This window comes from Copadichromis virginalis, linkage group LG6, assembly GCF_057382275.1.
Source record: "Copadichromis virginalis isolate Kocher_CV1m ecotype Utaka linkage group LG6, C_Virginalis_male_GT1.1, whole genome shotgun sequence".
In the NCBI taxonomy this organism is placed as follows: Eukaryota; Metazoa; Chordata; class Actinopteri; order Cichliformes; family Cichlidae; genus Copadichromis; species Copadichromis virginalis.
In genome coordinates this window covers 31,916,614-31,988,338 of record NC_140623.1, presented here as the reverse complement: position 1 = coordinate 31,988,338, position 71,725 = coordinate 31,916,614, and the positions used below count along the sequence as shown (strand labels likewise).

The window sequence follows — 71,725 nt, the reverse complement described above, 5'->3', positions numbered from 1 at the left end:
GGATGGACGTAGAGACCTAAAATTCATTCCAGATACACAATATAACCATCCCTCCCAAACAGTGGTCACAAATCAGTCCAAATGGTAGTGGGCACATCTGCTATATTGAGATAATCCATCCCACCTCACAGGTGTGCCACATCAGGATGCTGATCTGACATCATGAGTAGTGCACAGGTGTACCTCAGACTGCCCACAACAAAAGGCCACCCTGGAATGTGCAGTTTTTTGCGCTATTGGGGGTCTGGGGACCCAGAACCGGTCAGTATCTGGTGTGACCACCATTTGCCTCATGCAGTGCAACACATCGTCGCATGGAGTCTATCAGATTGTCAATTGTGGCCTGTGGAATGTTGGTCCACTCCACTTCAATGGCTGTTCGAGGTTGTTGGATATTCGTGGGAACTGGTACACGCTGTCGTATACGCCGGTCAAGCACATCCCGAACATGCTCAATGGGTGACATGTCCGGTGAGTATGCTGGCCATGCAAGAACTGGGACATTCTCAGCTGCCATCTGCCCTGAACAATGTGAACCATGATTCATCCGTGAAGCGCACACCTCTCCAACGTGCCAGACGCCATCGAATGTGAGCATTTGCCCACACAAGTCTGTTATGGCGACCAGCTGGAGTCAGGTCAAGACCCCGATGAGGACGACAGGCATGCAGTTGAGCGTCCCTGAGACGGTTTCTGACAGTTTGTGCAGAAATTGTTTGGTTGTGCAAACCAATTGTTCCAGCAGCTGTCTGGGTGGCTGGTCTCAGACGATCTTGGAGGTGAACCTGCTGGATGTGGAGGTCCTGGGCTGGTGTGGTTACACGAGGTCTGCGGTTGTGAGGCCGGTTGGATGTGCTGCCATATTCTCTGAAACGCCTGTGGAGACGGCTTATGGTTGAGAAATGAACATTCAATGCACGGGCGACAGATCTGGTTGACATTCCTGCTGTCAGCATGCCAATTGCACGCTCCCTCATTGCTTGTGGCATCTGTGGCATTTTGTTGTGAGACAAAACTGCACATTCCAGGGTGGCCTTTTGTTGTGGGCAGTCTGAGGTACACCTGTGCACTACTCATGATGTCAGATCAGCATCCTGATGTGGCACACCTGTGAGGTGGGATGGATTATCTCAATATAGCAGATGTGCCCACTACCACACATTTGGACTGATTTGTGACCACTGTTTGGGAGGGATGGTTATATTGTGTATCTGGAATGAATTTTAGGTCTCTACGTCCATCCCATGGGGAATGGGAGCAGTAACAAAGGTGTTGCGTTTATATTTTTGTTGAGTGTAGTTTCTCTGTCACTGCTTATGGGTTTGGTTCAGATATCATGTTCTCTTCCATTTTAAATTTCAATATTACATTTTGATGACGCCATCTGAGCAATAGTAAAGACGTACCTGAAGCTACTGATGATGAGAAATGACTTCTGGTGCTTGTCATAAAACAAAGCATTTGAAAGCTTTAATCACAGCATGGGCGACTGCAAGGGTTCAGATGAAGGATGCTCTAACAAATGAAAAATAGAAAACATTCTGGGTACATGACTGTGATTAGTGATTCTATGCTACACAGCATAGATGTTTTCTATCTTGACTCCTCATTGCTTTTACATTCTTAAACATTAAAATAAATGAAAAAATTTGGATATAGATACATCAGAAAATGGAAGCAAGTTGACAGACAGCTGATTTATTCACTGCTCTTTTTTGTGCACTATAACATGTAACTTACATCCACAAAAAATTACATATGCACGATATATTATGATGTAATCATGTTGTCTAGCAGCCATCTAACAACAGACTCAAACCACAGGCAAAATAATACCGCAGTATGGGCGTGCACTAGCAAAATAATTGTACAGGATGTAATAAACCCAAATATGAACTACAATACTGAATTGCTGTTTAAATAATTGCATTAATATGAGTTACTTCTGATAACTGAAAAGAAAAAACATGTTGATAATACATTTGCTTTACTTTGATTCATAAATAAAGTCTTGTATTACAAGATTTCATTTTTCTTTACCCCTATTTAGCATCCCCTCTTTTTTCAACAACAGTCTGTAAACACCTGGGATCTGAGGAGGCCAGCTGCTGCACTTTTGGGAGAAGAACTGTTCTCAGATATAGGAGTCTAGCTGCTTAATATTCCTGGGCCTTCTTTATTGCATTTTCCATTTAATTATGTGCCAAATGTTTTCAGCTAGTGAAAGATTTGAACTGCAGGCAGACTAGTTCAGTTCCCAGTCTCTTCTACTATGAATCCATTCTGTTTTAATAGATGCAATATGCATTTATCAGTGTCTTCAGGAAGATACTGATAAACTAAAAGACCTTCCCTGAAAGCTATATGGAGCAAATGTTGCTTTAAAAATGTTTTCTCAGATGTACTATTGCCATAAAATTCAAAGTGAGCCAATATTTTTCATAGAACAGTAAAATATCTGAATTTAAGCATTTCAACAATTTAAACATTTTAAATATTTAACCCTATTTTCTGTGTTTTATTTTGAATAAAGTATTGGTTTATGAGATTTTTACATCATTGTATTTTGGCTTTTATTTACATTTTACTCAGCATCCCGGCTTTTTTGGGACTGGGGATTGTTTGTTTTTGTTAGAATAGAATAGAATAGAATAGAATTCAACTTTATTGTCATTGCACATGCACAGGTACAGGGCAACGAAATGCAGTTTGCATCCATCCAGAAGTGCTTTAGTGATATAGATATATTACAATATATATTAGCAATAATATAGATATGTGAGTATATTACAGAAATGGGTCTATTATGGTATGTTATAATGTACACGGTATGAAGTATGTTGTGAATATTCTATAACTATAAGTATGTACAGGCTGTAGTGAGTACAAGCTATGTACAGGCTATGAACAGGATATAAATATGAAAAACTATACAGAATATGAAATAAATAAATAAATAAGGTAGGTATAGGTATATTGTGCATAGTGTGACATACTTTTTAGGGATATAGTGATGGTTCATGCAGACTAAAGCACACATGAAATGAACAAAAGTAAACAAACAACACCATTGTTGATGTCACAAACAAACGGTTAACGATGACCTTTGAAACCTTTTTAGGGGAAGGTGGAGAAAGGCAGTAAACGCACAACTTCTGCGAACCAGTGTCACTGCTCACCTCCTTTACACACATCACATAATGGCCGTAAACAATGTGTCAGATCAGTGCAGAACATCTGAACAAAGCTGGTTGAGAGCAGAAACAATGCATGTAATGGAGGCCAGCCATTCTTAACCTCAGCTACCCATTACACTCACTGAGCTATTTCTGTAGCTGTAGGTATGGGGACAAACACATACACACAAAAACAGAACTTAAAACAGATATGACTGGATTAACGGGGGGATAATGGCAGGTGTTGATGGGCTGGTTCCATTATTTCTTCCATCAACGGCTGCTTGGTGTTTGTATAACAGTCACAGTAATAGCAGGTGTTTTTACTTAAACCAGAGGCCTTTGGGGTACAGTTTAGTCGGCTGAGATAAAATCCTGATGTGTTTGTGATACTCATTAAAATAACAACAAAAAGCAAAAAACAATTGTGGTTATTAGGTGCAGAATATCACTTTACAAGCTTTGAAAAACAAACAGCGTTTGTTAAAAAATTCTACAAATGGCAGATGCTTCATATTTCAGTTTTCCGACAGTTTTCCTCAAACTTTTGCAAAACATGCTGCAGTGATTGATTCTTGAATAAATTCTAATGAGCATAATGATCAGATTAAAAAAAAATATTACGTACATAATATCATGAAAATAGTATTTCCCCCCTCAATGATTTCTTTTCTTTTATGGGTTATTTGTCACATTTAATGTTTAAAATCATTTCATTTATTAAGAAATTAGAAAGGGGGCAAACACGTTCTCTGGCACCTTTCAAAACAAAGAATCATTTTTTACATTATCTACATTTCTCATCTCCACGTTATTTCAACTATTGTGTAAGACTGAAAAAAATTACATTAGAGGAGCAGGAAAATATTTTGTTTTCAGATTTATGCCTGAAGATGTTCGAAGCTAATGGCATCAAGTGATGATCAGAGAATCTTAAACTTCACAGAAATACACCCCCCCCCCCCCCCAAACCCCCACAAAAACAAACAAACAAAAAAACAAAACAAAAAAGACAAAAAAAAAAACAAACAAAGACTGCAACAACAGCTTTACTTTAGGGGTGCAACATTAAAACTGAAACCGTAGTCATTCTTTACTTCATTTTTGTCTTATTGATCAGACTTTGATGGGAATAACCAAATTATTTCTCAAAGAATTTTGATTCAAAAGATCTTGGTGAGCATTTTGCTTAGAAATACAACCTTTTTTGTGAACCCACATCTATTCAGTGATAGACACACTGTAAAAAGCTCTGATAATGAAGTAAATAATAATGAAATTGTTTGACTTTGATAGAAAATGTTTTGTTCTGTTACGGTAAGAAGCTGATTCCAGCTAACGGCTGAAGGCAAACGTTTTATTCTTCACAGTTTCTTTTCTCGTCAGACACAAGAAATGTTATTTTCTTCACGTAGGCAGAAAACTGCATTCAGAAAGTCTCTTTGTGAGACATTTAGCAATCTTGTACAATCTTACATGTACAATACACATGTAAGTATTTGAATTTAAAACATAATCTCACTTCATTCTCCGTGAGGCTAAATTTGGTTTACCATGGTAATTTCACAGAGGTTCAAAGATACCACACATGCATAAAATGCTTGATGTAACTATCTAGCAAAACAGTTGAAATTTTATTAAATCTGAACATGCATCTTAACAATGTCACTTTCAGGCCTGACATAAAAGGAATACAGCACTAACGCAGTACTTCTTCATAGCCACATGTTGAGGGCAGACTGGAATCTACACTGACTCTCTGTCGCCTCTTGAAGTACAAACAAGACAGGACTGAGTGAACTAGTTTGCATGCACACTTTTAAGTTCTCACTCCAGGTGAAGAGGAAGATGTCTGTGACTTAATGTCAAATCTGCCCTTTACCTCTAATAAACTAGAAGTGCTCTCGCTCTGTGTGTGTGTGTGTGTCTGTGTGTACATTATTTGCTTTTCTTGATGACCTTTCATTGAATCTGTGTTGACATTAAATACTGTTAAAGTTAAACAATCAGTCATGACTGTTATTACTTTTTCTGACACTGATGTATAGAAATATTTTTCGATATTACTCTAACAGAGATATTAGTATAGCGCTAGATAAGAGTAGGTAAGAGTTTCTATGATATAAAATGAATGTGTTCACTTTTATGACACATTCATTTTTTCACAGTCTGTTTCAAATAGGTCATCTGACAAATAGGCTCTGTTATTATTACCTATGACATATAACAGCTGTATTGTGGAAATTAGATCGAATGATAAATGTAAGGATGAAATATTTAAACACTAGTTAAAGATATTATTTGTTATATTGATCAAGCATCGATCTATCCAGTTTCTTAACTGCTTTTCTAATTTAGGGAGAGGACTGGAGCCTATTCCAGTTGTCATGGGATAAAGGGGGAGTACAGCTTAGAGTGCCACCAGTCTAGCACAGGGCTAAATATCATCAGAATGATTGACACGTGAATCAACCTAATAACTGCCTAATCAAATGAATTCATTAATTAATGGTTGAAAAAATATTCCTAGACTACTTTCAAAATTGAGCCACATAGTGTGAGGGGTGGGGTTAACATTTCCTCAACTGTGCTGGTTATTCCAAACAGGATGTTACCTATGATCTGTGTGATCTGTCTGAGTGGGAAGACTTAAATATTAAATATAGGTCATTCAAATGTACCTGGCTGATAATTTCTACCTTTCAATATTTTGGACTTCATGAAAAAAAAAACAATACTTATTACCTGGTATAAAAAAGTTTTGTGAATTTTTTATTTATTCACAAACCTGGTAATTTGATCTTGCATGGCATTTAACTATCTTCTCACCTGCAAAACTACTGCAGAGACCGTTTTATATTATTATTATTACTATCATTAAAATGTTAAAAGTTGCACTTTTAAAGTTACTGTTAATCTTTCACTGGCGGACTGACTTTGTACATGGTGTAACAGGTTTAAATAGATGCTATCATGAGTATGTTTGTATTGTTAAAATAGAAACCTCATGAACAAACAAGAACAATCATGCTCAAGTACACTCTTCCAATGCAAATATAAAGAGAAAACCAGTTCTGAACATACATGCACGCATAATGAAGGTTGTTATGCAGCACTGACGCAGTGATGGAACTTGGATGACGGATGTTGAAGCGGATCTTCCACCTCCAGTTTGCGATACTACTGTTCATAGAGTGAATGTACATAGAGCAACAGAAGCTCCGCACCGTGTGAACTACAGTGACCGCACAGGTTAAAGACAAGCTGCAGAGAAAAGCATGCAGGATCACAATGTATGTACACTGTTTAACTAACAGGACCATGTAAGGGACAGTCGAAAGTGAGTACCACAACAAATGCTGAGCTGAGCTTCCTTTAAAACTGCTTTGAAATTGAGTTTAAAGTGAGCTCCCTTTATATGATTTTTGGCAGACCAGATTAGAAATTGAAGCCCTTCGGGGTTTTGGGAAAGATACTCACTTTCAGCAGGTTGAAGTGAGTGAGTCGACCTTTTAAATAAACCAGGACTAAAGGTACCAAGGTATTAGCTATTTTTGAGGGGGGAAAATTTTGCTTTTGTGATGACTGAAGTTTAAAAATAATAACCCAAAAGAATTAATAATTAATAGCTCAAGTTTATTTCTGTCTATGTGTAATGATAATGCAGTTTGTTTAATTTAAATCAATTTTATATATTTAAATATATAGCTATATATACAGTTATATACAGCTCCAAGTTGCAGTAGCGGTTACCTCAATGTGCTTTACATTGTAAGGTAAAGATCCTACAATAATAGAGTAATCCCCTTTGATTAAACACTTCGGGAGCTTAGGAAGAAACCCCGGCAGAACCAGGCTCAGGCAGGGGCAGCCATCTCCCACGACCAGTTGAGATGATAAAGATGCACATATTACTTTGCAATTGGTACTAGAATACCTGTTGCTATATTTTGCTAAAAATGTATTTTTGCTAGAATCCATGCACCCAACTAAGCCCTGCTGATCTGTCTGTTACTTTTGTTTTATATGCATAAATTATGTTAGTCACATTTTGTGGATAAGCCTTCCGATCCCACAATTGTGGGTATCTGTATGAAGTTCTATGGATGAAAAATCCTACAAACACCGGTAAAAACACAACTTAAGCTACTATAGGAGTTTCTCAAATGTAGATTAAATCCATTAATCTCACTAATAAAACTTTACAAGCAGGGCTCTCTTCACTGGTGTGATTGCAGGAGGCAGGGTGGAGGGGTGTAATGTAATTCATCTTATTACTTCAAAGAAGAATTACTATCATCTATTGCTCATAATGGTCTAATGATAAAGTTTTAGTACTGTTTACTCTTCAATATAAATAATTAATCATTGTAATTCTAATGATTGATTATTATTTCAGTGTTTTTGTGCACCTTCTGGCACTTAGTGCCCTGAAGACGGTGCGTAATGTGTATGTAGTGCTGGGTATGTTGTTGAATGTGAGTACGCCTTTACAATTAGTGCCAAAAAAGGACTCTACTACAGTTACCTACAGTCATATGAAAAAGAAGGTACACCCTATTTGATTTCAAGGTTTTAGGTGAGAGCAGCTTCAAACTGCTCTCGTGTATCTTGCCGGCTTCTAAAGTTTTTTCTGGATTCACTAAATCTTGAGTAGTTTTGAAATTGTAATTTCTGCTTGGCACTCTTTTCAACTTTAACGGTGCAATCATTGCTGACCAACACACCCTGAAGCTTCCTTACTTGGTTCAATTCCTTACAAGGCTAGCCTGGCTTGCCTTGTTTTTTAGCCTGTCTGTTTGCAGCCCTCAGTCCATGGCTGTCTGTACTCAACCAGCATACTCACAGTTACAAGAGGATATCCAGTGACTGAAGCTCTACCTTAGGAAGAAGAATGAGCTTATAATACAGTTTGCATCTGTGACCACCACACAAGTGTAGCACCTGGCTTCTTTACACGTTACCTGCTGTGGCAACATTGGCAGCTGCTCCACCACTCAGTGCTCGGTCCCAGCAGCTTGCTGTGATTCCCCACTCCCCTGGTCTGGTTCAATAACCTCTGGAGGAGAGCTCGTCATCTCAGCTGATCTCCTGGGTCTGGCTGATGAGATGTGGCCCATCCTCATGGTGAAGCCAAAGTCCAAAGTCTGCTCCACGTCCTGTACCTCAGAGCCGTAGGCCCTGGAAAGGGTAGCAAGGGTCGTACTAGACACCCACTCCGTCTACACCCAGAGGCTAAACAGCTGATGAACACATTTTTAAAACTGAAAAATGTGAACACACCATGATCTCCCGTGCAGGACCACCTGAGTGACCACTTAAGTTCTAATGGACTATCTGCTCCACAGTGGGATGATGCTTCTGCCTCCATGGCTGCTGGAGACACCGGTGACCATTTAAGCACTGAAGATGGGATTGCTGCCCAATCTGTAGCTTGCCTCCACCAGTGTGTGAATGTGAGAGTGAATGAATAGTGGAATTGTAAAGCGCTTTGAGGGTCTCAAAAAGCACTATATAAAATGCAATCCATTATTATTATTATTATTATAACAGGGATGCTGCTCCAATTTCATTCCTCAAACTGACCCTTCTTGTGATACCCCAGTCACTGTACCTATCCGGGGACCTGTGTGAAGGATATTACTATTCAGCTGTTGAAAACCCACCATAAACCCTTGGCAATAGTTATCCATGTCAGCACTAATGACTGAAAACATGGTCAGTCAGAGACCCTCAAACAAGACTATTTACCTTGTGGACAGTCTGCTGGACACCGGAAAGCAATACCACTGGTTCAGCCTTGCAGAAAACAAGACTTTCAGTTTTAAAGTTGGCCACCTCATCTTTACCAATTTCAGTGATTATAAGGCATAAACGGAAAAAATCTTATATTGTCCATATTTGTACACCCAAACTCAGTGATCTAATTACTGTGCGACAAAGCCTCTTCCTCTCGAGCCCGTCTCTCCTGCAATTATTGTGCTTTTTAACAATATAGCTTTATTTAATAAACCATTCATACTTAACAATTTTGTTACAGCTCAGAATTTTGATATTTTCTTTGTCATTCAGACTTTGCTTAAACCAGACGACTGTCGTCCTCTTCATAGAACTTTGCCCAAGTTCTTGAATTCCCCGAGGTGCTCAGGCCATGGTGGGGGAATAGCAGTGGTTTATAAGTTTTATCTAATTTGTGTCCCATTTGATGCTTGTTCTTTTGACTCCTTTGACTTAGTATCTTTCAATTATAGCATCACTGATCATATCCACCACCAAAGAAGAGAAGGCAGAAAAGCTAAATGTAGACAGAAAAAGACTAATTTATCTCCATGTTCACTCCAATATCCATATGAAGGAGTTACTAGTCATACTCAACCAACTCATAAAAGATGTGAGAACATTTTTTTTAGAAGTTTGATTAACAATAACAAACATAGTCCGAAGTTTTTATTTGACACCATCAGCAAACTTCTTAATTCTCCTTAGTCTGATATCACTCCCATGCCTTCCAATGAGTTTGAATTTTTTTAGATTTCTTTACTGGAAAGATCAACAGTATCAGGTCACAGCTCAAGTCTGTACCTCTTCCATCAGTATCAAACAGATATTTCAGAATTCATATTAATCAAAGTATGTCCTCATCTGCACCGTTCATATATGGAGTGCCCTGGGTTAAATCCTTGGACCAGTTATGTTTTCCTTATGTATGTTACCCCTGGGCCAAAGAATTAATATCTTTTAATGGAATCTCTTATCCCTGTTATGCAGATGACAGAGTTCTATTTTCCTGTTAGCTCCAACAACCTGAGCAGCTCCTGCTTCAATGTTTTTCTGCCATTACAAATTGGATGTATTCTAATTTCCTCCATCTCCATTCCGAAAAAATCGAGGTTCTAGTGTTCAGCCCATTCAGTTTCTCTAAGGAAGTATAGCCCCTTTTCCATTGGTACCCACTCAGATCGATTCACAGTGGTCTTTAATGGTTTTCTGGCTTTTCCATTAGGTCATAGTACCTGGTACCAGGTACAAAAATAGTACCTGCTAAGCTGGGGTTCCAAAGCGATAAAATGTGGCATCGTCAGACTCCATGCCACTGATTGGCTAGTCATTGGTGTCACTTGATGAGTCATTAGAGCTTCTCATTCAAGAAGATCAAAGTTGCCATTTTAGAAACTGGCCATTGGGGGAAATGGCTACAAAAAACAATACTGTGGTCCCTGAGTCTGATGAAAGCCACAGACCGAGCCGCAGGTACGTCATCGCCTCGATGTCTGCCTTTGTTCTGGCGTTCGTGTCACATACTAATTATAAAGCCTCAGATGAACAAGCAAAAGTTGTGACATCTGCTTGATGACATATGATGCCACATCAGCTTTTACTCAACAGAAAAATACCTAAAATGCAGATGCAGTGTTTAAGCATACCCTTACTTGCTTCAGTACAAAGGGTGAGTCGCAGCTAGGTGCAGTTATTAAAATGCATATGATTACTTTATAAGCAGCAAATGTGGCCATCACTATAACAAGAGATGTTTTGGCAATTTGTTGGGGTGGAGCATTCAGGTGTGTGCTCACACAACGCCAAGGAGCAAAGTCATCAGCAATGATCTTAGCGAAGCCATTTCAAAACAATATTGAATGATGTTCATCATTCTACAATGTAAAAGAGTGGAAAAATTTCAAAAACATTCTGGTGGAAAAGTTGATGTTAAATGTCAAATTTCATGACACTACAGTTAGAATAAGACTTAAACGTGGCTTGTTTGCAATGGTTGCCATGAAAAAGCCTTGTCTTCCTTAAAAGGAATGTAATTGATTACTTCAAACTATTTCTGCTAAAGCTGCTTCTGTAAGTTTTTGAATCATGGGCTGGACTTGATTTTCAGGCTCTTCTTCTGTGTTTTTGCTTTAGTTTTGTCAAATAGATAATGACAAAGTGTGATTTGTCATGTTCTGTAGTTCATCCAAGGTGGTATTTACCTAGAACTGGGTAAGGACCAGATTATTTTACTACATTCTGATATGTTTAACCGCAGAATTGAAACAGGGTTTATTTCTTTTCGCATGTGACTTTATTTGATGGTTAAATATCAGTGCATGTGTCAAACAAATGTCACAAAGTTAAAAAATTCTAATGTTTAGGTCAGTAAAGGTAAAAAAAAAACTTTGAAGCATACATCATGTGCTGTTTTGTGTTCATGTCAGTACTGATTTTTTTTTTCATTCCCATGGTTACTACACTTACACAATCACAACTTGTGCTACACAAGTGTGAGTGTCAGTAACTACACATATATCATTCTTTTTGCACCTATAGATGATTATAACACTGCTCAAACTTAAAACCACACAAATCAGGTCTCTATCCTTGCTTGTGACTACTGAAGGTGGAGACATGTCCATCTGAGACAAGGTTGTACCAGCAGCCCATAAACAGGTTTAATCAAATTCTGGTTGTGAAGGAGTGTTTAGCCTCACAAACTCCACATGATCTGTTCCCACACTGTGGCTTTCAAATGCTGGTATGAAATTCTTTATGCGAGGGAAATCTCACTGAATGGTTTTATAGTCAGTGGCAGATTAGACTGAAATGAAATGCTTTAAGTCTCATCTGAAAGGCCCTTAATTAGAGAATTTGTACTAAATATTATGCTTATTCACAAAATAACAAACTTAGCCTTTAAGAAAAGAGCTAGTTTCATGATGTCATAAAAACTGAATAGAGTAGCTGTAAGGTGGTTCGGGGGTTTTTTGTTTATTTGAGTGGAAGCGAGCCAGAGATGAATGATATCTCATAATTAAATGCAGAGTGTGTAAACATATAGTGAGTGAAAAAGGGGACTGAAGAAAAAACATTCAATGCATCATGGACATGGACAGGAATTAGTAAGAGTTTAGCAACTGTCCTGGATGCGGTTTTCCACTTTACCATTTATCTGGTCCATTTGTGCAATAAAAATAAAAGTCCATATCCATGCTCAAGACTGTGTCACTATTTTCCTCCTGGGACATGCGAACTGAAATCAGCTAAGAGTAGAGAGGGTGTCTGCCTCCCAAAACCTGAACTGGAAGCCACAGAAGAAGGACCTGAAAGCTGAATGCTCTGGCTCCCTTGCTACTTTAAAATATTCTAGCAACCACAATAAAGTTTAACTTTTGCTTACCTGACTAAAGACTCCATTCCTCCACATAAAGCCTCTCCATTTCAAGTTTGAATGTACTTATTGGTTTGGGTTCACCCCGTTACAGAATTACAGATATTTTTAAGTGGGTGGAAGCAAAAGTACCTAAAGAAAATATAAACTCCACACAGAAAAATTCCAGAATGGATTTGAATCTAGACCATCTCTCTGTGAGCCAACAGTGCTAGCAACCACACCCACTGTAGAGCCCATATAGGCAGACAGGTAGGTGCAGGAACCAGATCAAACTCAGAAAACAGTGAGAAGATGCAGCACATGAATGAAAGAACAGTTTATTCCCCTTATTTACTGATTTTTTTGTTAGGCAAGATAAATCCATCTTAGCTGTGAGTAATTATAAATGGCTAATTACAAATGAGTTTATTGGAGTGTGGCCTTATTGTCCCAATAAACAATAATAGCATACAATTTTTTTGAATGCATCTGAATTTTTTTTTTAAAAAAAGGGTTATATAGGGTCATCGGTTTAAACTCATGCAATAACATCTATTCAATAAAAAAATGTGCATGATGCTAATTATCATAAAATTAATTAATCAAGAATTGTGAATAAAAATAAAACATAAATAAAAAAGGTGAATACACTATATATTAAAATACCCATAAATCACAAACATGATGAAATTCTATGACCCTTTCCAACAAATAAGTGAGCGCATGCAGTGAACAATCCAATATTTCTACTAATATAATCTGGAAGACAGATACCCATGAAATGGGAATCCCAGTATTGTATTGTGTTTATACACTACAAACTGTGCTATCAGTTTGTAGTGAACAAACACAGAACAGAACTCTGTCTCTGTCACCACCCCATAGGAGGAAGTGCCATTGCCAAACTTTGAAGCTCAAGGGAACAGATAATGGCCAATGGACAAATGAACTGGAACAGCCATCAGTATTTATATTCCTTTCAGAAAACCTGGCTTTCAATTCCAGATTAGTTTTGATTATATATGCTGATTGACATGGATATGTCAGCAAATAGACAATATTTTTGATCCCACAAGAAGTTCTTGCTGTAGGCATGACATGCGAAGGAATTCATAAAGTCTATATATCTTCACGAGTTCATGCCTAATACAAGCATGAAAGGCAAAAAAATGTTTTTAAAATAAAAGAAAGGTTTATCAAAAATAATCTGGCATTTTGTGGTGCATTTTTTTTTTTTTAATCATTTGTTTTAAAATTGAAAGACAGCACCGGAGATGTAAAAGTAGATGTGTTCTGATGACTGCTGATACAAAATCAAGGGTGAGATTGTCATATTTTTTTCCACACACACCTTTTGTAATAGGTGAAAGCTATTTATTTAAAGTTAATAAGCAATAAAACAACAGACATATCAACAACATGAGAAACATGCAACCCTTAGACAACCCTTAGTAGAGTAAAGCAATGCTAAGCTGTGCCGCTGCAGTGACATAATTTGTATTACTACAATATAGTTTCTTATTAGTATGCAAAGCTAGTTTCTTTAGACCAAATACCTCCTCTCAGTTTACATGTTCACTTTGGAAGAGAGACCTCAAAACAGATATGTACTAAGATTAACACCCTCTGTTAACAGACATTGCCAGTGGCTGAATTTAATTCTACACTCTGGGAAAAGCTTTTTTAATCCTGTTTAACTTTGTGCTAAAAGTCACCCTCTGTGAGAAGTCAATGAGCTCAGATGGGGTACACATGTGGGGAGATTTTCCTGGATAATGGTAAAAAAGAAGAACAATATGTTTACTCCTGGGGACTCTTTGGACAATTCTGTGTCAGCCAGTGAGATCAATTCTATTTACTGCAGCAAATCTCAAACAGATTTACAGCATGGTTTCCTCTATTTGTGCCCTCTTCAGCTATGGCTTTCATCCCTTACATCGAATTACTCGTTCTGCAAATAACTTACACATTAAATATCTGTTTCACAGGAACCTGTCAAAGGCTTTATGTCATGCAAACTGAATAACATGACTTTTCTTTCTTTATGATGCCAGATTATTGTATTTGGAAAGGTTGTAGCATATGCCTGGGATCTTGTTTGTGTATATATATATATATATATATATATATATATATGTGTGTGTGTGTGTGTGTGTGTGTGTGTGTGTGTGTGTGTGTGTGTGTGTGTGTGTGTGTGTAAGCATATTCATGACCATATGTTTTGCCTGTATTGTTGAGCCTGTTTAAACAAGCTTGTGTCACAGACCCGCTCAGCAAAGTCATAAAACGCGTTATCACAAATTAACTTCTGCTTTTTCTCTCACTTTGAAAAACAGTTTCATAACATTTAGTGGACTAGCACTCGAGGGCACTTACTCACAATTATAGTGTATTTTAAAATATTATAGCGTGCCCTTACCTTCTCATTATATTAAGTTAAGTTGACATAAAGAAAACCCCATTGCATGCATGGATGAGGCAGATAGAGTCCTGTTTATGCAACCACAAACTCACTGAGGAACACTGGGTTTGTGATTTCAATGTAAAAGAACAAACTAAACAAGTGAATTTGTTGTTGTTGTTAACATGTCTGCATATTTTACACTGCAAATTTTAAATGTTTTCTCTAATATGAACTTAAGAAAAATTTGGATTGAAAACATCAAATAAAAGAATTTAACAGAACTGTAAAACCCTTATATCATACCTATCCAATGATGATGACATGAAACCCCGATTTACAATAATTTAAAGTTATAGTTAAACAACTGCGGGGAATGTGTGTATTTGCTTTCTTGGAGAGTGTTAAGTGATTTTTTACAATGCAGCCCTGAGCTTGTCTTACTCGTCTCAGCTATGTGAGAATGTTAGCGTCTCACTTAGCTGGGATCAGACATTAAAACATCTTTACTCAGCCAGCTCCCTATTATCAAGTCAGGGTAATGTGTCATGTGAGAATTGCCATCCCTTGCCTATCCAAATGTAGTATTTCCAATAGTGAGGACACATCTGAAGCAGACATGTCAGAAAAAGCAACTGGAGAATGTCCTGACCTGATTGTCCAACACTGTCCTAAGCTTTACTTGTTTCCAACACACAGCAGATGTTTTAGCTTAAAAACAGTAGTTTGATTATTTAAAAAAAAAATTTAAAAAAGAAAAATGCTGAAAATTTGACTTTGCTTGACATGGAGGCAGTATTGAGACTTAATTCAAAAAGCAAAATAAAAGACATGTATAAAGAAAATCCCTTTACTTTTGGTTCGAAACAGTAGGCATCTCCCTCTTCAGCACCTCTGCAATCGCCTTAGACTGTCAGGATCCTGGGTCTCCTGACCCAGCGTGTTTAGTTCTTTGTGATTCTTGTATTTTGTACTCGTGTGATTTATTCTATGGTTTCTAGTTTTGATCCCGTGCCCTTCATGTTTCTCTGTGCCCCCTCTGTTCTGTGTACGTCTGTGTCTTTGCATGTTTGAGCTTCTTGTTTTCTGTCACTCTGTATTGTGAATCATGTTCTCATGGTTGGTCTTTTGTTACTCCCTCGAGTCTAGTTTCTTGTGTTCCAAGCTTAGTATTTCCCTCTGTGTGTTTTGGTTCTTAGAGTCCTCTGAGAACCAAAATACGCAGAGGTTTATGACATCTAAAAAACTCAGACATGGTTTATGTCTGTGTTTCTTAGTTGCTGTCTCCACCGTGTCAAGTCCGCGTCTCTGTTTTATACTTCCTGTTTTACTTTGAAGGTCCGTGTCTTATGTGAATGTGTCCTGCTTTGCTTCCTTGTCTCGTCAGTTCTGATTTCTCCCAGCTGTGCCCTCCTTCTGTGTCTCATTCCCCTCGTTACTTCCCAGTGTATTTAAACCCTGTGTTTCTCTGAGTCAGTGTTGTGTTGTCCCTCATTCTGTGTGGAGTGCCCTGTGTCTCTAGGTTGCTTTTTGTATAACTTTCCCCTTCCAGCAAATAAAGCTGAGTTCTTTCCTCGTGCCTGCATTTTGGGTCCAACTCCTGCCTGCCACACAGCAATTTATGACATAGACAACCACCAGATTCAAACCCAGATCCTTCTTGCTGTGAGGCAACATTGCTAATCACACCATGCCTTTCCAGCATCAGGGAACAATATGTTTTGATTGTTCAGAGGCTTTTCCATTCAAGTAAGCTCAAAATGCAACACACAATGGAGCATAATCATGTGAGGAAATGTAATTTGCATACAGTATGGCATAAACATGTTTTTAAATTTGAAGGAATTCCTTTCCAGTAATACTTATGTGGGTACTTGTCTATGTAGCTGAGATGGACAAGTGTCGCTGTAAAATATCAATGACACTTTGAATTAAAATACAAAAACTTATGTTTGTATTTTTGAAAGAGTAGCTAGGTTGACGTAGATATCTACTTTAAACTAAATTTTAGGGTGTATACCATTTTGGTTACAATGCCCATTCAATTTCATGGTAACCTGCAAAGATGGCTTTTCACCTTCCACTTTTCAAATAAATGTAGATGTAAAGATGAGTGCTAATCAGAAATTACACACAGGTTGAATGAATGCCTTGTGCTTTTTGGGGGGGAAAATATATTGTGTATGTCAGTAAAATCTCCTTTACTATTAAATAAAATGTACATTGCTGCTCGTACAGTTAGCAAATAAACACATGAGGAGGCCGCTAGAAGATTAATGACAAAGAAAGAAAGAAAGAGGAGCAGAGCTAGAGAAGTATGTAGAGGAGGAATTGCCTCTCTCATTTGCGTAAAGAGGATAATTGGTGGCTGACCCTCTGATGTCCATCAACCTCTACTGAATAGTGAGGTGAGAATGACTAACAATGTTCTGCTGCATCACAAGCTATAAAGCACACTGCAGTTCACACTCACACACCCACAAATTCTCATAGACACACATTAAAACCTATAACCTCGCACACAGAGTCTTATTTGTATGTGTAGTACCCACTCACTGGAGTCATCACTCACTAATGCCTGTAATTAGGGCTCTTTGATCAGGCTGGATGAGTACTCAATAAGTACACTGAGTAAGTAATACAAGAGGTTTTGTAGCCATTTGCCGTGTGTGGGGGATGAACGAGATTTCATACATTTATTTACTGATCTATTTTCTTTCTTTTTTGGTACATGCTGTGAAAAAAAGGTTAACCTGTAAGAACTTGTAAATTAATGTGCTTCTCTGCAATCAATTTTAATATGCAGTGACTTGATCATCTGGGAGTGTTTGATAATGTGAGGTGATTTTCTAAAGGCATGGAGATGTTACTGCCATATAATTAAATACTATCTGTTTGCATATGAGTCAGAGGGAAAACGTGGCACATTTTGAGTTTAAAAACAAAAACAGCCATCATAGTGCAGCATGTGCTCGTTCTCCCGGATAACTCATCCAACAGGAAGCAATATTATACCAAGGACATGTTTGTATGTGCACTGTGGGTGTTGGCATCAAACAGCAAGAGCTTCTCTGTACACATCATACAGATGACATATAGGCCTGATCAAATATTCTCCAGTGGAAGAAAATGATGCTATAAGGATGCTGTAATTCCAAAGTAAACCAAAAGCTAAACCCAGTGGTTGGCTCTTCTCGGTGTTAACTTGTTTGTCTCATTGAGACAGATAAAATCCTAACAGAGAAAAGGGACTGGCTGCCCTATAAGTCAGCACCAGATCACCAATTTGTATCTGGACATTTGTGATGAAGTATCAGTTGCAGATGGAACTGCTTAACGACACATAACGACATCCTGATTTGAAAGACAAGATAATAAGCCAATTTGTCTAAAAGTCTCGTGTTAGACGTGTTTGAATCAAATGTATGTGTTTTTTTCCACAAATATAATCATTTATCATAATGTTAAAATTTGCCAGTTTTACTTGATATGCTTGAAAAAGATTCCCATCAGCCTCAGCTGTGCTTTGAATTTAGTGCTGATCAGCAATTATTAGCAGGATAACACAGCTACAATAGTGGCAAAGGTAAACATAACCTTCTGTGCCAAATGTCATTATGCTACCAGTCGGGCTGGGAACCGGTTCACTGATGTTAGACTGGCTACTGCTGGAGGGTAGAGCAAACAGCATGAAGCACAGGCAGACACAGCTGCAAATGATTGTCAGAAGTATTACATGTGCTCCTATAGTGCCTCAGTGCATTTTCACAGCTTGGTCAGTTCCTGTCGACATCTTTATTTGGTTTGGTCATATTTTTTGACAGCCAGCCCAAGCGACTGTCACTGCAGGATGAATAGTAGAGTTAAACACGTTGAACATCAAATATTTACCGTTAATGTATTTGTGATTTCAATGTGTTTAGCTTTTTTATTTTTCCATTTCATTTGGGCGTTTTCATTTGCCACTGCTGAGAGTTTTAAGGCAGCAGGGTTTGAAATTGCTTCTACTTTCCAGTGACTTTGTGACTGATGGTCAATCAGGCACAAAATTAACAAATCTGCATACAGCACCTCCTACGTTAACATTTAGGCTCAAGTGAATCTGGCCAATAAATAAATTAAACAAAATAAATGTCATTTCTTATCACAACAGGTACTTTACAGTGAGCCTCCTGCACATTTCTCAGCCTAGGTCGCAGCATGCTTAGAGAATCATTAGACTGATAATTGGGCAGACTTGCAGGGCTATTTTTGCTGCTAATGCTTCCATAGCAGGTTGTCAACTCTTAAATCACAAAGGACAGATGGCTAATTTTTCACACTGGGGTTAGGTAGCTACCTCTGAACAATATAGTGTTGATTATTAGACGATGACTCACAGTTCCCTGAGGTGAAATAAGTGTGATGATCCTCTACTAATAAAAATAAATTCTGTTATTATTGACGTTCATTGTGTAGACAGGTATGACTATGAGAGGACATGGAGGAATTATACTGTACCTCAAGAAAAGTAGAAAAGACATATAAAGATACACTCTTTTTATGTGCGAGATACAAACTCATCAGCGCTGGATATTGTGTTCGTGTCACTTTACCTATTTATCTCGAGTACCAGTCATATATTATATTATGCGTCACAGATAACCTTGACAAAAGGACTAAAGAGTTTATTGATGTACTTGTCAACAAATGCAACTTCTCATGTGAAGCACTGGTAGCGTATATAAAACTGTATGACTGATAATACACCACAGGTGTCGTATACAATGATACTGCACCACACAACCTTTAGAAAAACAATTCTCAAAAACTGCCAGAATTTCAGGCCACATCTAGAGTTGATTTGTAGTTTTTAGATGCATCTCATAAAATATTTGAATGTACAATATTTATGATATAAAACACTGAATGAATAAGACATACTCAAATATGAATGCAGAGTATACTGTAGAAATAAGGCTCTCAGTAAACACACGCAACATTAGGCTGTTGTTCCCTGGGAACATTTATTAAAGCCTTATATAATAATTATTAACAAGGTAATTGAGGTTTACGACACAGATTACTCAAGCGCATACACTACAGCACATTCAGTTGGAAAAGACAAATGAAAGCAGTATCATCTGAGATGATGAGGGATGCTGCCTCCATCTGCTGAAGAATGACTAGTACTGCAGTTTTCTACGTGAGCCGTTAAGCACAACAAGTTATCTGAATAATAAATAATTTTCTGAAGGTTCTGATCGATTTTAAAATCTGTTCCCCAGATTCCCCCTGATTTAAACAAGAAAATGAACATGTATGTGACAAATTTGCCCCTCATGATATACACTACTTTCATTTCTGCTCTTTTGCACTCAGTTTAGATGCATCCTGACTTCTTTAGAAGATGCTTGATGGAGAACAGTGCAAACAGCCTCATTTTAAAAATACATTTTCCTACATTACCCCCAAATGACTAATTTTGTGCTAATATACATTGATTATTGATTATTGTTTGATTTGCATTGTATATGTAAAAACTCTACACTCACTTTCTTGAAGCTGTTTTCATTGTTAGAATCTTATGTCATCAGTTGTGGTAATTCATGATTAACTACATTGAAAATGCATTGGAAAAGGAAATATTACTGAAATAAAATTCCTGTTCATCATAACATAAAATGGTTAAGTTATAACCCAAAAGCTATACTTTAATTTTGTGTAATATTAAGATGGCTATTTTATTGTATAATGATTTCATTAATGCAAATCACCTGTTGCACATTCTGAATTTGTTCAATGTATTTGTGTAAGTTTTGCATTAACTGTTTAGGAATTACAACAATTTGTATACCGTTTCAGAGGTTCAAAAGCAGTTGGATAATTGACTAATAAACTGTTTTATGACTATGTGAGATTGGTTCCCTCAATGTCTAATAAAACATTTGACTGATAAAAGATCTGGAGTTGATTCCTAATGTCATTCTTTCATTTGGTATCTGTTTACAGGAACGCTCAATATGAAGTTCAAAGAGACGCTGATGCAATTGCACCAGCAGAAGCACATTATCACAGAGCTTCACTGTTGATACAGGAAGGCTCTTTCACTGATCAGTATCAAAATTTATTAGGTCAGATCCTCTGATATGTAGCTTCATATAGATTATCTGTATGTGTGTTTATAAACAGTTTTCAGTCAGAAGATAAATATAGAGCAGTCTGTGATAAACGTTTTATGATCTTTATCTTTATCAGTTTTCAATGGCAGTTACTTAGAGAAAAAACTCTAACCCTCTGAACATTCAAGTGATGCAGGTTTATCAATCTGACATAACTTTTATTCTTGGGATTACATGGAAATGCAAAGAAAGGATCTTTGACACCAAAGCAAATATATACTTAACTGATCATACTGTTGAATGCAAAGATTATCGTTAAGCTGACAACAGAGCCCAGACACATTTCCTTTCTTCAATTGTTTGCCTGATTTTTCAGTTTGGTTTACCCATGTTTTGAACAAACTAAATGAAAAGGAAATTAAAATGTAAAGGAAATAAAAAGAAAACACATTTATGTAAGATGTTGAAAACGGCAATCTGTTCTGCAGTTCAGATTTTGATGCACACAAAGGTCATCTTCACCATGACATCCTTTTGTTCTTCATAAAACCATATTTTACATGTTGTTTCACACTAATATGGTGACACTAATTTTTCGTGCGTACCCAGTTAATTCCTTTAAAGTCTTTACTTAGGTGTAATCAAACAGCAGGAATGTGCAAATGCAAATGGTAAAAATGGTAAATGGCCTGTATTTGTATAGCGCTTTACTAGTCCCTAAGGACCCCAAAGCGCTTTACACAACCAGTCATCCACCCATTCACACACACACACTGGTGATGGAGAGCTACATTGTAGCCACAGCCACCCTGGGGCGCACTGACAGAGGCGAGGCTGCCGGACACTGGCACTACCGGGCCCTCTGAACACCACCAGTAGGCAACGGGTGAAGTGTCTTGCCCAAGGACACAACGACCGAGACTGTCGGAGCCGGGGCTCGAACCGGCAACCTTCCGATTACAAGGCAAACTCCCAACTCTTGAGCCACGATATTATATTAACATTTTCCACACAAGCATTTAAGTGCAAATAATTTTATTGACATAATGACAAAGACAGAAGACAAAGCAAATCTGAAAACTGTTATTTGAAGGTCTCCTTTATGTAGTGTTGACTGCATATCTGTAGTTCTCACTCTAATAATATAGATTTTTTTTATTTACATTTTCTACCTACAATCCAAAGGTAAGGTCTGTGAATTGCAGATGACAACTCTGCTGGATGTCATGTTAATGTAACTTTAAAATGACATGATGATCCAGTGATCATCTCATGATGATGACTGAATCATTCAGGTCAAATATGGATTTCTGCTGAGGGACAGGATTTGTAATTATCTGTAATTATCTTTCTCAAGATGCTCAAGATGTTTACTCTATTCTCTTGCTCTTCATGGCCAGAGACTCCATGACAGTGAAGAAATTATGTGGTGTTTCTGTTTCCTCCAGTTCAGAGTTGGCACAGAAATCAGGAGGAAAGTAGTCCATAGGGTTTGAGGTGCCAATTACCCAGTTGAAGGTGCTGAAATTAAAAAAATACAAGTTTACTTGTATGACTAGGTTACCAACATCAAATTCAAAATTTACAGATGGAAAGCAGAGAATAGAACACCGTAACACTTCAGTGTCTTAACTTTTGCATGGTTCAGGGTCAAAAATCCAAAACAGGTTCTCATACATATGATTCTGTTTTCTACTGTATAATATAATAATATGATATGTGTTTGCATTATATTGTTAGACATACTGTAATAAAAAGAAATTCCCTCTCAAATCTAAAATGGTTGCTGAAGTTGTTTTTAATATCATTAGCACAGTTTTTGTTCCATTTTGTCTGTTTTAGTTTTATATTACTGCGACAAAGTGGGTGGAGCATTTGCACACTTTAACACTCACCATTTGTCTTATGCGTGTTAATTTTACACACAACATTATATTGTTTTGTCTGCTTGTGCTTATTTGCTGTGGTTTGCCAATCCTAAGGTAACATTGCTTCACTTTGTGTGTGTGTTAAATTTGTGGTTAACATCAAAACAGTTGATCAAGTTAAAGGAAATACACACACATACATTTTCAAGTTTCTTTTATAATGTTCAATTTTTAAAAAAATTTTTCCCCAGGATCCATGCAGGTCAAGTATCTTGTTACTTTTATAGTGCTGGTGATGTCATGGTTGACATCACTGGGCCAAACCAAGTTGGGAAGGGGGGGGGGGTCTTTCTGTAGGAAGGCTTGTTTTAAATGGATTTGTTAAGAATATTTGAATTTTTATTGAATTTTTAATTATTTATTTATAGGGAACCATTTAGCCATGAAATTGAGCTAGTGATAAATTACTGAGTGTTATGTGTTTCTCAGATGTTCATGTTGCTTTGTAGTTTTACTGGCTTACCAGCTATTGGTATATCTGGACTAATTGGCTGTGTAGGCTTCAGATGGGGAGAGGTGTGCTGTGTGTGTTGTGTGCCTGTCATGTTGGTTAGTATATATTAATTTATGGAATTTCATTTATGTCTAAGTTTCATATGTCATGTAGAATATTGTAAATCTTATCTAATCTACCCTTTTCTCATAACTCAACTTTTTTTTGCTGAGTCTGTCTACATACCTTCCCTTTACATTCGAGACAGACTCTCTTACAGTTACCTGACAGTGAGCCACCCAGATTGTGGAGTATAGCTTGTGAAGGACACAGGGATGCAGCCGATCTCAGTAAAGACAGTTGAATAAAAGCCTGAAAACATACAGTATAAGTTATATGTAAACAGGCTACCTGAGTGGCATAAATGGAAAAAAAGTGTTATTTTACATTTACTAAATTCACTACTATTTCTTTTTATTTTGTCATAAATAGGAATTTACACTTCTTGTCACTATGCTCGACATGCATGCACAGGCAAAGGTAATTTGGTCATTTAGTAGTACATTGGCTTAACCTAATAACTAGTAGGATAGAAAGGTTTATTGTAACATACTGCCAATCCTTTACTACAATGTCTACTTGAAATTACCAATCAGTGTGTACATTTACACAAAAATAAATTAAAATTTGTCTTCCAAAATAATGAAAATGGCACATAGCACTAGTGGTAGTATTCATGGCCTTTCAGCCTTAGAATTAGTACAGAACACATTTATTTTTGCTTCTTCTTACCATTTTCTGAAAGACTGCCATACCAGGTGTTGGTTAGCACACCCATTCCCCAAGAGGAGGAGGAGCCCATGAACACCTGACCCATCAGTTTAGCATCAGGGGGAACTTGCATGGGAATGAAGGAGGAATCCAGCTTCATCTTCTTGCAAGAGAGTGTTTTCCAGTTGGACTCGTAATAGACCCCCTGAAAGGATGAACAAAGAGAGTGAATGCTCTTTGCCTGTTCACATCTTGGCTTGTATGCTGCCACTGTAGTATTGTAGCCAGCACGGTCTTATAATATGTTTGCATAAATATCAGTGTGTTTTTGTCATTTTATACTTTCATTTTATTTTTTCAAATGTCACACTACGTTCATTTATTTTTTTATTCTAAAGATTGGAATTCTGTTTATGTGTTAGGTAAGACAGAAGAAATGAGTAATTTGAATGATATTTAGATACTTTTTGAAGTGGGAGGGATCATTATGAAGGAAAAAAAACACAAAACATCAACAGTGTAATGAGGCTTTACTACCTCTCTAAAAAGCATCAGCTGGTCCAGAGCAAAGTCCTGATTGTCACCAATTCCGAAGTTTTTAACTCGCATCCTCTGTCCCAAAGCATCATAGGTTATTAATCCCGTTGAGGAGATGAGTCCATCGCCAGTCATCTGAAAAGGAGAGATAAAAGCCAGTTTTATGAATGACCTAAACATTACTTAATGGTCATTAAATTATATTTAATCTGCTATGTCTTTAGTTCAAAAGTTTGTATGATGTCTGACTGCACTACTGAGAAAAGCACAGAGAACTGTCTAATTGATTCACAGCAAGAAACTGGATATCATGTGTCCATCCAAGCAACAAAATCTTTGTCTCAATGAAATGAAGTGTTTCTAGTTGTGAGAACTCATCTGAAGCAAATGATATCATCTTGTGAGGCTTGTGAGCATGTGAGAAAGTGAATGTCTCAAACATATATTCCTGAACTTGTCTCTAGTTAATGTCTAAAACCCAGGTACTAATGTTAAAACATATTTCAGTACAAGTTGAAGTACTTCAACTTCAGCTTATTGATCAGCTGACCTGGTCTTTGTGGATCTACACAGCTGAATTCAACAATACATCAGCAGTTATTTCATAAGTTGTCCTGGCTGGTTTCCATCCTTTATACTGACAGTAAGCTGTTTATGCTGTCTTCATATTATACTGTATACAGCCACAATCAGCTTAATTTCAAATTCATTTCAAAACTTCTGAGTATTTTCATGAAACCTTTAAATAATGCATTCAGATTGTTTTGCAGCATGTTTCACAATATGTAAAAATATAATGCCACACGTACAGACCCAATATTTGATTTACAAAAGTGAGGACTTACATGTAAACTTTGCATTTCCAGTTTATCCAATACCACTGCAATATAGTGTCAATAGCAACACTCTGTGTGACAAACTGCACACACACTCATGTGTTTGGCTAGATGCTGAAGTGCGGGTTAGGCAAACCAAGTGTGCGACAAACCAAAGGTAACAAGCTTTTTTTGAAAATGCGTGAACTAGAAAGTACAGATATTTTTTAAAAATGTAGGGAATAAAAATAAAAAGTTGTCAGAAAAATAAATACTAAAGAAAAGTACAGACACCTGAAAATTCTAGTTAAGTACAGTAATGAAGTATTTAGACTTCATTACTTTCCATCTCTGTTAAAACCTAATCCGTACATATTAAGGCACAAAAAACTGCTCTGTTGCTGCATAATCATACTATTATGTAAGGACATATTACATCCAACAGAAAAGGGTTTAGTTGGCATAAAATGCAAGAGAAGTTTGCTTAACACTGATCAGAGCAATAGAGATATATAGTAAGTTCCTAAAGATTATCTGTGGAGCACATCAGTGAACTCACCACAGTGAGCCCTCCACTCAGCAGCTCTGGAACGACTGTGGAACAGAAAGTCAAAGTCAAGCTTCATTTGTTATAACAATCTAAAATTAAATGCATAAATATACTCATTGGAGAACCTTAGCTTACTATACAAATTAATCTTGGCAGCCTAGTTTGACTATACCTGGTTTTTAAGATAGATTAAAAAATATGTCTGTGTCTCTGAGTAAAAATAACTTTTCTAACATTATGAATTGAGTTTTTTCATATTTCTGTTTCAGGCACATTTAGCAGGTCTCTTAACACAGATATAGACATCAGTTTGAGTATCTTGTTCATCTAAGTCCATACTCACCACAGGGTTTTGGGTATTGGGCGACACCCACTGCCAGCAAGAGGCTCAGGCAGGACAGCACACTAATGAAGTTCATGGTGAGAAAGTTGCAGAGTCGCCGGACCAGGAGAATCTGTGAGCGCTCTGGTTCAGGAAACACTTCCATATAAATCTGCTAACAGGAGGCAGTGCCCACATCATGTGACGTCCTTGTGCGTTTTCTGGACTATCTACTTCACTAAATAATTAACAGTTGTACTTTACAGTTTACAAGACATGGCTGTTTTTAATGTTGAAGCCTAAAGCTCATGACTTAAACTGAAAATAAAATGCAAGTAGGCTATTCTAATATGCCTTATATTTTATCTTAAATTTACATATCTTTTGCAAAAAAAAAAAGGGGGTGTATAGAATGTCATTAAAGTATTAAAGAAAAGGTCCTTAATCTGAAAGATAAAAGTTAATAATAATAAAAATGAACATTAATAGTATAGCCCTTTTTGAAGGTTATTGCAAACAATTAATCCTTAACCTATAATTATTTTGCATTGCATGTGTTGCAAGTCTTCTTACAGTTTGTGCTATTCAAACCTGAAGATTTAGTGCCTTTCTCAAAAACAAATTTACCTGTAAATCATTAGTTAATGGGCTAAATGGCTCCAATCTTTTAACTGCAGATGTAAATATTCCCATGTTATTCTAAATAACTCCACCTGCTTATTTCTCAGCCTTGATGACAAAAGCATATCTGAATGTCACACTGTGGCGAGTTCTTCAGGATCCTTTGGTTATGCACTTCTACCGGGGGAACTAAAAATTAAACAACTGACTCACTTAAAAGCATCAGTTAGTACAGACCAAAGGTCTCACCGGCTTTAAAAACTAACGTTTTTAACTTGCATACTCTAAAAGCATGATAGGTTATCAATCCTGCTGAGGTGATCTGCCCACTGACATTCTAGGTTTTGAATACCACAAGTGGCAACAATGATTAATACATCAACATTAACCAAAATACAAAAAGTAATGCTTACTTTATGTGTTGAGTATTTGTATAAAAACAAATATGATCGCCACCACTTTTCAGTAGCCCAACTGTAGCTGATTAATAATGTCATTATTTCAAATATTCCTCTAATGTTCAGAAATTCTAACGGTCACCTTCTTATTATTCTTCCCTACATAACAAAATCCACAATGACACTTTAATAAATATATTTTTTACTTGTTATTATTATTTATTTTTACCTGTGAGTGAGTGTGATAAATGACCCCCTTTATTCAGGGCATTACAGTTCACACAAGGCCAATTTCCAGTGGAAAGAGATTTGGGAAAAAAATAAAAATGTATATCAGCATATGCATGTTCATCATATATATAAATCTGTCTTTACACAATTGACTCTCAAATTAGCAGAATGCATAGTGGTAAATAAAGAAGGATTATCAAATACTTTACCAAGAGAAATGGGTGAAAAAGCAGAAGCTATTAAATACATTGTGTGTGTTACTGTCAGTGCTAAATTTCATATAAATAACAAGTAGCATTAATATAACAGCATGATTAAATGATCTTAAAATGCCTGTTGAAAAATAAATGAGGAAGATGTCTGGGGAATCTGCTTAAAAATTATGTTCACAAACAGTGAGATCTGTAAAAAGTCTTAAAAGTAATTTTTAAAAATATGATCTCTCTCTCTCTCTCTCTCTCTATATATATATATATATATATATATATATATATATATATATATATATATATATATATATATATGCGCAAATAAACTTCTGGTGTAGACCAAAATCAGTATCCTTTTAAAATAAGCTGAAAATCACAGCTAGTAGACAGATGTGAGACAAGTAAATCTCATAAAAACAGTTTGATAGACAAAAACAATACAGGTTACACATAATTGGATGCATATTATATTTATTTTTCAATATGCATATTAAATATTAACCTTTTTTTATACCTTAGATTCCCTTGGCATCTCAAGTTTCAGGGCAATCATTAAAACAACCATCTTTAAAGAAAAGGAATAAACTCAAACATTTCAGTGCAAAGTGCTCAAGCCAAGTTCATTAAAACAACATACGATCCTGTCTCCGAGTTTAAAAATGAATTAGTTGACATGTATAAATAAAAGAAAACGAAAACAAGTCTGGCAGCTGTCCATAATAACTGAACTGATGTTACAAGAACAAACCCCTTTTTTTTCCAGTGTAAGTTCCCTTGGTTTGCAGCAAAGCATCAACTTACAAATTCTCACTTCATATACATATATTAATATGAACATTTTGTGTATTTTAATATAATCTTGTTACAGTTTCTACAAGAGGTCCATATGAATTAAATATTATATTAGGTGAACTTCTGTGATTTAGAGGTTTAGGATTACTCGGGATTTCTGCGTATTATCCACATACAATCTGTTGATATTGTCAGGGTTTTATAGATAATGTTGGCTCGTTTTGGAGATTATCATTACTCCAAAATTTGCAATGCACTCACACGTACACCTTGTTATCACCAGAGGACACTATTGGCATAAATGTCAAGTCATACGCAGGAACCCTGAGTACTGTGCGTGTGACCTTGCCTAAGCATAGGCAGACGCAAACTTGTTTGTTGTTTAGTTTCAGTCAAATGATCGCTCCACAGTCATGCTCATTCTGAGTGTGTTGAACTCTGGTAGAAAAGGCATCGTCTTTATCTGGCATCATCTCAAAAAAAACAACTCAAACGGCAGATTTTTAGCACACAGACAAAATGTCGTCCACTCACATTCATCCCTAACTTTCACCGCACACTCCATATTCCTCCCCATCCACCCAGCTTTATCTCAATAATGTATTTTTGAAACCTGTCCACTGCATTAATTCACAAATATTTCTGCTCATTCAACCACTCCACTTTGGTGATAACAATTTGCCATTCTTCCTGTAGCATTCCCTAACTGACTTTCTACATGGTATCTAGGATAAGCTTAACATAATTACATTATTAGTAATTACAGCTCTGTCTATGCTCCCTACTTTTCCTTTTAGTGCCCAGTTACCATTTCAACAATTCACAGCTTTACACATCAGTACCAGTCACTCCAACACACAGGTAACCCACACACACTCATCTGAACAAGCACACATCAGAACTGAGGACTATGTATGTCAAATCATCAATGACACAGTGCAGATAAGGTGTGCTGACATTAAAGATGTACATAAAGATTTAGAGAAACAGAAGGAACATGCAGGTGATTCCAGTTGCTGAAATGGAAGTTTAGAGTCTCAGTTTTTGTTATGGTTGGAATTACAGTAAAGTTGACGTGTCTGAAGAGACAGATTCTGGGTGGGGTAAATTTTCAAAGCCTGTTCTTAAACCGCATAATCAGGAGAAAGTCACTTGATGCAAAGAAGATTCAGCAGTTTAGACAATAAGTGGCTATGCTCCAGAAAGAAAACTTTGAGTTTTTAGTAGATGCAAGGGCTGAGTGTGATGCCCACATCTAACACTGAAAATTTATGGACCCTTAGTCTTATCCTCCTACTCCTTCGTGGCCGACTGTCAGCAGTCTGAGACTTCAGAGGTGTTGGAGTCACTGGCAAGTTTCCGACGTTGCCTCACAGATTTCTCCTCATCCTGTAGAGAAGACAGTGTTTTAACCATTTGGTGTAACTTAAATCTAATGCCAAGAGATCCTCCGTTTCTCGCCTGACAAAATCTCATCTTGGACACAAGATATCAAACATAAAATGTCTTAGGAAGGTTTACAGGACCTTGGTACTAGCATGTTTGACATAATAAAGCGTATGGTGACTGTATGTTTCATTGTATTATTTGTAATGTGGAGTGTAATAAACATTGAAGCATTTTAAGGGTCTGAAGATTTGCTGGAGAGCTTTTCATCTAAAGAGGTGAGTTATTATTGTTTCATTGGAGCAAAGACTGGTTGCTGGAGCTCAGAGAATTAAAACTGTAGTGTTACCGTCTGAAAAACTCCATTCTGTCCCCACTCCCCAGGAGAGTGGTCTTCAGGGTACTCTGCTTCATCCTCCTCTTCCTCCCCTTCTTCCTCTCTTACTGTGTCCATTCCATCTTCCTCATATTCTGTCAGACAGTCCGACTCCTCCGCTGATCAGAAAGATTTAGAGGAGATATTATAGAAAGAAATTATTGAGACTGACCCATCCATTTAAGGTGGCACTCATAAAATATCAGGAACATCCCCTATTATATTCAAGAAAAGAGACAAGGATACAATTCCTTATTTATCAGACTTATTGAATTGTACGTTGTCACAAAGGAGAATGCTGTAAGCTCTGTCTTTACTATTCTACATCAGAAGGAAAATATATTCCAACAAAACATCAAGAGCAACTCTTTCTAGACAATAATGAATTAGTAATTATTTACCTTCTGCAGCAAGGTAGCTTTGGACTGGCTCTATCCTCGATACAATCTCTGCAAGATCAGTGAAGTCAGCTCCTGGACACGTGTAGGACTAATGGACAACATGTTATTATTAGTATTACATATAGAACTTGCAGGTTCACCTTTAAAGACACGAGTTACAGCAGCCATGTAAGATAGGATTAATAGTTTAAGTGTGCGTATGTGCCCTTCTCACATCTGTTCTCTTGCTGTCATTGTAGTCGGCTGAACGATGGTCTTTCAGCATGTTCTCGATGATGTCACCCCGAGCCCAGCCAGTGAACACTAACTTGCCGTGCTGAAAGCCCACATCCTGCAATACACAGTAGTTCAAATGAAAGCTGTAAGTGTTTAGAAACAGACCAACTGATTTAAATTCAGACTGAAACACTGATGGATCCTGTGGTGTATTTAGAGTAATAATAAACATTTATATTTGCACTATGGGATGTTAAACCAACAGTTGACTAATTAAAGCTGTGATAGCTTTTCTTATGTTGCAATATACTATCTAAAGCTAGTAGCTTTACTTAAAAAAAACATTTAAAAAATTAGCTGTCGATTCCATTTTCAAAGAAGCCCACATTGTTTTCCAGTATAAACAGAAACCAAAGTAGTACTTCTCCCTTTTTTGCCCAAATAATCAGATGATAGACACACGAATTTTAAAGCTGATCCATAATATGAGACTAGGGATTTACACAACTGTACTTGATGGGTTTAGATTTTATTATTGTCATTTGTATTAGGAAATATTTAACCATATATGCTTAGAGGTGTATAATCAATTGTGTAGTGATAGGATGTGTGATCGTACTTGTTTTTCAGATTCTCACCCTTCAAAGAGATTACACCCATTTTGGAAGTAGCCTGATTTCAGGTTCACACAAATAAAGTGTATTTTTGTGCAATTAAAAACCCCATACTGGGTAAGTAACTCACATAGATCTCATCAAACTTGCCAAAGTCCATGGTCTTGAAGCGGTCAATGGGTGGTCTGATGTACTCACAGTAGGCACTCTTCTTAACCACTTCTAACTGTCGCACGCACGACACATAGGCCAACCGTGACTGGATCTCTGCCATGTCCGGCACCTACAGAAGGGAGTATCATAGATCTTTATTCAGACAACACACTACCAGATTTCACAATAAATAAATAAAGATGAATCTGCTGATTCCATAGCAGAATTGGATATGCTACACATTGATCAGATGGACTCAAAAGGTACCACTGCCTCATACTGCCAACCCATAAAAGGCTTTTTCCCAGAAAAATCTTTCATAGAAAAATTTTGGCACCCTCTAAGAAAGTTTTAGCTCGAGCCAAATAGAAACATTTGGAACCAGTATTGTTGGACTCCACTTACTCAGTTACAAAAGACATTTATGTTAGCCCAATCTAAGACAGGAAAACTCCTGCATCCAGTACCTTTACTTTCTCTGCCCAGGGATTGATCCGTTTCCACAGCAACCACCAGCCCGACAGGCAATCGCCATAGTTACACAAGTCAGTCTCATCTTGACTACCCACGTCGATGGCAATGACTGTTCTGGCACCCGTGTTCCTCGCAATGTCCGCTGTTAGACGTTTAACACCAGTTTTTTCACACACAAGCACAATCACGCAGACGAACGACCATAGCGTCACAAAATCCGGCAGCAGAGATGATAAGACAATAAATACGGTGTTAATAAGTTTGTTTCAGGTTTGCCTCCAGAAACCTTCATTTTTAGAGGCTCAGTGTTCTAACAGACGTACACCACAAAAACACAAAACTTTTAAGACATACAAGTTGTAAGCTCACTTCAGAGAATTTACAGCCAATTAAATGAGATGTATATATGTAAACTATACATATTTCCTGGCCAAATAGCGCAGGGCCTTTTTTTTATCCCCTTATTAAAAGGAGCTTTGCAATAGTAGGCATTTTTGTGGTGTTGAGTCTGTGGAAGACAACCCACAAGCCTGAAACACTGATCCAGCACCCCAAGAACAACTTTAAAAGCAGCTACACAGAAGGCAGAGTGAAACAAACAAACACAGGATGTTAATTTGACAAAGTTCCCTTCCACTGGATCAATCTTTTGGGCCCAGGCAGCACCATATTTCACAAAGCATTAGCCGGGACACAATGAGAAATGATTTAAATGCAGAGCAGAAAACTGCAATAGGCCAGTCTCATTGTGAAATATGGTTCTGTTTCTTCAGTACAGAGGATATTTTTTTATTATAAATACATCAACCCAGACTCAGGGGAATTTTCACCGCCACATCAAAATGAAAACTATGTAGTATGCATCTCAATTGTCATCATCATCGCACAAACATTTCAGGAATATGTACCTTTGGCTCTGTGCAGTTGCTTTTAAGCAATGATCATCCATTTACTAGTCTGCAGACAAAAAAAGTTGTTCCCCTGAGTCTGAACACACACCACTGATTTTTCCTCTTGTTGAAAGCACGTGACAAAAAAAACTTACGTTTTATTCTTACAGCTTAAACAGAAACCTCACCAGGCAGCTTTTTGGGTTTGTTTTAATGTAAACTTGCCTGAAGTAGTTAATTTTGAAAATGTGTGGAACATTTGTATGATTATAATACCAATTAAGATTTTGCTGCAAGCCTGTTAAAAATATTATTGCCAATCATACAACAGTTTCAACATGAGAAGAATCAGAATGTAATCTCAAAGCAGACTGGCGTCTTATGCATGGCGGTTTTGATGTCAGAAGAGGATTTGTTTCCATTTCTTCAAATGTATATTTACTAGAAACTTCTCTCCAACATTTTTAATTCTATCCCTATCTGACACCAGGCTGCTTCACATACAAATACATCCCCACTGTTTAATGCAATATTTCCTAGTTGTAGAAAAAGCCTTGTATTTATATAAAATTTAAATAAACTTTAAACGTTGCATTTCTTCCCCCATCTGGCAAACCAGGTTACTTCAGCGATTGATTTAAAGTATAGTTTGTTTTAATCTGGGCTTTTCAGTCCACTGATTTGAATTTTCTCATTATATAAAATTTGAACCGGCTTAATATTCAGATGGGGAAAGCTCAGCAATACCACAGGACTTTCCTCCGTTAACATTAAGCATTCATCCACTTACTTAAAAACACAACCTCTTAATATTGCTAACCTAAAAACCACCATTCAAAGCATCCCCCCATCACCATCCCACCTTCCCCCTCCTCTGGGAGACAGGAGTTGGATAGAAATTAAGGACTGGATTGGTTCGGGGTGGGGTGAGGTGGGGAGCAGGGGGTTACCACCTATACTTGCCTGGCAGGTTGTTGATGTAGCCACCATCCATTAGCAAGTTGCCATCTTTGGGGTCGCAGAGAGGCGGCAGGTACCCTGAGAGGGTCATGCTCGCCCGTACATAGCGCCACAGTGAGCCTGGCACACCAAGGAGGGAAGGAGGGAGGAGGAAGGGGGGGATAACATCTCAATAATGTTTGCTATACGTTTCAGATTAGTGTCGACACAGACCGCAATCCAAACACCAGAGCGAGGTCGGACAAAAGAAGGTAGTCGATCCCTGCAAAGGCTAGGACTGTCGTTCTGCCTACCTTTAAACTCTGCTGTAAACCACTGCAAACCTCATTACCTTGCACATAGATCCTGTGTGGCTTGTGCAAAAGGTAAAAAAGTAAATGGCAACCATCACAGAGAATCAAGGTTGTTTCATCTCCAAACTATGTCCCAAAAACAGTGCTTCACTGCATATGATCCTCCTTTATAAGTTCCTCAAAATCTACAGACCTATTGCAACGTTAGTGAATAAACCAAAGCAGTAGAATCCAATTTTACTCCTATTGCCAACTGTGTGTAGGGACGGAGCAGTAGTAGATGTTGATGTGACAATGTTTGGAGATTTTTCAGAGTGAATATTACAGGGAAGCAACCAGCCTACTCTGTCCTGCAGTACAGCTCAGTGTCAGCAGAGGGCAGGAGCAGACAAAGTGCTGCATGGGTTGGAAGGATAAGGAGCACCACAGAGAAAAGTGAGGGGTGCTACTATGCATAGAGAATATGTGAATGCTTGAACAGAATTACATTACTGAAATGTGACTTCTGAAAAAACACCACTTGCAGATTTTCATCCCTGTTGATTGTTTGTCATTTTAAGGGCTTCGTTGACTGTGTATAAGAGGTGCAATGTGCAACAGCAAGATCCAGAACACATATTTTCTAATAATAATAATAATAATAATAATGATATTTGTCATCAATATATATTTATGAAAGATATATAGATGGGATGGCTTTAACTAACATACTGGCATGCATAAAAAAGCAAGCAAAGCCAGGGGAGAGGACAACAGCTGGATAGGAGGGATTGAACATGCTCCTGTAGGCAGAGATGACTGAAATAAAATAGAAGCAGGGAATCAAATTGCATTTCAGTCCATTTGACATACACATTTAGGTGAATTGGAACACACAGTGATTTACATGTGATGTCAACATCTCATGTAGATTGCAGCCGTTCACCATCTCGTCAGTTCAACACTGAATACTGTCTGTTCTCTATACTTGATCTCGAGCTGATAAATCTGCCAACATCTAAATTAATTGAGGTTGACTTCAATTGAAAATGACAAAGAAGAAAGAAAAAAAGCCAAGTACAGTGGTGCATGAAGACATGCCTCAACCTTAATGTCATAGGAGAAGTGTGAGTTTCAGCAAATAGATGTGTTCAGATGAAGCCTGATGATCATGCAGCTCTCTATGACCGACAGATATCCAAACATGCATGGAGAAATCCTGAGACTGAATAAACACAGTGGAGTTCAGTGGGTTTCGTGATTTTTTTTTTTAGGTGACACTAAGCTAAATGGATAAAACGTGTTCTCTGTGTGAATAACAAAGTCAATGGGAGAGACGGTATGATGCAATCTGGGCTTTAAGATATATGTAGGATGTAGTCTTTCCTTCCAAACCATGGGCTCCCAATATCCACCAAGTCAAGGTGGGGTTAGTTACATTGAGAACTTGGGAGGGAGACGAAAGAAGAGGAGGGTAGCTGGGTGGTTGATTGTCGATTTGGGGATGGAGGCGGGAGGGGGGAGGTTTTGGTGAGCGGGTGTTTAAAATCTGACCTGGGACATTGTTAACATAGCAACCATCCACAAGCAAGTGGCCATCCTTGGGGTCGCACAGGGGAGGTAAATAGGGGGTGTAGGAGGCGCTGGCTCTAACATAGCGCCAGACACAACCTGTCAGGAAATGGAGATGGAAAAGGAGCAACACATCAAATATGGGCCAGACTCCACATCACAGATGGGGTAAAAGAAATATGAAGGAGAGTAAAAGAAAGAAAGGAGAAGAATAAAGAGAGAGAGAGAGAGAGGAACATGGAGAAAGAAATGCCTGCAAGATAGTGAGGAAACTGAAAGTAGCCGCAAGTAGCTAAAAAGAGAAATGGGAGTATAATCTCATCAAAATTACTTTTATATGCCTGTGATTTTAAGAAAATATTGCAAATTCTAATATGATCCACCTTTTATATAGAGAGCTAAACTGCAGGAGTACTCTATAACCTTTTAAATGTAACTATTTGAGGGAAAAGAGGTTACCTCAGAGCTTTGTTCAGAATACTAACAGGATATCAAAATATTTGTGAAGTAAAATTTAATTCAAGGAACAGAATATGATCTGACATGAACAGTTTATTTTTAGGATAAATATTAAAAGCCAGTGGTGATGTAAATGAAAGAAAATGAAGGAGAAAGAACAAAGTATCAGAGAACAAATTTGAAAAGAAAATAAAGAACAGTGATGCTATCTGATGTGTTCATTAAGCATGTCAGAGAAATAGTATTAGCACTGTTAGATGACTGGTTCATCCAGCAAGGTGCGATAAAGACAAGAAGACAAGGGATAACTGTAAGAGACATGAGATGAACAGACAGAAACAAGGAAAGAGAGACAGACAGAGAGTCTTAGGCCTCCAACTAAAGCTTCTAAAAAATATAAAAAGGGAAAAAAATCCTAGGTAATTTTTCTGTAAAAGATTTGCAATTTCTATTTAGCTTCATATCATTCTTAAATTTGTGCCTTGGCTGTGTTCCTCACTGGATAAAAACCAAAGTAAGTAATTCAAACTCTCTGCCTTACAACAACCATCAAAATGACAGTTATTATTTCCTTTCAGTGACTCAGAGTGACATATTCACAATAGCACCAAGCTAGAAATGCTGGACAAAAGCAAACCAAAAAAACCAAAACCAAAGAAAGCACAGAATGGAGATGAAGGAGTGATGGATGCAACATGGGATGGAAACCACTAAAAGGCAATGCGGTAAATGGTAAGTTAAAGTGTTCTGGATCCTACATGTTGACATGGGAGAAGATTCAGTATTCTGAGGTGAGTGACTACACAGGTTATTTTGTCTTTGTTGTAAACTATAAATGAGCATATCTGTAATGTCTCTCCATGCTCAGAAAGACCAGACATAAAGTTATATATGAAGTGAATTCGGGGAGTTTTAAACATAAATTGGATTGACACTAAACAATGAAAAAGCTACAGGTTTGTTTGTTTTTTATATTAGCACATGGCGATAGTAAGAAAGGAAAATCCAGATATAGAAGAGAGAGGAAGAAAGAAAGAATGAAATTTAAGTAGGCACATGATAAGAGGCAAAAGATGGCAACAATGAAACCAAGTAAGAAGGCGTAACTCTAGCAGTTAGTTCATCCACATGCCAAGATGCAAACATAAGCATTCAGCGTGCTTAGCTGCAGGACTGAGACCTGAAAGCTTATGAACTCCTCAAATCCAGCAATCAGCCAGTTAATAATTCAAAACACTGATTTTACATCAAAGACTACAATAACTTCATTTAATGTACAAGACTGAATATTAGAAACGAGCATTAAACAGAAAATGGTAAACTGGATTTGAGGGTTGTTTTTTCCACACACAGTTGTTTTAGATTGCAGAGATTCATTTTGGCTATTGTTAGTGATGGTGCATTTTTAAGCAAGTCAAAAAGAACACACATCTCAGCAAATACACAGACAAGCATCAAAACATACGTCCTTTCTTTTGTACATACTTAGCAAAATCTCTTTCTAACACTTTAATGGAGGCATACTCCAAACAAGGTTGAAACTGGCATGTTTTTTGTAGGAACAAATAAATGGGTTTGCAAACGAAAGGCTACATGTTCCTTTGATAACTGCACTGTAATCACATATTCAAACATTTTTAATTATCCAATCTAGTATTTCTCCCTGTCTCATATATTTTTGATATGAGGAACTTAAACCTGCTTTCAGAATAACTTTAAGTATCCTCCCACGGGTAGTGGACACAGTAAAAGCAGGCCTCTGTTTTGCCCATTTCCAGATGCACGCCTTGGATGCTGTTCTAGTAGTTTTGCATAATTTACAGTTCAAAAGAAGAAGTGGCTCACAGGGATGACTTTTACATGTACTGACCTCATTACTGGAAATTATGTCCCTATATATGAGAGAAGGTACAGAGAAGCATCATAGCCTCCCCCCCTTAATCAAATATACAATTTGCCACCTACACATATATCCACCATATTAGTATTTGTCTATGTGGAGATTGCAAACACACCAGTTCAGTTTAGTTTGGTGTACATCCACCTCCAACCTTACATCTGAGACTTCTGAGAACATGCAATCCTGCCACTCTCATAATGCATTAGCCAGCTAAATGCTTGTTTGTGGCATCAGCTTAAGCCTAAACGTACAACATTTACAGATTTGCCATCTAGAGAATACGAGACATTATAATCCCTTTAGTACCTCGTGACACTTGACTGAGTAGAACAACATGCCAGTATATTCACTTAGATAAGAGCTTTGATCACTGTACCATATTATTTCTGACTGACTGCTGCAACCATTTAATTACATATGAAACCAATTTCACACATTAGTTTTCTGTCATTCAGGGCAGTAAAAATGGATTAAGTTGGGTTAAATTTAAAAAGAAGCAACTGTTCATTTCCACTTACATGTATGCATGAATGTGAACTATTCTTAAATCTTAGTAAATGTACTCCATGTAAACATAATGTGAAATACAAACGTACTGTAGTAATCTCGACTAAATTTTAAGCTAATAAAATGCTACAGGGGTAACGACCCCTGCGGTTAGAACAGCGCTCACTTACCATCCTGATGAACACGCATAGCTGAGGCCGTGATGTCAGTGGTGACGTTGAAGTACGGCAGCCACAGGTCCTGAGAAAACATTTTATTTCAAAGTTAATGATAGAAAAAAAACAAAACCCTCTTGTCTTATGGCAATGTTGTTGCAATAGGGAAAAAACATTTTGTACCACAGTCCCACCTCTATTTGCTTGTCCTGAAACACTTTATAGATGCTGGTGTTAAAGGCAGAGCCAGAGAACATGGAGGTGATGGGATAGGTAAGATCCAGAACTGTTTTAAACACCGAATTCATTGCCTGTTAAACAAAGAATTGCAGGGAATTAGTAGATGTTTGTCAGATTTTTGTGAAAAACTAAATTGTCATCAGATATGACCAAAAAAATGATTGCGTTGATAGTCCTAGATGTGTGTGCTCTACCTTAGACCACTCTCTTGCTCTCTGTTTTGTTCTAACAGCACTCCTTTCTTCTGCATAAAGGGCACCGATGAAAGAGCCAATTGAGGTTCCACCCACTATGTCAATAGGAATCCCTGCTTCCTCCATAGCTTTAATTACACCGACATGAGAGCAGCCTCTGTAAGAGGGAGACAATTTGTCTGAAAACAAGCAAGTACGCACGATGCAGAGTACATTTACAACATCAGTATTTGAAATGGCTTTTAGACTAAAAGACAGACACATTTTCCTAATGCTGCTTTACTCTGTATACAGGCACAGCATAGTGTTTCCACATTAGAAATCCTTCCATACATTACCACACAGACATTAACTGCACATTAGTTTAGTACTGCTGAACGTTTGTGAACTTTATTGGTGCAGAAAGTCTCATCGACTTTGCTCACCTAGCACCGCCACCTCCAAGCACGAGAGCAATGCTGTTTCCAGTGAGGACTCGGGCCAGCCGAGAGAAGTCACTATGTCTGTCTGCCGTTTTCTCAAATACCTTCTCATACACCTCCCTCTGCACAAGCACAGGAAGAAAAACACACAAAAATAAATACAGGGGTTACATTTTATTATGTGTAACAATATTATCAAAATATTACAATTGCTGTTATGTTGAACAGTAAATAGGGCTGGATGAGGTTGCTTTAAAAAAAACAACATTTTAATGAATGAAATGATGCAAAAAACAACAACCCCCCCCCCAAAAAAAACAAAAAAAAAAAAACAGTGAGGCCTCCCCAAAGTGACAGGGGAGTGCTTTACCAACTAAACCTTCTATGATGTTTCCAACATGAAGTGCATACTGGCAGCTGTAACCGAGTTACAAAAAGTTTTAGTGTGAGAGCTATCCTAATGGTGTGTCTTGTGGCTGGAGTGCCAGAAAAAGAAATTACTCTTCAAGAGAGTCAGGAGGTCTGGCTAGTATTTAACAATGCGAAAAGCTGCAGATGTGAAAGGGTAATGTGTGTGCACGTGCCCTAATTAGCAAAAAGCAGAGAACTGTGTATTGTTTACTGTTAAAATGTGAGGCTCAAACCCATGTGGACTGTAGTTAATATCAATCTAGCATACTCAATATTCAAAACAAGGCTTTTATATTCTCCTAGAATATTGTACCTTCTAGAAATTATGGTACTGATATCTCTGCCATTCTGTCCACCCCTAAATGTAAATAAACTGAAAGCATCTAAAAATCCTATAAAAAAATTGACTCTGTACCAGTTTGCTGGGACCTCGTCTGGAGAAGACCCTCCGGGGACACTTGAGGTGAAGATGCCCTGAGCACCAGCTGCGCATGTTGAGCCACTCGACTGTCCTGGAAGGTCCAGGTCCATCTTCTCTGTGCAAAAGGACCAACTGTTTCAAAGCTCGCACTGCTGTGTTTTCCAGCATCTGCTCCAACTGAAGGAAGACGAAACAGTTAAAGTTATCTGTTGCCATTAGATTTCTTCTCTTCCCAGCTCTTTTCCCACACACACACACACACACACACACACACACACACACACACACACACACACACACTTCTCCTAGTGTAGGTTCCTGGTCCCCAAGACCAACAATGAGGATGCAGTCAGCCTGTCGGATGCAGCGCTGTGTCCATGGGGTCATGCTGTTGTCTGTCTGGTAGAGGACAATCCGATTGATGTCCTCCTGCTGGGCCAGCCAGCCGGAGAGACGATACTCATGGATACTGATGGATAGAGAAGAAAAGCAGAGACACAGACAACGACTTGGAGGTATGAAAAGTAGCAGAAGTAATTCGTTTACATTTTAATACATTATAGGTATGCAACACGAACCACGCCTACAGCATTTATAGCACTTATTTGCAATGCCTATCTCTACAAAAATACAAAACTCAGTAACATCTAAACAAGTAAGGAAAAAATAACACACACACTAAATGCATAGCTTCAAGTAAAGCCCAAGCAACAAGAAAAAAGGGTTTGTGATACAGACAAGATTCTTTGATTATCAGACTGACCTGTCCAAAGCCGAAGCACCCAGACGTTCTCTAATTATGTCACTGGTTAAAAGTAATGTAGGTCCTACAAGAGTCAAACAAATTGTATATCACAAAAAAGTAAAGAACTTGTGCGTTTGTTTGTCGACCTGCTTTAATTTAAAGACACAGCTACACAGAAGTCAAGCAATCCCACTAAAAAAAGGATTTTTACGAACAAAACTGAAATGTGTGGGTTTACCAATGGCACTAAGTGCATGGCTGAGCTCTAGGTTGAATGCATTGATTGGCACTTCATCACAAACAGGCAGCACTGCGACAGTGGAGAGGTTGCTTGCTGGGTTGGTGACATCAGCACTTGTTGTCATGCTGGGAAGACTGAGGGCTGAACCTAAAAGATTAAAACAGTGAACAAATGGAGTGAATGAGAAACTGAAGGCTGTAAAAGCACAGCTGGCTGGTGAGGAAGCACGCATGTGTGTGTTACTGCCCTCACTAGTCAATACTTGAATCGACAAAATGAACTAGACTATGTCAAGATAAATTAGCATTCAACTACATGACCAGAGTGACGCATAACGCCATCCTGCACAGGCGTGGGGGGCGTTACCCTGAAAAGAATATAACACTCCTAACTTTAGCAACACTAATCAAACTAGCATGACAAACTAAATCTGTATGTGCAACCACATGTCCCAGTGATGACGTGCAATAATAACAGTAGTATATGTGTGTATGTCTCGGCAACATCTGCAATATTTAGAATACCATTTAATTTTTGAATAAAGTGAATAATGGTCTCATGTGGTTCTGCATTAGTTCTCAACCTTGCTCATTAGCGCATGCTCATTTCATTAAATCTGGTCACCTGATCTTTTTTTGGTTTTTTTCTTCTCCTCAATTTACTGGACTTACCAGAGAATGGCCCACGACCCTGCTGCAGATTTCCCAGAATCTTCTGACCCAACAAGTGGATCAACCTTGTCACCACCTAAACACAACAGTAGAGAAAATTGAAAAGAAACTATGTTATTATAGTACATTAATAACATAAAAAGCCACTTAATAGTACTTCAAGGACAAAGTCACAGACCTGTGGATATCGTCGCTTGATGTTGTTAAGGGTTCCCTCGGGCAGTTTAACCAGCTCAGTGTCTCTCACAGCATGGACCGTTGTGGCTCTTGGCTGTTTGGTCAGCGCCTCTACCTGATACATAGTTAGATTGGATTAGTCCCTCACTTAAAACTTAAAAAAAAAAAAAAAAAAGAAATGAGAAGAAATCTAATCGAAATTTTCCAGATGTGGAAAAATGCAGCACACTGCTCTAGTCCCAATCCTAGCTCAGGACCACAGCTGTTTTTAACTTAATAGTCTTGAGCTTATTTTACTAACTAGTATCTATTCACACATGGGTAGGATGAGACAAAAATGCCTTGTTCTCACCACTCCAATGAGTTCTCCTCTACCGTATTCCCCCACCAGTTCTTTCTTGCCGTTCGCCTTACGGATGACTGAACGCAGACGTCCATTCAGAACAATGTAGGTGCAGTCTGACTTGTCATCCTGTCTGTTGATGCGTAGATTACAGGAAGAAAAAGCATATTTTACATTTACCGTTATAATTATGACTGAATAATAAGAAATGTAACAGGATGACCAAGTATTGTTTTCACATAGATGCAAAGATTGTTTTCATTTCTTTGTCTAAGTAAAGACGAGAGCAGAGTACCTGTAGAGGGCTCTGCCAGCTTCTACAGCCATCCAATCAATGGCAAAGTCCATCTGCCTGACAAAAGGAGACATCCGGATTGCAACCGTGTGGGCTGCACTCAGCACCACGCTGGGCTGCTCCCTCATGATCCTGCAGGGGGAAGCATATAACAGAAAGAGTGAGAACAAATACTGAATAATTCACACTGGAATATGGTCAAAAGTAGAGAGATATAACTCAAAACTGGGAGATTACTTTAGAAAAGAATACTAAAAGTTTACTTTTTTATATTTTAAGCTTTCATATTCTCTGGATGTATGTATGAATTTCACAAGCTGGCTTTTTCTTATTTATTCAGGTGATACAAGCTTTGTGTAAATGTGTATGCATGTTTGTTTTTGTTTTTAACTCAATTTAGCTTCAGTTAGCTTTCAGAGTGGGTTTGCTCATTTCAGTTCTTACTGTTTGAAAATGTTTAGTTTTAGTTTAGTGTTTATTAGTTTCAGTTGTTTTAGTGTTTTTAATTATTAATGTATGGAGCGCAAATGGTAGAGGCAAAATTTAGGAAAATCAGCACACGTATTATAATAATTAAAAAAAGAAAAAGAAGAAGAAAAAAGCAGGCGTTTTTGAAAGCAGGTGAATCGCATTCAAATTCTCAATCAACATGTCCATCGGTGCCTCATCGGCAAGTTGTGATAACAAATTTTATAAAATTAACAGATGCTAAAACTAAGGGTATTTCTCCCATATTTTTATTGTATTTTAATTAGTTTTTATTTGTTTCAGATGGTTTACAAAAATGTCGTTTTTAAATTAACCTCCTGGGACCTGACATCTGCATATGGGGACATCACATTTTGGGTTGTCTAGACCACAATACTAAATTTTGCTCTTTCAAATGGCTTTCAAACGGGCCGTATTGCTCAAAGAGGCACAATTGTTGTTTCTCATTTTGCTTTTGTGTTTTGCTGCTGTGTTCAGACACCAAATAAAGAGTTTTGCACATTATTACTCAATTGTGACTTAATAGTTTTCTATCGAACACTAAAAAGCCAAATAGCAAAGAGAAATTAAAAATGCATGCCATGAAAGAGTTCAGGTCTTAGGAGGTTAATTTATTTTTTAAAATGTAATTTAGAATAACCTTAAATATAAGTGAAAGTGACCTAAAGTTATTTGCATGTCTTGCACTTAAAAGTTTATCCGCACTAAAGCCGTAAGACTCACTCATAGAATTCAGACTTTGAGATCTTCAAATAAGTACAGTCTCGTACAGCCTTGATGGTAAATATAAGGGGTTCTCCAGTGAGTACAGCAAGCTGGCCCACCATCTCTCCCGGATGGGTGACAAACAGACAGACATCCTCCTGCTTGCCGATCATCCGCTGGTAGACGTGCAGACAACCAGACAGGACAAAGTGCAAACTCACGTCCTTTTGAAGTGAAAATAGGAAGGAGGAAAAAAGAAATACAAAGACAAAAATAACTTTTACTGCTGCAGTAATGTACTTTCTTTCTTTACTACATCTAATCTATTTCTGCTTTATTAATGCAATTAAAAGAGTAATTTGTAAGTTTTCAAAAGGTCATAGGGTTTCAGAATGTGTGAAATACCTGGTCTCCCTGTCTTGCTAACACAGCTCCTGCTTTTGCATGGTGCAGAGTCACTCTGCTGTTTAACAGAGATGGGTCCTGCATAACAAAAGGCAGAAAGCAAAGCAAAAGTCAAAAATTTATTGGGCAGTGACAAACGATAAAGCTAAGTGGAAAAAGACAGTGAATGAAATGCTTTTACTCCACTTTGATGAGCCTCGGAGAAAGATCGTGCTGCAGGCAATGATTTATTTCTTCACTCGCACTTTGATCTAGTTACACAAATTTATTTTAAAAGTTTAAATGTAGCAACACCTGCACAGAGGCACAGATTGCATCAAGTGAATTACACAACCCCCTAAAGCACCACTGAACTCTTGCGTTTATTTTTTGTCATCACAGACTCAGTAACTCTTTCTTTTTCTAAAGCAACAGTCAATCATAAGGAAACCTATTTGCTTGCATTATTTGTCAAAACAAATTGTTCGTCGTATTATGATCACAGCCTGTAGGAGTTTAAACCGGCATAGAACAACAGCAAAATACTATCCTTGAACAATCAAAAAAAGTAAAACGAACCTCAATCCTCATAAGCTTTAGGACCTCCTTCTGACCTTCCTCAAAGAGAGCGGCACTGGATCGATTTGACACGGGTGTAAAAATGTTGTCCACAACTGGCTCTTCCTCTGGATACAGATAGATTCCTGAAGGAACTTCATCTACTGTCACCTTCCTCTCACGCTGTTCCTGTGATATGGACTGTAATAATGTAATAGAATAATCATAATGTAATATGCATACTTTGCCAATTTATAATAGGTGTTCCTGCTGTTAAATCAGGAATTCTAATTCTAAAAAACGTTATCAGAGATACAGCACTACTCTTTTTCCACACTTTCTCAAATATCTTATATTTAGCTTATCTTTAAATATTTTTGGCTTATGAATCATATATTAATTACTTCTTTGTTATTCATTAACTGTGGTCTATACTATTCTCCATTCTAAAATACTTCTGTTTTCTTTAAGTAATTAACCAATGTAATGTATACATATAAGGAGGGTTTATATCTTTTCTCATTTTTGTCCTGAGAGTCTGCAGTGTACTGACCCGAGTATAAGTGGGTGGAGTGTTGCTTTCCTCTGCCGAGACAGAAATCCGTCCTCTTTCATACGCCATGTCAAAGTCTGATCTTAGACTTTTCTGTACACCTGTTTAAAAGGTCAACATTTAAGTGGTTTAATTATTCTTAGGTCGATCTATGTTTAAAAAGAACAAATGAAAATGTGATGGCGCAAGCAAAAGGCAAAATATATTGTCATTTTTTTAAAAGGTTTTGCCTGCTTATTTACCTGCACTGTTAAAATACATTTCTTACAAATACAAGTGTTTCTAAAACAGTAACATTAACAACTGGTCATATATGTTAAAGTGGGCAATAGGCAAACTTTTTAATATGAGCAGTATACATTAGGTGTGCATAGCATATTGTAGATGGATGAGCTGAACGGTTTGTGGTATCAGTGTAACACTTCGGCTACCCATTCTCTGCTGGCTTCTCAGTAATCATTCTACATTAAAACATGTTTAAAATATCACACTGCACTGGAAGAAAGTGTCTGACTTTCAGCAAAACTAAAGAACAGTAAGACAATATAATCTGTCAGTACAAGAGAAAGATCCCTCACCAGCAATGTCTACAGGCATTGAGATTGTCCTGCTAAGAGTTGGCACTGTTCCATCCTTCCCTTGTTCTCCTGTTGTGAAAAATAAATACGATTTAAAGCATTTCTAAGTCACCCCAAAGCAAAAATAGCACCGGAGAAGACATATGCAGGGTTCATACGCATTTTTTGGGGTCAAATTCAAGCACTTTTAAGCACTTTCAAGGTCCATTTTCAAGCTTTTCCAGCACATAGCCAAAAAAACAAAACAATTTATGTTTCACTTTGCATCACCTCAGTAAGAGGTAAAATGTAGGGGCGGGGTCACACATTGAAACAGACTGACATGCAGAGGTGCGAGGCAGCCCAGGCAGGGAAATTTTACTTTGCGACTCCTTTTATTTCTCTATCTGATAAGAAAACTATTCGGTGGTGAATGAAATACAGTTTCAAGCACGTTTAAGCACCACATCTGAAATTCAAGCACTTTTCGTACCTTGAAAAGGCAATATTAAAATTTATGAATTTTCAAGGATTTCAGCCACCCATACGAACCCTGCATATGAAGCTTTAAAGCAACTCTGTACACCTCAACTAAGATTCAGCTTCTCTAACACTGTGAGTTACTTAATCTGTATGCTGACACCCTACCTGGAGTTTCACCTTTAACGGCTGCTTCTCGGTGCTCCTCAGGTACCGTCAGGCTGCCAAAGCGTTTGCCATGGCGTACAGGACTGGTGCGAGTAGGGTGGGGTGACTGCGGTGGCAGACGTGAGGGATGCATTTCCTGTAAAAACAAGTAATGTATGGATGAGAGTGAGGTAGATGATTAATTTGAGTGTGTGTTCACAAGGTGGAAAGTACACCATGATATTAGTATTTAGGCACTGAAATCATGAAAACAGCAGGATGTGTATGAGGACTATGAGGTCCAGGTCACAAGGGTTACAGCACTTGTGAATCTATGTTACCGGTAACTTTACTGGTTGAGTGATAACTATCAACATACAGGAATTCTGTGGACTATTTTAAAGCATTTGAATGGGCAAACACGCATTACTCCTCGTCTTAAATATTTATATTGGCTTACATTTGATCTCAGGACTAACACCATTCTGAACTCTTTGATGAATATAATTGGGGTTTTTTAAGGCAATTAATCAGTTTAAGACTTTCTTTCAAACTGGTGCCTTGATAAGATGAACTCACATGACTGAAGAGCTCATTGGTCAGCCCCAGATAGTTGTGCAGGGCTAGCACTGTTACTCTTTGGAGACGAACCATGATAATCTGAAATGGCACAACAGAAAGCTAGTCATTTCAAGCATGAAAGGAAAACAATTAGTTTACAGACGTCGAGCCAGAAATACAGTGTGTGGAAAACGAATCCATAAATACGACTCTAATTTTAAGCACATCTACAAAAAACCCCACAAACACTGAGGAATAATAATCATTATACAACTCACCTGTACTACTCGCACTAGACTCTCGGGATATTTCTCAAATATAGACAGGAAGGCTTCTACAGGCAAACGGAGAACAGTGGAAACCTCTGCAGCCCGTGCTGACACTGTTCTATAAGGCTTCTGGTGGCCCTGCACACAAATATCCAAAAGAATACTTTACATTTTCTCAGTCTATCTGTACTTACAGAAGCTCTACAGGTGGGATGTTTCTAATTAGCAGTTTATTTGTTTTTATATGGAACGACCCCAAAACATTACTTAATTTCAATCGACACAGATTGAATTGGTTAAGGAGTTATTTAGAAAATAGGTCGCAATATGTACATTATCTCGGCAATACCTCTGAAAGATTGAAGATTGTATGTGGTGTTCCTCAAGGTTCTATTTTGGGACCTAAACTTTTTAATTTATATATTAATGATATCTGTGATGTATCAAAAAGGTTAAATTTTATTTTATTTGCAGATGACACAAATTTTTATTGCTCAGGAGAGAATGTGAAAGATTTGGTTGAAATTATGATTTATGAGATTTTAAGATTGAAAAAATGGTTTGATGTAAATAAATTATCTTTGAATCTGACAAAAACGAAATTCATGATATTTGGCAATCGTGTAAAGGAGGAAGAAGTCATTATGTCCATTGATGGAGAATTGATTGAAAGAGTTACTGAATTTCGCTTTTTGGGTGTAATAATAGATGAAAATTTGACGTGGAAATCACATATTGAGTATATTAGAAAGAAGATGGTTAAAAACATTTATATTTTGGGAAATGTAAGAGATTTATTAGACTACAAAACAATGCGCATTTTATATTTTTCATTGTTTTTCTCATACTTTAGTTACTGTGTGGAAGTTTGGGGGAATACATATGAGAATACTATAAAACCTCTAAACTTATTACAGAAGAAAGTCATACGAATGATTCATAACGTTAGAGAACATTCAAATAAATTATTTATAAAATCGAAATTATTAAAATTAGGAGATTTAGTGAAACTACGAACACTATTAATTATGTTTAAGGCTAAAAATAATATTTTGCCTTTTAAGTTACAAAGATTATTTTTAATGTGTTCGGGGGGAGAAGACAGCAGAAGGAAATTTTATTTTAAGCATCAGCTAGCTAGGACTACACAAAGATTAATGAGTCCAACGGTTAGGGGTATACAACTGTGGAACTCTCTTCATTATAATTTAAAGAATTGTATAAATTTACATTGTTTTAAAAAGTGTTACATGTCTAAAACGATAACTCAATATGAAGAACGTGAACGAAATTGGAGTTAACTGAAAAAGGATCCATTATTTTTTGCATCATTTTATTTTATTTACTTATCTTTTCTCCTTGTTACTATGTGGAGTGGTATATTCTGATCTGTTTGGTTTGCGTTAGGACCGGAGATAAATGTTAGTTTGTTCCTTGCTTTTTGGTGCCCACTTGCAATATAAGTTGGATTGTAGATAGGGGGCAGAGTTTAATAAGAACATTTTCTTCTTCCTGCTCCTTTTCACACATGGTTGCAGTGCTTTACTGATAGAAAGTGTGGTTGGTTTGTCTGAAAGAACTAACTGTGGAAACTGTTGTACCAAGTGTGAAATAAATAAATAAGTGAAATGAAATGAAATTTAGAAATGGATGGGAAAAAAAAAGAAAAAAGAAAAGAAATGAATGCTGGGTTTAAACCAAATAATTACTTTAGAGTGTTGTGTCATCCAGTGAGAAACGGTTAACTGAGTCAGCAGGTGAATGTGCTGTAGTATGTAGGTGTGGGCCAACACAATGACACAAAGTCATGTTATCTTATTTAGCGCTGTGTAAATGACTGTTATGAGAACTGGCAGGGTCTGTATAAGTAGGTGTGGCACAAAGCCTTTATGTGCGGTAAGAAATAGGTGTGACCTACTGTGATGACATCCAGAATGCTCAGGAGGCTATGCACACTGTCTCCTGGGTAAACCTCTTTCACCACATTTTCTTTGCCATCCTGGAAGACAGGAGTAACGCATTCATATCTATGTAAACAATTAAGTTGTTTTCTAAGAACTTATACTCAAGTTCAACTTGAGTGTGTACATAAAGATTCACACAATCAATATACATATAGATGTACACAATCAAGTATCAATATAGATAAAGCCTGCACTAACATCTCCCTCAGGACTTAAAACTTGGTAAATATATCCAAACACTAACACTGGCTAAAGGAGACATGATTAGCTACAATTTTTTTAAAGCCAGTGTTCTTGTGGGTAAGCACCTTGGTAAACCACTTTGCTGCTTGCATAAGTTTGCACAAAGTATTTGTGCAAACTTACAAAACATACAATAAACTATAGTCATAATTAAAAACAACAGTTCATTGCATAAAATTCAGAGGTAAACATGATTAAAGGGACACGGAGCCTGCATACCGTTCCAGTAAGGCACAATTCTAGTTTTCCATCCTGAACAACATAGATGCTGCTGTCGGGCTGACCTGGCCTGAAGACATACTCCCCTTGTTGGAACTGTAAAAACACCATGTGTTTGCACAACTCCAAGAAGAGTGGCTTCTCAAAGTGACCCAGCACCCTGTATGAAAGGACAAAAGGGAAGCTTGGGGGTTAGGAATTACACTCATTGCAAACAGCTGCAAACACTTGGTTTGTACAAAGGGCAATTAAAATGGTCTTTCTGTTTAGTTGTGGATTTATATATTATAAAAAAATATGCAGAGGTGAATTAAATATTATAATACAGTATATGACACGAGAATTTATCAGTTGATGGTTCAATAACAGCAGGTACAAGGCACTTTTTATAGTAATGTAAAGATCCTACAGTATTCTGGAGAAAACCCCAACAAATCAAATTAAGCAACCCCCTATGAGCAAAACTGTGCTTAGGGAGGACCAAGCACCTGGATCTATGTACTCTGGACTACAAAACACAATCACACAGACATTAAACCTACCGGACATTTTTAAGCATGTAGAGCACCTCAGAGGGGAGGTGGGAATTGGCCACATCAAATTCAGTGAGGTCTGCCTCCAGCACTGAGGGAGGGGGCTCCTTAGCCTGAAGGATGGGAACCTCCTTTTTAAAGCGCAGGATCCTACACAAGTCGCATGCAGGAAGATAATAAGAAGGAAATAAGAGGAAAGCAACTGCCACATAAAGAATGTTAGTACAATCAAAATAGCGTATGCTTGATGAAAGTTAGCATTCAGATGTACTTTTTGGCAATGTTGAGCATCTTCTGCTTCTTCTTTAGGCGTGGCCGTGAAGAAGAGGATGTACCCACAAGGGACGAGGTAGACTGGGAGACCTGATGAAACATAGTTTTGTTTAAATATTACTCTTTCCTTAAAAAAAAAAAAAGTACTATACACTGAAACACTACGAGAATGACGTGTTTCTGTGTGTGAGAGCCAGCTAGAGCTTTTATACAGCCTGACTCACTTTACGCATGATCTTTCGCCCATAGAACATCACTTTGTCTCTCTTGCGGAAGCGGTATTTGGGAGCCTCCTGAGCTTCTAAGTCTGTTAAACATAATAAATGACATTACCACAGGTATACACACTACTGACTTCATGACTATCCTTATGCGTTTTAGATGTACAATGAGAAATGCATTTCAGCAACTACTGACTTCGAAGCTTGATCCTCCGCAAGATGAAGAAGATCAGGATGGCGATGAGGACTATGGCGATACCTGCACCAATTACCATCCCCACCATCTGAATAAAGAGGAACCAAAGAGGGAGAACGTCAGTGGTATACATTATAGTATTTACAACAGTAAAGCATTTATTTACTTGGATATTTTAATATTAAAGTAATATTTTAGTTAAAGTATTTGTGTTTTCTAAAAAGAAAAAAAAAACTAAGTTGAGGCCATTAAAAACAAATAATTTTATTTTCAGTTTTTAATTATTTGTTCATTGTCATCAAGGTACATATATTACCAGCAGTAAACATGGTTACACCTACTTGAGATGTATTACCGTAGGTAGTTTCTGTTAGTTTTCCAATTTATTTCCAAGTGTATAAATCTACAGTTCCCTTACCTGTGTGACAAATTGGCTGTTGAATGAGACTTACTAAGACATGAAATCAAACTGGATGCTCACCATGCTTGTTTGTAGTTCCTCCTCCACAAAAGTCTTGATGTTATCAAACCCGTCCTAATGTAACAAGAGAAGACACAAACAGTACAGTCAATCAGAAAATGAAAAACAAAACAAATTAAAAAGTGTTTTAGGTATTGGTCCCAACCAACTACCGGCCAATAACCTGCCTCAGTACCACATGGAAGCTCCTTTTAGGCATCATAGTGGCTAATATGAACAGGCATGTGGCTAAATATATGAGAGGGGCACAGAAAAGAATTGGCAAGAATACCACAGGGGCGAAACACCAGCTACTGGTAGAAAGAGCAGTTGCTTGCGATTGCAAGACCAGACTGACCAACCTGTGGACCACCTGGATTGACTACAAGAAGGCCTATGACTCAATGCCCCACAACTGCATCCTGGAAACCTAGAGCTGTACAAGATCAACAGGTTCCTAAGAGTCTTCCTCGGGAACTAATGGGGGATATGGATACTGACTATGGAACAGGGGAATTGTAAGCCACCTCCTCCTCACCTACATTGATGTCATCAAACTGCATACCCACAGGCAAATGGAAGCCATGAGAAGGATGGTAGGAAAACCACAACTAAAAAATACCTGCAGAGAGTAAGGCAGGTCCGGAGGAGTCAGCTGAATGGGAAGAAGAAGATCCAGGCAATCAACACCTACATCCTGCTAGAGATTAGATATCCTGCTGGGATACTAAGCTGGCCAAAAGAGGAGACAGAAGCCATGGACATCAAGATAAGGAAGCTCGTTAGTATGCATGGAGGGTTTCACCCCAAATCCAGCACCCTGAGAGTTTATGCTATGCAAAAAAAAAAAAAAAGGCTGGGGACTAGTGAGCTTCAGAACCACTGTCCAGGATGAGACAACAAACATCCATGATGACTGCCTGCTTAGTAAATACCTCAGTCAGCAGAAACACAAGAAAGAAGAGGAGCAAGGACAAGAACCATGATGGAAGGACAGGCCCCTGGACAGTATATGCCACCGGCAGATAGATGAAGCAGCTGGCATCCAGCAATCCTACCAGTGGCTAGACAGAGCTGGACTGAAAGACAGCATGGAGGCACTAATCATGGCAGCACAGGAACAAGCTCTGAGGACAAGATCCATAAAAGCTGGGGTCTATCACACCAGGTAAGACAACAGGTGCAGGCTGTGTAAAGATGCCCCTGACAATCCAGCATATAACAGCAGGGTGCAAAATGCTAGCAGGTAGGCCATACGTGGAACACCATAACCAAGTGGCGAGATGGGATTTTTTAATTTTTAATATTTTTTTAATTATCTCCTAGTATGAAGCCCGGGCCTGCAGGCTTCAGTTCTGAAGTGCACTGGAATGTGAGAATGCGGAATTTGTCCTTGAGGAAGGACTGCCTAATGCACATGAAACAACAGTCAAAGGAGATGAGAATGCAGCAACTCATCTGATCCTCTTCACACTTTGCCCTTACCATGTTTCACATAGTTACAAACTGATTACCACACAGAGTTTCACAGTTTTGGATACTATTAATAGACTCAGGATTTCAGATATAAAATTACTGGGCTCACAGGCAATATATTTTGGCTTTTCTTTCAACTAAGGAAATCTTTATTACTTAAATTAAGTAATATCAAACTCAGCACTTACTTTTGAAATAAAGACTGTCAGTTCAAAGAGTTTGAAAAGAGTGCAAAGATCTTGTGGCCAAGACAAGCTTCTTTATGTGTCTTTATGTGTGTGTGTCACTAACAATCCATCAGATACCATATTGCAAGAGTAAGAGTAATAGGTGCTGTCTGACAGCCAGACAGTAAGACTGCATGTCCGTTATCAGTCATTATTGATTACCGTATGTTTAGCTAAGGGTTATTAAACAGTAAATGTCTTAAGCTGGACACGTCACTTGACACTCACTGATAGTGGAAATTAGAGACAGTAAGTGCATGGACAGCATGTGCACATGGAAATGCACTACACCTGCAGACTTAGAATAAGAGTTCAAAATATAGTTCAGAAATCAGTGAGTTGAGTGTGGAAAGTGTACATGTATGTTAGGGATGGGTATCGAAAACCGGTTCTTGTTGAGAACCGGTTCCCACTGTTTCAATTCCTTGGAGTTGTTTGCCATTTTTGCAAACGATTCCCATATCGATTCCAGTCGCCCCGAATGACGTCATCACGTTGCGGAGCGTCATTTACCTGGCAGGAAACATGGCGGCTCAAACGCTCAAAAGTTTGGTTATACTTTACGAGAACGGATGACAACAGGGCAACTTGCAATACTTGCAAAGTAGACATTTCATTTAAGGGAGGAAACACTACGAATATGCAAAAGCATTTGCTCACAAAACACACGATAACCTTAAATGAATGTCGTGTTTTTAATTCCGCTCCAGATTCGTGAATCTCAACCCAGCAGCAGCGGTAACGTTTGCACGTCCTCTCCCGTTAATGCGGCAGGTAAATAATCAACTAACAGTGCATATTATGTTAGCGCGATCTGCCTTATTACAAAACCTGCCATTACTGTGCATTTAGGTGACCATGATGAGAGAGACAGACAGAGTCTGGTTGGCTCAGATGCTGGCAGTTCTCGCTGCAGTCTACCGGTAACGTCTCCTTTCAGGCCAGGATAGACGAATGTCACCGAGCAGTGACTGAGTTTGTGGTCAAAGGCTTGAACCCATTTGCCACAGCAGATGCCCCCGATTTTCAGTAAATGAATGTGTTTAATTGTAGGCAGGGACATTACTGGATATTCTTGTGTAATTGCTACAGAATAATTTATGTTATACTTTGTTATTGCTACAGAAGAATATTTATTTTACTTTTACAATTTTTTCCCCCGGGGACCTTGTGACACCCCATTAAAGAGCCGTAGGCTGGATCTCTTAAGATCTCACTGTTGGGTTTGTAAGGCCATGTTACTCCTAAATCTTGTTCAAAGAGAAGATATAAAACAAAGTTCTAAGCTAGTCGACCTTAGTGTTCTCCTTTTTAAAAATAAGAATCGATAAGAGAATCGATAAAGAATCGAATTGTTAAACAGAATCGAAAATGGAATCGGAATCGTGAAAATCTTATCAATACCCATCCCTAATGCATGTGCATTTGTCTCAAAATGACAACTAGGACAAATCTGTCACTGTGCATGCATGAAAAACCATATTCAGCTTAGTCTACACACTCTAAAGCTAACTTTGTTTCAAATGAAAGCTCAAATTGTGCACCACTAGGGTGGTCAAGAATGACCAAGCTACAGACAGACAAACTGGTGATGGCTAACCAACGAGACATATTAGTGGTGGACAAGCAGATGGCTCTAGTGATGTAAACGTAGTCTACACACTCTCAAGCTAACTTTGTTTAAAATTAAAGCTCAAATTCTGTACTAGCTGAGAAGTTTTAAATGGACACTTGTTTCAAGGTCTCTTTCTAAAACCTACAAGTCAGCTTTTCATATTTTTGTAAGCACAAAGTTATGTGCTAATACAAGTCACCAGCACACCGTTTTCTACTGGCAGGTTGCTGTGGCTTATGTTAATAACCTTGAAGCCTGTTTCCACATTAGGATTGTGAAAGACTGCCCATCCGCTGGAGCAAGGACACGTATACAAATAAATACTGTAGTCAAAACCAACCTCTTGGCTGTGACCTTCACCCTCTTGTTCGGAGGTACTCTGTCCCATTGTAACCCTGTTTCTTCATAGGGATGGTCCATCAACAGCCACTGAGAACAAAGATAGATATGCATACTCAACAAAAAGCTATTTTGACATGGCACGGTATGAAAAACACAGGTACACACTTTCAAATTATGGAGAGGCAAATTCTATTTAGCTGCTTACTGTGATTTTTTCCTGTTAACACAAGTCAAACATATCTTGAGCCAACATGTTTAGCAAAGCAAAGTAACTTGTTGAAAGTCAACATAAAGCGTTCTTTGACATGTTACAGTTTGGTAGTCTATGCTGCCCAGCTGAGTGAGAAAACCACAGTTTGTACTACCAGGAGTATGAGTGGTACTATGGACGTGCATCCACACAAACAAATTAAATAGTTCACAGCTGCAGGAAAAAAAATAGTGGGGCAGAACGAGCAAATGTAGTTCAAAGACAAAGAAGTTGTTAGCACACACAGTTGCATAAGAGAAGAACATTTCTCAGTCCCTAACTAAAGTTTCTGGATTAGCTGTCTAACTGCATCTATTCTTCAAAAATCGCTTCAACTGCACAGAAGAAAAGGGATCCAAAAATTTGCATCCTACAACAGCATATTGCTGACATCACTGATCCAGGCCTTAGTTACACAGAAACACGGCAGGCTTGCTAGATAACAGATAAACGACTATACAGGTAGTAACTCATTACCCCCTTTTCACCTTTTTATCCTTCCCCTTCATCCAAATAGGAATGATTTTCTTGTTGCTCCACTAAATTTGTGCCATTTTAACGGGACATTACATGATGATGAAATTAAAAAAATTAATTAATTAATTAAAAAGGCAGAAATGCTGGTTGACAACAGCTTTGTGTTCGTTAGGTTTGTATCTTAGTTTTCGTGTGTTTACGAGTGACTGCATAAGTGGAGAGGTTTTTTGTTGTTTTCTGTTTATTCTTTTGCACATACAATTTTCCTTTAACCACTGCCATTGTACACTGTAGTATTTTACCTCCCCAGAGAGATACACACTGAGCAGTAGGAGATGTACAAGTTTATCCAGGCACATACCACCTAACTGCCCACATCTGCCAGAATACAGACAGATTCAGCTGACACAGGCATTTATTCTATAGCAAAAACAACAAGCTCACTGTCTACAGACAAATAAATAGCGAAGCTGACTGAGGACAACCAATTACCCACTAACTCTAAAGCCTCGAGCAGAAAGTGATGCTGGAGATTAAACAAGCAGATTCTATGTTTGCTAAGGGTATACAGATTAGGCTGCTGCACAAAGAGGAAGATGCCTATAAAGAAGCAAGCATCTTATGGCTAAGAAAAGACATTACAATAACAATGCTGACCCTTTTTTCTGTTTTATAAAATCTTTTGGTATTGGACAGTGGAAGTTACTGGAAGTTTTGATAAACGAAAAAGAAAATATCTTTATATCTTGGCACTTGTGCTGTACATAACAAGTCACGCGACGTGACGCTGCGGCTGTGATTGGTTCGGCTCTGCGCTACTTAATTTGGATTGGCTGACCTTTTTTTTTTTCAAGAGGACAAGAGCGGTGAAGTCTATCGCGATAGTTTAATTTCTCTATCGAGTAAAAGTTATATCGCGATACATATCGTTATCGTTCTATCGCCCAGCTCTAGTATACAACATAAACTGCAATCAGCAGCAGCTTTCTCCTGTGCGATTGGTGACTCGGAGAGAGATAGAGAGGCTGGACTGATGCATGGATGAAATTCAATCTGTGAAAAACAGAGTGGAGTGTTGTGTTACATGAAGTAACCCTGTGCATCATAAACAAAACCACAGAACAGCATGCTGCTGCAAAGGACCCACAGAGCTACAACACCGCATAGGAACATCTTTAGCATTTCCTACCAAAAGGCACAAATCTTGGATCCTGGCATTTATCTGGATGTTACTTTTACATATACCAGCCACCGAAACCTTGCTGCAGACCAAGCACACCCCCACGTGCCCTCCATACTGAAAACAACTACTCAAGAACTGGAGGAACACAACAAAGGATGCCATGGTAACCTGGCCTAATTTAAGAATGGACAAATAGGCGAGCTAAGAATGGACTGATAAAGTAGTCCCATGTGTTGCAAAATCTTTTTTCTGCCTCTGTTGAAGCAGCCAGTGTATCAAACCTTGCGTAAATCCAGACAAAATAAAAACTGAAACTTAGAGTTACACTTGACACTTCACTCAGCATAGTTTTAAAGTGTGGCAATAGCACCTTTAAGAAGAGTACAGGATGATAGACCCAAAGGAGATAGTATTCACCCTCTAGCCTCCAAGCAGTGCCCCTCTCCATGCAGCCCTACTCCTATTGTTCTCTAGGAACAATGAAGCCAGTGTTTAACCCACTATACACGATCTGACCTGGACTGACTGTTAACAGAGTACCGACTATACCATGAGATTCATGGTAACAATAACAACAGTTTGGGCTTTCAAGGTCTTGTGATGTGTATGGTTGGAAACTCTGACAGATAAAAAAAAAAAGATTCCAAAGTGGACTGAACTATCACTCTGTATCTTAATGGTTAAATGGTGTATTTAAGACAGGTAAAGGGAAACAAAACAGTTCTTTTGTTGTTACTTTCAGCCCAAACTGGGATTTTTTTTTTTTTTTAAATAAAATACAGGCAGCATAGAGCCCTGACACATGCAAACTGCAGCAAAGCAGTGACCAGCTAGTTATATTGTACCGATCTGTCCAGTGTTTTGCCTGTATTTGAGTATTAAAGCCCTTCTCGCACAAAATATACAGTTTAATATATTTAGGAAGTGTTCTGTTAAATTGTGGACATGCCAACCAGGTGCAGGAAAGCTACACGTGACTGTGAATTTTGTTCAAAAACTGTTCATTAGCTGCACGGATTTATGTTCACATTAGCCTTATTGTGCTCTGTCCAGAGCCTGTAAACATAAATATCATATTAAATTACACTCCTGCTCTTCAGGGGGCGTCTTCTGACTACATCACTGCCCACTGTGTGAGGATGACATTAGCTCGTGTTTCCATCCAGCTAAAACTGCTCTCCATAATTTACGCCCGAAGCGGCGCTGGTTTGCTGACTCTGGTTATTTGGGTGCGTTGTAAACAGACCCTGGTGGTGAGGATTCACCTTCAGTACATTAGAAAAAAGTGGAGTTTTTATAGTAAGCTTTACGACATTTAGGTAGCTAGTACACACCAGCAGATGGTGTTTTTATTTTTTATTTTGTCGCAGTAGTGTACCGTTAGCTAGCAAACACTCACATGAAACCAATCCCGAAGACGACAGTGGCTACATAGATTAGATTATAGTTAGGCCTCGTTTAGTTCTTTCAACTCGGAGAACCGTTTATTATTAGTATTAGTATTAGGACACAGCCGATAAGCTGGAAGTAGAAAAATCTTTGCTACCTTCAAGGCAGAGGGCACCTGACAGATTATTGTCACGGGATGTTAGCTAGCTGTCGTTACCGGTTTTCTCCGGCCATCATTAATGACTTGGGGGTGCAAGAACTTCTAACCATCGTAAATACGATAACGGGCTTGGGTTTACAGTTCGTCTTTTTCTGACCTCCAAAAGAGCAATGTGACAGAGCTATAATATTAATATTAGTGACACAGTTGAAGAGCTATCTCCGGTTTTCACTACTATCATTAAGTAAAAGCCTCGTAAAATTATACAGTCGTCTACTAAAACATATACCAAACTCATCTCTTTAAATAATATATGTATAGAAGGATTTACCTAAGCTGATACACTCCGGTCAATCGTCACGTACAGTCAAGTGAAACACAACGGAAATCATCTTCAATGTAGCCCCTCCTCGTCTAAGTCCGCTAGACCTCCGTCCAATCAACATTGACGATGTTGTCAAGTCGGCCCAATTAAAATACAAGACTGGGCGCTGGCCCAGATCTCCCGCCCACATTTATGTAAATAAAAAAATGTGTCCAATGAGAATTTAGAATAACTAACCAGACGACCCGTGATTGGATAATATTTGGAATGATTGACAATAAGACAACCATCACTCGCCTTTGCCGCGGGATACTGCTACACCTTTAAGAATGATAAAAGTGTTAATAAAACAATCAAACCTCAATTAGTTCCTCACATGTCCGTCACTTCCGTTACGTTTAAATCTGTCATTAGCTATATGTTATTTTCGGGAAATCGCTCTGTCTTGACATTAAAATATAGTACCTTGTCGAAACAAGACGGCCGTTATTTTCACCCAATACCTTTTACTGCAAATAAAACTGAAGCAACGTTGCCCTCTCGTGGGAAGTGTAACAAAGTGCTACTTTAAGAGAGACAACTAAAATAGACATCTTTTTTTCCACACACTAATAAAACAATGAAGACAACAAAGGTTCGCCCTTAGAATACATAATCTTTATTGTGAGGTCAGTGTCAAGTAATGAAGTTACAGCTCTGCAATGGGCTTATGGGGCCAGTATGGGTGTTTGACCTTGTCCAACTTTGTCTCGGGGAAGACGCTGTTGAGGTCCTCGATGGTCATCTGATCGAAGGGGATCATGTTCTTAAATTTAGCCAGCTGAAAACACACAAAGCAGAAAAGAAGTTTTTAAACACCATAACACACTCATGGTGCATTTGAGCAAATAAGCCAACTACTGTCTCACCTCTTCTTCATACTGAGCAATGCGGGCCTTGGATCCTTCAATGTAGGCTTGTGCACTTTTGTTCTGTTGGAGAAGAGTGAATTATGAATTTGAAAGAGCAAAAAGAAGAAGAGATTTGGGATGCAGCTCCCTCTGTTTTAAATGTCAATTTGTGTTTAAACGATTTTGTGACCTTTGGAAAATTCTTTGCACATTTACAATTCTTATTATTAAAATATGTACACATGGTATGGCTGCCAATTCTTCTTTCATCATTACAGTTTCCAGATAAAAATGTTCTTACTTTTAAGCTAAACATGCAAATACATTAATTTGTTTGATCTCGCCACTTACAGCCTCAGCCTCCTGCGCATTGATGGTGCTTGTCTGTGTGTCAGTGGGCTCAGGAATCTGCAGTGCTTTAAACTGTGTGAAGGAAGAATAAAAAAGTAAAAGATAGAATTTAATAACACAGGGAATTTAAGCTCTACTTTTTGTGTCCCACTCAAAGCTAGTCAGACTGTCAGACTACACATAAAAATGGATAAAGCATTAATGCTTCCTCCCATGGTAAAAAAAAACTGGGAGTTGGGAGCCCCATGTTATGGCAAAGCATGTGCTAATTTTTATTTTTATTTTTTTAATTATAGGCAATACAACTTGGAATCTAAGGTATTTCAATTGCAGGATTATTTTGTGCCTGCAACACGCTTGTTTTTGAGACCGGTTTTGAGTGGATTGTGCTGCAAACAAGGAACATGAGCTTTGGAGAAAAAAACAAAACAAAACACTTTCTAAAAGTAGTGGGTCCTGACTCGTTTTCGTGATCTGTTAACTCACTGTTATATGTAAAAGAAGGTTTTCAAAATAATCTATGCTGTGAAAAACTAAGTACACTATTGATTGAATAGCCTGTAGAGCCACCTTATTAGTAATAAGGTGAAGTAATCATTTTACATTTGTTAATGCATAATTCTCTTAATGTCCCACTGACAGCATTTTGATCATTTTGAGGTCTGTACTTAGACTGGGTCACTCCAAAGCCTGGATTTTTTTTTTTCAGATGGCCTCACGTTTGACTCCAGAATACTTTGGTAAACACTCAGTGACTGTAAGACATTCCGATCCTGTGGCACCAAAGCAAGTCCATATCATTAGCCCTCCACAGTTGGTATGAGGCATTTGTGTTGATATGTTGTGTTTTGTTTTTGGTAAATGTGAAACTGTAAATTATGGCCAAACATCTCCACTTTGGTTTCCTCTGTATAAAAGGACAGGAGTCATGTGGTATGTTACGATGCAACTTTCCAAACTGAACTGTTCTTTTTAGAGAGAAGAGTTTTTCTCCTGGCAGCCTTTCCAAATAAACCATAGTTTTTTGGTCTTTTTCTAACTGTACTGTCATGAACTTTAACATGTAAACATGCTACTGAGGCATGTAGAGTCTGACATGTAGCTGTTGGGTTTTTTGCAGTTTCTCTAAGCACTGCACGCTCTGAACATAGAGTGAATTTGCTGGTCCACTCCTGTGAAGATAGTAGGATTGTGTTAATATGACACTGAAGTTTTAAAACTGTTAAAACTTCTGCTTTAATTGGGGTTTTGAAGATATGTGGCCACCAACCATGTGACTTAACTTGTGACAATGCAGAGTCAAGTAAATAAGGCTCCAATCACACAGATCTAAAGACTGGTCTGCTAACCATTTGGCAAGCACCAGTGCCCTACCAGGAATAAGTGGTTGCTGGAAGTTGATGGCTGTCACCGGGAAAATGACTGTGCATGATATATGAGAAATCTCAATCGAGGTGGTCACACTTGTTATTTGATTGGTTAATCAAGCGCATTTGATTATACTCTATAAATCTGTCAACAAAATATTTTCAGTGCAATCAAAATTTCTCCTGTGCAATAATTGAATATTTATTTTATTATTGTTTTTAAATATGTACCACTGGCTTTATATTCATTTATTTATTATACTTGACTCTTTTTAATCTTTGTACTGATGTTTTTTATGTCTTTATGTGATCTTGTGCAACGTAATTTTGTTCTGCATTGCGTCTTTGAGGTACTGCTAAGTGAAAGCAAATCTTGAATTAGCAGCACCTGACTGCCACTTACCCTCTTATTTTCAATGGAAGATGTAAGGGTGTACTTAATTTTTCACAGGGATTCATGTAGTTATGTGAAAACTGATTTGATTTTACAGCCACTACAATGGGGCATTACAGGACAATCTTTTATAAAATGAAAACACAATTTTAATTATGTGAAAAATTTTCAGAGCAGCTAGACACAACATTAAAAATGCCACAAACAACTTTTTAAAAATGGCATTCTACACACGCTCTATTTGGTGCTTTAATATTGACTAATAACCTGCTGAGAAAAGCTCACCTTTTTCTCAAACTCATCAACCATCCCGGCTTTGGCCACTGCACTCCTGTAGAAGCTCCAGTCAATAGCCACAGGCTTTTCTGGCAAGGAGGCTAGCCTGGTAGGGAGGAGAAGAGCAAAAGAGAAACCCAAGTAGATGATATTTAAGGTGCAAAGAGCAAATAAAATGGACAACAGAACTGTTCACAAGTTGATACAAATGCAAAATTCAGTGATGATGCTTCTAGGAGACAAATTAATGCAACCGCCCACTTTAATTATTATAATGATGGTATAAATTAAAGTCTGCAAAGAATAATGAGACAGCCGCTTAATTTTCTATTAAATCTCTAACATAAATTTATTCATTAAATTGATGTCATGCAGTTACTAAGGTGATGCTTTTTTTTCTCTGATGTTTTTTATAATCACTGGAAACCAAAATAATAACTGAGATTAAAATGAAATTATTCACCCAGGCCTTAGTCTGCAGGTTATACAAGATGACATGTCAACTTGATCAATCTGTTTTCTACTGGCTGGGTGACCCAGTCACTGTTATCGCTGCTCTCCATGTCATTAAGCCATGTCTTAAAAAGAGTTTCTTGTTCCAACACATTCCAACTCCTTAAGTCTCCCACAAACACGGCTCTCTCTACAACCACAAATAGAATGGAATTATGCAGGAAACATTGCAGTTTAAATAACACATCCCAGTGTACTACAGTCAGTTGTTTTGTACTACTGATACTTCCAGCATCAGTAGCGTACAATGTGTACAAGATGAGCCGTTCAAGCAGCAATAATTAAGATAAATATCTACCATTTGCACTATTTGCTGTGTTCTCTTGAAAGCAGAAAACATCTTCTTTCTACTAAAGCTGCAGCGATTGATTGATTCGATTATAAAAAATTCTCAACAAACATTCGATGCTTCGTTTAACACTCTGTAGCGTGCTACCGTCGCCATGAAAAAGTGATGCATATTTGCCACTAAAAACATATTCAGAAGCTGCATGTGAATAAAAGGTTTGTCAACATTAAGCCCAGGTAGCCTCCAGTTTTAAACAAAAACACTGATAACACAATGGCAGCAGTGATGATGATGCTGGCCCAGCTTAAGGTGGAGCCAGAGTGTTTACGCACAGCTAAGAGGCGGAGCCGTTACCATTATGGTGAGCTCAGGTTTAGTGAAAGAAAACATGTTTTCTAACATCCAAAAGATCTGCACAGTTCCTGTGTTCACCCTTAAATCTTTTACTGGGAAAACCTAGCAGGAGTACTTCATCAAAGCATGTGATCAACAAACTCTGATGTTAAGAAAAGCCAAGTTTGCGGCTGCTCAATCCACAGACGTTTGTTTTACACTGGGAGAAATCTGCAGTAATCCTCCAGAAGTTGAATTAAAACAAACAGATGACCTGTTAACTTAATCTGATTATTGAGAGTTTACTTGATTGGGTAATCGACAGATTAGTCGATTGATAGCTGGAGCCTAATTTCCACACATTGGAGATGATGATGTATAACATAGTGAGAGGTGTATATCATACTTGGCAGAGATGCCATCACTGCGAGTCTTCAGTGCATTGAACATGCCACGCTGGTTGGGTGGAACTCGCTCGGCAAATGCCACCCAGTCAATGGCCTTCAGGGCTACACGACGGCCTGCCATCTCGACTGTCTGAAAACAGAAAGGACACATGTTTTTATTTATTTTAAGTATTGAATTAAAATGTCAACAATCATCTAGACAAATCTTGTCAACATGTGTTTTGGTCAATAATTAGTTTGTTTGTTGAGAAACAAACAGAAAACAGGAAAATCGTCTGTTGATGAGGAGGATACCTGGTTTGAGGCACCACAATGAGAAGACTACTTTTATTTTACAACTGGATTTCAAAACTTACACAAGCATCATACAGAAAAATCATCTGAGAACCTTGCCTTTCACTCCTGCTGCCATCCTTCTGTCAAACATTACCACCAACCCTGCACACTTCTTCGCCTCTCTTGTACACTGTCTGTTGCTTTGGTTGGTTGACCCCAGGTATTTAAGATTCACCAATTCCTTAGACTAAAATCAGAATAAACTTAAATATGTAAGCCTAAAATTTTAATATACATTTCAAATGCATTTGCATAACGTAGGTTAAACATAAGGACAAATGAAAGGCATATTCCTCACTCAATAAATAAAGAATGAATGTATATCATTAAGGAACGAACGGGTATACAGTTATTTTCATGTTTCCTTAATTTATGCTTGCATACTGTGCGTGGCATTCAGTGTATAAAACCCGATTGAATTGAATATATAAAATATAAAATTGAGTGTCTAGTGATTGCAGCATTTGGAAAGACATTTGCGTTTACATAAAACTGACAGATGAGGAGTACCTTACATTGTTAAATGAAATAACTTTCAGACAGTAAATATATATTACATGTTCACTTTCAAGTTATTGAGAGTGGAGAGATATTTTGCTGTACGCCGAGATATGAATAAAATACTTCAACTCAATGTCCTCATTTCGCTGGACCCAGAGGTCCAGAGTTTCTCCTGGTCCTCTGGGTCACGGTCAGACAATATGAAGCCTGTTGAAGCTAAATAATTGTTGTGTCTTGATGATGTTTTATATTTTTTAAAGATAGTTGCAGTGGCACCGTCCGTGACGTTTTGCTCAATTTAAACACTCAAAACCGGCCAAAGGTAGCTAACTCTGTTAGCTTGCTAGCCAAGGTCAGAGGACTCCGTCTATGACACCGGGACTTTGACAAAACACGAATGTGGCCGGTCAGGCTACTTTTCCATCTTCCATCCACCGACACATGCATGACCCCAACTAACCATTATTTAAGAAATTATTATCAGATATTCTTTCAATCAGTCACCCCTTCTCTGTACTCACCTCGCTGCAGTGTTGTCTGTGACAGGACGGACCAACGGAAGAGCCTTCTTCATCAGCGCCTTGAGCCGCAAATCGGCGCCACCGCCCTCTGCTGGACAGGCTGAGTAATCACAGCCTGTCTTCATGCGTTTCCTTTTCTTTCCTTTTTTTCATTTGCAAACTTTCGCAATTATGCGATCCAGCTTCTAGAAGCCAATTTCTAGAACTGTGGGCTTAAACAGTGAGTAATTATTAAATAAATAAACCCTAAATCTCACTGTCTATTAACTCTATATTCCAGGTAATTATATTGGCCTTAAGAGTTTACCAGTGTCCCACAAGTGTAACCAGGCAATAAATGGAAACAATAAAATGCATCAATTCCAAAACCAAAGCCATCATTAAAAATGTGAGATTTTCCCAGAAACGTGGCGCAATTGGTGCAACCTGTAGGTTAGACAGATGAATGTCACTTGGTTACTTGATGTGCGCAGCAAAGATAAAAGGTTTCCTTTATCCTTAAAAATCCACATCCTTTGAGTCGGTCGTGGGAAAAATGTGTTTTTTATATTTAAAAGTAAAATAAAAGTGTACTATCTCCAATAAACTGTATCATCGCGACAAACTGAGATTCAAGTAATCTTTTTAGGATTTACAGACCAAACTGTTTTCGCTTTAAAATGTAAATAAGGAAAACAAAACAATACGCTATGCTCTTTATTTATAAATTACGAAAGGTGCACAATGTGGTAAAAGTAAGCGGATCTGCACTGAAAATCAAACAGCTATGTGGTCATTCCCAAATCAGATAATTAAATGCGTGTGAATGCGATGAGGTTGTCAGGTAAACGTTTTGCACACTTATAAATCACATAATAAAATATCTAAATAAAATTTGAAAAACATTTAACTAACAAAGCTTTTCCGCTGCACTGCACAGTAAAAACCCGCAGAACACACGGAGGCTCCAGAGGTCAATGGCGATATTAACAGAAAAAAAAAGTGAGTCAAGCACTTATCAATTCTTGGATAATGTTTATTTACTAAAATCAGTTTTTACAAGTTACTGCACATTTTGATAGACTCATGTATGTACACAGTACAGATACAAAGATATTCAATAAATACCACTTCTCCTGCCCTTTAAGCGAGACTGCAGGACGTTTAAGAACACTACAAATTTTATTTACATTTACAGCAAAATTCATCAAAGTAAATCTAATATCACTCCCATAAAGGCCACGTTGTGAAGGTTAAAAAAACTAATACATGTATTTTTTTCCTAAAATATAATTCTGTCTCCGTTCTTTAAAAAGAATGATAGAAATCGTGACAATAATACAGATATTAACACAGCAAAAATGGACAACGCTACCCGATAACAGAAAAAATATTCATATCTTGAATGAGGAATTCAAGTGATGATAAAGAGAGTACACTTCGGGGTCCTAAGGCACTGACACCAATTAAGTACTTTTCTGTTGCTTTTATTAATGTCCCCCAGCTTTAGAGGATTATTGCCTTTAGATCCGGACACATTTAATTGCCCAGTTGCTACTGGAGAGCACGGAGGACAGGCTGGGATGAAATATTTAAGGCATGTCATCTACTGTGTGAGTAGATGACATCTGCTTATGGAGTTTTGCTTAAGAAAATTAAGGCCAAGAATCCACGATTCTCAGAAGTGGACACAAAATGAGAGCAAGTGACCGCACTCGGAACGATTACGCACACGTTTATACACCGGTATTCGCCACTTGTCGTATTTGTCTTCGGTTTTGGAGTTTGGGGGGAAAATAGTCTAAACTCCAAAACTTTTTAATTGTGCTGTGGCCAAGAGCACACACGCACACACACAGGAACATTATTAAGACAAATAGTACATCCCATAAGTGACGGGTCCACTGAACAGTCCTGGCACAGGCAGACTGGGTCTCGGGAAGGCGTTTGAAGGGCCCCAGGATGGAGAGCTCATGTGCGCTCCGAGGGGGAAAGGCAGCGCGAATGCAGGCAGGACGGGCTTGGAGGCTAACTTAAACTTTTCCAGCTCGGCCTCCTGAAGTCTCTTGGCTTTGGCCCTCCTGTTCTGAAACCAGATTTTGACCTGAGTCTCCGTCAGGTTGAGAGAGTTGGAGAACTCGGCTCGCTCTGCGATGGAGAGGTACTGCTTCTGGCGAAACTTGCGCTCCAGCGCCAGGAGCTGGGAGGTAGTAAAGGGCGTGCGAGGTTTCCTGTTGTTTTTATGCTTCCTTAAAGTACACTGAGTTGGACTTGAGCTTCCTGTCACAAAGAAATTGCAAAGAGAAAAAGCTGAGGTTAGATTAAATCGGAGTTTAACTGAAGCGGGATTGTCACAGCAGGTGAACATAAGAGCCCTCGCCACTGGATACAAACACCAGCATAACGCAGCTTACACACACTGATAAATACACTGCAGTATATTGATGTTGACAAAATAACCTGCATCACACACTGTCACATCTTTGTGGAATCAAAGGCTTGAGCACATACTCAGATTTTCTGCTTTCATTTATGACTTTTTAAATGTTTAAAAGTTGTTTTATTTATTTATTTATTTATTTATTTATTTTATAGATAACAAGACATATATGGCATCAAATGGTAAAGGGTCGGTGCAGCAGAGAAGCGAGTGTTTCTTGAGCTCAGATGCAAAACATATTTCCATTGTTATGCATTTATTTACCTAATAAATGACCAAATAAAAATAGTATTTACGCATCATACGTGTGTAGGAAACAAAAAGGCGTCTCACAGTTAAACTTGTTATGCAGCTCCTATAGAGAGGTGGATAAATGCAGTTTATTTTTGTTTCTGATAACTGCGGAGGGACGGACTTACGGGGAGGTGTAGAAAAGGAGGACGTCTGGAACCAAGTGCTCTGATCTTTCTCACAAAACTGTGGACTGTCTTCGCTGGAGCTACTGGAAACACCCTGCGAGCTCTCAGCCGATATCTTCCTCTCCGCGTAAAAAGTCCTTGGAGAGAGATGTTCGCCTTGCCCAGCCACGGGCTTCGGAAGGACCAGAGCTAAATCTGAGGACGAGTAAGAAGTCCGACAGGTGGTCTTCTTGGAAATCAATGACTCGACGCTAAACGGGAGGCTGCTCCGCTGGAGTTTGTATCCTTTCTCGGTTGTCATGTCTTTGGGTTGCAGTTCCTCGCTCTCCGTATCCGTCTCCTCTTTTTGATGAAGCTGTTTGGCGTCTTGGGACGGCGACCCCTGCACAGGATTCATCATGATACAAGGGGATGGGGCCATGCACCTCCGTGCGGCCCGTTTAGAGGAATTACGTGGCTGAGGGGTACGGTGTCCAATGTGCGTCTTTGCGCTGTCAGCGGTGCCCAGTAGCTTTTTACGCGCTGGACGGGATCGTCTATAAAAGGACAGGGGCTGTCCCCCTCCCTGCTTCGACCAATCATCTCGTCAAGTTGGCCTCGTGACGTCTCAGAGTGTGGTTTTGATTGGCCTGTAGCCTTCCAAGAGAACATCAAGAAGGCTTTGAAAGGAAGGAGACGTTAATCATACAGACCCCATGCGGTGCGGGACTATTGATGGCTCTCACAAAGTAGCTTAGACCAATTTTAGTGCAATTAACCAGTGGGGAGGACTCTCTTGACCATTTACATCCTTTAGCAGAGCACTTCCATCGGTAGTATTAGTTTAATTACTCTCTTACTGTAAAGCTGAGCAAGGGCTAATGAGTTACGTGTCGATATCAAAGTCGTACTTTTATCAAAGAGATTAAAATATATTTTGTGCCCCAAATTAAATATAATAAAAGCAAATCCATTTGTCAATGAATAACCTGCCCGTAAGTGTATATTATAGAAATAAAAGTAAGTGAAACAGCTTAACAGAAATTCCAATCAGAAAGAGTGCGAAGCCAGGATAGAAATTGATTAGGTATGAGTGTTGGTCACACAGCATTGCAGCAATTTAAGGCCTGTCAGGAGCTCTTCTCCTTAACAATAGCCTCGGTTGAGAAGCAACAGGCGTTTTCTTTCTCCAGGTCATACTATTTAATAAGCCAGACAAGTTGTGTTTTGCAAGGCGCCAGACTCGGCAGGATCAAAAAGGAAGATACCTCGGGGAGAAAAGGCAACGGTTAACTCCACTTAACCAATTGTCCTCCGAATATTTCATAGTCCAGTGCATGGAGCTGGGTGGAAACAGGCGCTGACAGTTAACTGTTTCACGTCTGGGTTCATTTTTCCAGTCATCTGGACATATTTTGTTATGCGAAAAAAAATCTACAGCAAAAAATAAATTAAAAAAGAAAGAAACCTTTTGAAACTATTATAATGTGAAAATGTTCATAAAATGAGAAACATACCCATGATACTGAATGAGTATTCTTAGCTTGGAAGTTTTTACCATTGTAGTTGATAAAGTTCATTTCTGTTCATCACTGAGTTTATAACTGTTTTGTCATAAATCCTTTTTTGAGTGGGGGGCTTTAAATAGGATAAAATAGAATAAATAAATAGAATAAAAAAGCACAGTAAATGTGTAGTGAGGTAGAAGCTGAATAAATATGGAAATACCTATGGCGCGACACCTCATGGTTTGATTTGTCGCTCACAACAATAACTACAGTATAAATCCCTTTAAATTTAACAAAGATTAACATCTAAATTCTTCTCCGCTGACATGTCCAAGCTGATATCACATTAAACATGTCAGCAGCACACTGCAGCCTCCAAGCCAACACAAGACCCCACTGAGAACTCACACAGTCAGCAATGCTATCAAATACACAAGAGGAGGATTAGTGTGAAGATGGACTGAGCTAGTGGTCAGTCCAAGAACTTAAGCCCTCCACTTCCCCATCCTCTTTTACTCCCCCAAATTACTTTAATAGCCCCCCTCCAAGGCTAGTTGCTTAACTGGATAACAGTGGTATGTAAACTGACTTGACCTGCCCTGTGCATAACCATGTATCACAGCTGAACCTCACATAGGATTCAGCATCTGACTTTAAATACAATTCACATGATTGGCAGACATTTCTTTAAAAATTTAACAGAGAACCATTATTTGACTGACAAAAATCTTGATTGAGATCAGTGATGGCTGACCCCCTGAACGCCCTCAGGTGTAAGAATTTACCTCTCATCAGGTAAGAGGCACAACTCCTGCTTAATCATTCAACTTGAGTAAATCCTGATGTTGAGTCTGCTCCTTCATTTCCTATCTGACAAAACAAGTCCTCTGTCTCCTCACACACCCTGGCCCCTTGTCACCCAGCTGGTTTGTGTTTAAATGTGTACCCCTTCCCTCTTGCTCATCGCCATACTGTCGTGCAAGAAGGGGATGAGAGTTGGGCCGTGGAGTGCACAGGCTGATTCATCTGATACAGGTACATCCAAAGATAAATCTACATGAGAAGTACACTTACCTCTCCTCCCCTGGTGTTTGGTGCAGTGTATTTAGCTTTGGGCCCCCTCTCCCCTACCTCAAAAGACATTTCTGTAACAGCATGCAGGCGAGTGAACAGTGTCAGAAGGTGTTAGTGAGTTTGAAAGCAGATCTGTTCTTCAAGGTCGATGCAAGCGCAATGGGAAGCACTTTCCCCTCAACTGGCACCAGAAATGAATACTTTTTCACATGTATGTGCAGGGGGGCCGTTTCCAACAATCTCATAGGTGAAACCATTTATCCAGTTCATAAAGTGGTGGTGGCACAATGAACTATGTGAGAAAACAGTTTAGGGCTGTAGACCTTTAAGGTCACTCTCATGTCAAACTTTCTTTTTTTTAATCATAGAGCCAAATAAACCAGTTTTCTTTTTCCTTTCTTTTAACATTTTTTTTTACATATAAAGACTTATTGAAGTGTGCAAAAACCTATGGATGCAGATTCTGTGTTATTCCTGTTGAGCTGATATCTGTCTTCCATCAATAATTTGTCTATTCCCCACTGTAGCGAGGCCTTCTAACAAACAGATCATTTATGAGGAGTGAGTGAGCCGTGGAACCCAATCCTTGTGAGATGTGTCAACAGTGGCACAAAGACCTGTAGCTACAGGCCTCAGCGAGATGGACACTTTGCTGACATGACAGCGTGTGGAGCAGATGGAGACATGGGAGCATGTTACTCTCAGCAACATCCCAACACGCCAATCTTGCTTTCTCTGGCTTTTCTTGTCTGAAATTAGCTGAAGAAAACCGGAATACTGAGCCGAAGTTTAACAAAGCTACCCTCTTCATGTAATCAAATGGAACATTCTTCGTAATGATGTAGTCATCATCTCTCCATGAAACCAAGAGGTAACTATTTATTATTTAAAAATTTCTACCTCTGCAAACACTTTAATCCGTTCAGCTTCCTCACATACGGCAACCAGCACAGCGCTCTTTGTTTAACAGCAGTTT

The 71,725-nt window shown here is 38.2% G+C and overlaps 4 protein-coding genes across 8 annotated transcripts; all 4 read right to left on the bottom strand.

Annotated features, from left to right (window-relative positions):
- Positions 1-21,838: 21,838 nt before the first annotated feature.
- On the bottom strand, positions 21,839-26,336 carry LOC146708144 (ependymin-like). Its single transcript, XM_085460925.1, has 6 exons — positions 26,192-26,336; positions 25,858-25,892; positions 24,484-24,618; positions 23,968-24,151; positions 23,460-23,547; positions 21,839-22,335 (listed from the first exon to the last, which is right to left on the bottom strand). Exons 1-6 carry the CDS (start codon positions 26,334-26,336, stop codon positions 22,185-22,187), a joined length of 738 nt encoding a protein of 245 aa, XP_085317051.1. The 3' UTR covers positions 21,839-22,184.
- A 1,747-nt stretch (positions 26,337-28,083) lies between these two features.
- pnpla6 (patatin-like phospholipase domain containing 6) lies at positions 28,084-59,273 on the bottom strand. Of its 4 annotated transcripts, none has more exons than XM_085459886.1 (37): positions 59,179-59,273; positions 55,387-55,475; positions 51,750-51,803; positions 51,269-51,356; positions 51,076-51,158; positions 50,850-50,941; positions 50,588-50,728; positions 50,046-50,205; positions 49,538-49,618; positions 47,629-47,757; positions 47,369-47,449; positions 46,811-46,946; positions 46,184-46,252; positions 45,606-45,706; positions 45,074-45,253; positions 44,516-44,593; positions 44,129-44,334; positions 42,917-43,048; positions 42,631-42,754; positions 42,280-42,393; positions 42,102-42,177; positions 41,428-41,577; positions 41,208-41,271; positions 40,745-40,913; positions 40,439-40,621; positions 39,616-39,734; positions 39,191-39,347; positions 38,951-39,067; positions 38,772-38,841; positions 35,718-35,834; positions 33,895-34,011; positions 32,035-32,183; positions 31,545-31,697; positions 30,799-30,915; positions 30,585-30,672; positions 30,157-30,302; positions 28,084-29,810 (listed from the first exon to the last, which is right to left on the bottom strand). In XM_085459886.1, the coding sequence occupies exons 2-37, from the start codon at positions 55,432-55,434 to the stop codon at positions 29,736-29,738; spliced, it is 4,164 nt and encodes a 1,387-aa protein (XP_085316012.1). In that variant the 5' UTR covers positions 55,435-55,475; positions 59,179-59,273; the 3' UTR covers positions 28,084-29,735. The 4 variants fall into 4 exon arrangements, with proteins under 4 accessions (XP_085316012.1, XP_085316013.1, XP_085316015.1 ...); XM_085459887.1 differs by having other exon boundaries at positions 46,823-46,946; XM_085459889.1 differs by lacking the exon at positions 33,895-34,011.
- Positions 59,274-59,807: 534 nt separating this feature from the next.
- LOC146708142 (ATP synthase peripheral stalk subunit d, mitochondrial-like) lies at positions 59,808-65,434 on the bottom strand. Of its 2 annotated transcripts, none has more exons than XM_085459884.1 (6): positions 65,351-65,434; positions 63,992-64,122; positions 62,460-62,556; positions 60,414-60,485; positions 60,081-60,143; positions 59,808-59,992 (listed from the first exon to the last, which is right to left on the bottom strand). In XM_085459884.1, the coding sequence occupies exons 2-6, from the start codon at positions 64,111-64,113 to the stop codon at positions 59,861-59,863; spliced, it is 486 nt and encodes a 161-aa protein (XP_085316010.1). In that variant the 5' UTR covers positions 64,114-64,122; positions 65,351-65,434; the 3' UTR covers positions 59,808-59,860. The 2 variants fall into 2 exon arrangements, with proteins under 2 accessions (XP_085316010.1, XP_085316011.1); XM_085459885.1 differs by lacking the exon at positions 65,351-65,434 and adding an exon at positions 64,386-64,486.
- Positions 65,435-66,359: 925 nt separating this feature from the next.
- On the bottom strand, positions 66,360-68,681 carry LOC146708141 (homeobox protein MSH-C-like). Its single transcript, XM_085460924.1, has 2 exons — positions 68,189-68,681; positions 66,360-67,609 (listed from the first exon to the last, which is right to left on the bottom strand). Exons 1-2 carry the CDS (start codon positions 68,607-68,609, stop codon positions 67,197-67,199), a joined length of 834 nt encoding a protein of 277 aa, XP_085317050.1. The 5' UTR covers positions 68,610-68,681; the 3' UTR covers positions 66,360-67,196.
- Between the last annotated feature and the right edge of the window lie 3,044 nt (positions 68,682-71,725).

What these genes read in the sequence shown, in the direction of transcription:
- pnpla6 (XM_085459886.1), bottom strand. Translation starts at nt 55,434, where the DNA reads ATGGGACAGAGTACCTCCGAACAAGAGGGTGAAGGTCACAGCCAAGAG. An exon ending in ATGCTCAACATTGCCAAAAA is followed by an intron (nt 50,729 to 50,849) that starts GTACATCTGAAT and finishes CGACTTGTGTAG; the next exon opens with GATCCTGCGCTTTAAAAAGG. An exon ending in TCAAGCGACGATATCCACAG is followed by an intron (nt 42,178 to 42,279) that starts GTCTGTGACTTT and finishes TGTTGTGTTTAG; the next exon opens with GTGGTGACAAGGTTGATCCA.
- LOC146708141 (XM_085460924.1), bottom strand. Translation starts at nt 68,609, where the DNA reads ATGGCCCCATCCCCTTGTATCATGATGAATCCTGTGCAGGGGTCGCCG. An exon ending in CTCCTTTTCTACACCTCCCC is followed by an intron (nt 67,610 to 68,188) that starts GTAAGTCCGTCC and finishes TCTTTGTGACAG; the next exon opens with GAAGCTCAAGTCCAACTCAG.
- LOC146708142 (XM_085459884.1), bottom strand. Translation starts at nt 64,113, where the DNA reads ATGGCAGGCCGTCGTGTAGCCCTGAAGGCCATTGACTGGGTGGCATTT. An exon ending in TTGATGAGTTTGAGAAAAAG is followed by an intron (nt 60,486 to 62,459) that starts GTGAGCTTTTCT and finishes TCCTTCACACAG; the next exon opens with TTTAAAGCACTGCAGATTCC. An exon ending in TTGCTCAGTATGAAGAAGAG is followed by an intron (nt 59,993 to 60,080) that starts GTGAGACAGTAG and finishes GTGTGTTTTCAG; the next exon opens with CTGGCTAAATTTAAGAACAT.
- LOC146708144 (XM_085460925.1), bottom strand. Translation starts at nt 26,336, where the DNA reads ATGGAAGTGTTTCCTGAACCAGAGCGCTCACAGATTCTCCTGGTCCGG. An exon ending in AGCTGATGCTTTTTAGAGAG is followed by an intron (nt 24,152 to 24,483) that starts GTAGTAAAGCCT and finishes TCATCCTTTCAG; the next exon opens with GGGGTCTATTACGAGTCCAA. An exon ending in TGGCAGTCTTTCAGAAAATG is followed by an intron (nt 23,548 to 23,967) that starts GTAAGAAGAAGC and finishes GTATGTTTTCAG; the next exon opens with GCTTTTATTCAACTGTCTTT.